This window comes from Martes martes, assembly GCF_963455335.1.
Source record: "Martes martes genome assembly, chromosome: 4".
Classification (NCBI taxonomy): domain Eukaryota; kingdom Metazoa; phylum Chordata; class Mammalia; order Carnivora; family Mustelidae; genus Martes; species Martes martes.
In genome coordinates this window covers 137,041,115-137,113,203 of record NC_137891.1, presented here as the reverse complement: position 1 = coordinate 137,113,203, position 72,089 = coordinate 137,041,115, and the positions used below count along the sequence as shown (strand labels likewise).

The window sequence follows — 72,089 nt, the reverse complement described above, 5'->3', positions numbered from 1 at the left end:
GAGTGTGGGTTATTATATGTAAGCTTCATACAAAATGCTTTGTATGCCTGTACCAGTTGTCATACACCAAAATCTCTTAGCCTCATTCAGTCTAGCTTTGGAAAATTAAACTGTCCCTGCTGCCACTAATAATTGGTTACTTAAGTACATCAAGTATTGAATGAACCCTTCGTCTCTCATTGAGGTGCTCTAAAATGCTGATGAATTGCTAAGGTGGAATTAAACTTTACCATTCTATCCTTGATTATTTCCTGCTGTTTACAGAATAAAAATAATGCTGAGTTGTGACTTCATTTGGTCAGTGTGTACCAGTAAAGTTCTTAGGGTTGGCCAAATAACTGCCTTTGAAAGATGTGCTTATATGCATATTTGATTGTGCTTTGCAAACTCCTAGGCTAGACTGTTTCCTGGTCATGTTCATTTACAGATGTCTCTTCTGGTCATTTCCCTGGAGGATCAAACACTAAAATAAAATCGAAAGCAAATTTATTTAAAAGAGAATAAATGGGTATGATTGCCCCAGAAATCATTGGACATTGGGCTCTGTGCCTCATCTCCCATTATTCAAAGCTCATGATGGCTAGAGTTGAATTTCATACATAGCATTCCAAATTTGATCTAATTGCTTAATGTTATAAATTTAGAGTTAATTTTTCTCATGATGATTTATTGATTACATTGAGGTATAATGGTGTAGAACTAGATGCAGCTATCTGGTCTTCAGAGTTTATCTTAAAATAGTCAGTTTTCAGGCTATTCTATAGGGAAAAGCAATAGTAACATCTTTCATTTTTTTCACCCATTTCAGAAATAATGTTCACACACGAACTACAGGCAATCTGACGTCACCAGCAATAAGAACATAAGAATTGCCATGCTGGGTCAGACCCATGGTTCATCCAGTTTTCTCTTTCAGAAAGCATCACCAAGGGAAGTGTTGTGGGCTGGCTTAGTTGGTCCTCTGTGCTGTCAAGCTCAACAGGTTAGGTAGGGATGTGCTGCCAAACATTTGAGTTTCTCTAATAATCTCTCCATAGCTTCCAGAAACTTTTTGAAGATCCTTGTATCTGTAACCTTGATTCCTCTTAAGGTTAAGTATTCAGTAGGTGGAGTAGCTGCAGTTAAAAGTAATCCCATATCATCTCTCTTCTCATGCTTTAAGATTTTACAGTGATCCCCTGGTATAATGGTATGAAGTGAACAAATATGGCTTTTTTCCCCCAGGCGAGAATACTGTGGTTTTGTAGTCTTAAGTGTTTTGTTTTGTTTTTTTTAATTGATGGAACTGTAATGTTTTACTCCAATTTATCCCTTTTAGCTGTGCTACATCTTCCATAAGAAGCTGTGACTGGAATATACGTTACTGCCCAAATAGGGAGAAATTATGGTTTTCTATAAACATGAAGATTCTTTTCAGTTTGCTTCCAGGACCTCCTTAAGAGTTGCACTTCTAGTGCACAAAACATTAAGTTATTATAAGACAGAAATATGAGTTTTTTCATCTTTTTTTAGTCAAAATCCATAGTTTAGAGCACATTATCCTGAATGTTATTTGTTCATTTTTCTGTCACATTTTTACCTTCCATTTGTTCACCAGAATGAAGCACATTAGCCATTTTTATGCCTTACAAACAACCTTTGCAAAGATCTTCCTGCAGATTTTCTCTTAGTCACCACCAGGAAGAACTGGTAGCCATATACAAATTAGAGACCTTACTGTAGAAGCCTTGCAAATAATTTTTTTTTTTTTAACTAAAAGTTAACCCATCATAATTCTGGTTATCTGAATGCTACTCCAACCTCCTGGATGGCCCACCTGACTCTTCTCCTTCCTTAAGCATTGTGGATGCCATTAATCTTTAAGAAATAATAATTCTTTCACAATATCATTGCCGTATCTAGTCAATTTTAGCTTCTTTGCTTGGCTTTTCACATCCTCCATTATCCATCCCTACCATACCAAATTTATTTCCAACAATTCCTCATCACGTATCATCTGTTCTTACTAGTCTTAGCTTCTGAAATCCCTTCGTGTTCATACTCATTTGTGTTTCTGTGTGGTTCAAATTTTTTACATAATTGTTCTAGAATTATGATGCATGGCATAAAGCTGAAGGGGAGGACTAAAATACCATCAAATTTAATTCCATCTATTTATAGGCATGAAAATATGGCCTAGAATGGTAAATTGATTAGCTCGTGGTTATATACATTTCTTTGATATGTGTTTTGACTCAGACTGTTGAAAGCTTCAAGTCCCTATATTCATTATATCCCTGTATCCCAGGGGACAGTGTGATCATGTAGTTTGATATTACAGCTACAGTTAATAGTCTGTTGTAGACTATTGCCACAGACTTTAGTAAAATCCTAAACCTTTCCATTGTTTACTTCTTAAAACCATTTTTACTTACCTGCTCAGAAATTCTAAGGATTTGTCTTAGTATTTGTATTAAAATTATTCTGAGGGAATTTTAAAATAATGGCTTTACGGGTTGTTGTGGGGTTTTTTGGTTTTGTTTTTTGTTTTTTTTTTAGTTTCTGCTCTGTGCCATGTACAACTTAGGCACAGGTGGTGCAGTGGTGAACAAAAAGACTAAAATTCCTGCCTGTGGGGGGGATGAGTCCAGCACTGGTATCAGCAGATTTTCCCTGTAAAGAGCTAGAGTAAATATTTTAGGCTTTGCGAGCCTTCAGCCTCTCTTGCAGCCACCCAGCTTTGCTGTTGTGCAAAAACAGTCATAGATACTATGTAAATGAGTGGATGTGGCTCTGTCCCATCAAAATACTATTCACAAAACCAGTGGCCAGCCCATAAGCCGTAGTTCGCTGACCTTTATTCTAATGACTTAGTAGCACTTCAAAGTTTACAAAAACACTTCCCTGCACACATCTTGTGCAGCAACTCTGTGTCATAGATACATACATAATGTTCTAGGTAAAGACACTAGGAAACCTCAGAGATAAGTATTTTAGCCCAGATCTTCTAAACCCAACCCAAACTCACTTAATACAGCTGTCCTCCCATACCATACAGTTCAGGAATAACTTAGTAACTTAAGGAAGTGGGTTCCCCTCTAATGGTAGGCTGGCAGACTAAACCAGCAGATAAGCTGAGGAACTTACTAGCCTCTTATAGCTCAGATCTAGCAGAAAGGTAATACAGAAGTTACCCAAGAAAGTTCAGGGAAGTGATTCATTTGTAGGCCCTAATTTGTCTTTCAGGTATTGCTATAGCCATCACATAATCTTTAGGAGCTTTACAATTTCAATCTGTGTTTGTGCAGAAATTCTTCTCTACTACTGATTGGCACCATCCCTCTCTTCACTTACAGATCCTCTGATTTTAATTGGGCCACTCTGAGCACTTACCTATAGTTTTAAAAGTTTTAAACCTTCATATATGTGTCTAAAATTTGCTAGTTTAAAGTCCTTATGCATTTTTCCATTTAAATGTTCAGATGCTGGTGAGGTAGATGAGGCACTGGAATAAATGTAAGTGAAAATTAGGACATATTTGTTAATAAAGCCTTCTAAATTTAACCTCAATTTTAATTTTCAGCTTTTTTTAATATAAGAAAGTAATTATTTTATTATTTCACTTAATTTTAAGGGATTACATGGATCGTCTTCTAGATGAAAGTGAAAGTGCTGCATCTAGTCGAGCACCGTCCCCTCCCCCAACTGCCTCAAATAGTAGTAACAGCCAGTCTGAGAAAGAAGATGGCACTATCAGCAATAGTAATCAGAATGGTAAGCAACCAGAAAAGTACTTTCGTTTGTTCACGATGAAGGGCACTTTTAGTAGCCCAGGTAATTTAGTTTTGGTTTGTATTAAACTTCCAATGCAGGTGTTATAAAAATAGTAATTATAAATACCCACAGAACGAGCATACAAATACCAACATACATATATACTAACACAGAATATAAATTGTAAAGAACTCCTGTTGATGTCACTAAAAACTAAGTTTAATAAAAATAAACCGTCAGCAGTGACCATTTCTTTTAAGGAATTTATTCTTTTTGTGTAGCATCAATTTTCTTAATAAGTTGGGATGCTTGGATAGAATATTCTTGTTAACTCTTAGACCAAAACACCAGCCATTTAGCCATTTCACATCAGGAGTACACAGGTATTTATGAAATACTTTGAAAGCTATAACACTTTATCCGGAAAATACTTTAAGCATTTGGTGCAAAGAAGATAACAAGGGCACGGTTTTGAATAGTTTTCTCTCTGATAGTGTAATAACCTTGAAGGATGAGAAAAGATAAAGCAGGTGTCAGGTTCTGCATTAATACTGTACAGAAACATTTCTACTTTTATCTCAGTGAGAAAAAAGCATATGAATTCTATTATGTTTGAGGTTCAGTTAATGTTGTTTAAAATATACAGTGGACCAAAGATCACTGTAGTGATAAGGAAGACCTGTCAGAGAATTATTTTGATTTCTGCTTTAATTAAAATGGTCTTCCTAAGTAAGACAGTTGCCAAGCAGAGACTAATAAAGGAGAAAACCAGTGAATTAGAGATAAGCTCTACACCTGCATTCAGATATAACTGTCTTATGGGAGGGCCAGTGGAGAGCTAAGCTCCCCGACAGAAACTAGAACAATGCTAAACGATTATCCCTTATTCTGACCTTTGGTCTCACACTGGTACTGCTGGAGTGAATATACTTTGTTCATTTGATGACCCCTCTCTATTCCCTCACTACTTCCCCCCTAAGAACAAGCCAAATAAACAAAAAAGAGGGCTCAGCAGCCATTTCTTGGTTCTCAACAGGTTCGAGGGCATGTGGCCTAATGCTATCCTGAGGTAGAATAAGAAGCTAAGGGTCTGCCCTTAAGACTAGGGCAAGAAGCTTAGGGACACATATAATTGATACTACTTTATCAAATTCTTTTTGTTTTCTTTTTTTTTTTTTTTAAGATTTTATTTATTTGACAGAGATCACACGTAGGCAGAGAGGCAGGCAGAGAGAGAGGAAGGGAAGCAGGTTCCCAGCTGAGCAGAGAGCCCGATGCAGGGCTCCATCCCAGGACCCTGGGATCATGACCTGAACCGAAGGCAGAGGCTTTAACCCACTGAGCCACCCAGGTGCCCCTTTGTTTTCCTTTTTAACCATTTGATGAGAGTATGCAGTTAACCTAAGGAGGTATTTATAAGTTAGTTATATTCAGTAGCCCAGAAGCCATTCACCTAGGTACCCATAATCAAGATTCCCATGTTTTTCAAGGAAAGGAAGGAATTCTCCAGTGCAGTTTTGTATTGTAGGGGGCTTAGTGTCTTGAGATCTTATTTTTTAACCTGCTCACAGTTGTCACATAGCTCTTTGGGCTTACTATAGCAGTATAATTTCTTCTGCATCCTGATGCATAATCCCCGTATGCATTTATGATTTGAGTGCACTTTTGAGTTGGGGACATAGAATATTTTCTTTGACCAAAATGTAACATTTGAGGCTCATCTTTTATACTGAATGTATTTTTCAGATAATTAAAATTTAACTATCTCAGTAGCACATTTTGTATTTACATTAAGTATCCAAAATGGCTAGTTCATTTTGCAGTCAACTCTAAGTGCCTTTTTTACTGTAACTTCTAGCAAATAATTATTCTCTTTTCTCAACCTGTTACTGAGGAATTTATGTTTGCTTTTATGACTTTCAAATGTATGTTTGCACAATGCAGGTGTTAATTTTTGAACCCTGTGACAGATTACTTAAATCCATTTAGGTAAATGCGTGATCTTTACCCTTAAAGCACAATACCTTTATTCTTACATTAAGAACAAAAGTCATGGGGGTGCCTGGGTGGCTCAGTGGATTAAAGCCTCTGCCTTCCGCTCAGGTCATGGTCTCAGGGTCCTGGGATCGAGCCCCGCATCGGGCTCTCTGCTCAGCGGGGAACCTGCTTCCTCCTTTCTCCCTGTCTGCCTCTCTGAGTACTTGTAATCTCTGTCTATCAAATAAATAAAATCTTTAAAAAAAAGAATAAAAGTCGTTATTATTTTATATGGCAGTAGAAAACTCAAGCTTCTGAAGAATGTCGATTTTTTTTTTTTTACATAGTTTTAGAAAGGTATTACCGTTTTGCTAATTTGTGCATATTTTTGCTTTAATTTAGCTTATTTAGACTACTGGACCCAGTGCTTGTTTGTTGTTACATAACACCAGCATGCTCCTAATATATGGCAGAATCTTTCTTAATTCTTTACATTTATTAACTTTTCATAACAAACCTGTAAGGTCAGTCTCTTATTACCCTCACTGTATATGTGGTGAAACTGAGATACAAAGAATGTAAGTAACTTTTGTCCAAGGTGACACACTCAGTAAATAGAGCCAGAGTTCAGACCATACGTACATAGATTTGACACCTCTCATCCTTGATGAAAAGCTGTTTTACAATAGCTGTTTTAGAATAGTGTAAAAGTTAGCTTTTTAATACTAGGAGTTTCACTTACGTTTCTTCCGATGTAGGGGTGTCATCTAATGGACCAGGTGAAATGTTGAACAAAGAAGAAATCAAAGTTGAAGGGTTACATGTTAATGGACCAACAGGTGGAAATAAGAGACCACTTCATGCAGATATGGATACTAATGGTTATGAAACAGATAACCGTACCACTGACCCAAAACTTGCCCATATGACTGCAAGAAATGAAAATGATTTTGATGAAAAAAGTGAGAGACCTGCCAAAAGGCGAAGGGTAAACAGCAATGGAAAAGAAAGTCCAGGTTCTTCTGAATTTTTCCAAGAAGCAATGTCACATGGAAAATTTGAAGAACTTGAAAACACAGATGACTAAATTTTAGACTTGTTTTACCTTCTTTGAAGTAAAATCTGGTGTGACTAAAATTTTCAGGGTTGATGGGTTACCTTAAAAAGTTGATTTCCTTGAAGCAGTTGGTTAAAATTTTGAAAATTTGAATTGAGTCCTAACTTTAGTAAATAAGATTTTGTAATTCTGCCCTTTGTAGACTTTTTACTTTAAAAGTGTAAAAACCCTCTTAAGGATATAACAAATAGTATAGTCAATTTGAATGAACTACGGAAATATCTGTACCTTCTCGTTTGATGTATTAATCTTAAAAGCTCACTACAGGTATTTTTTGCTTAGTTTGTTGGCAGAGAAGAAAAAGACCACATTCAAATTTGTTTAACACCAGTTTTTCTGTGTTTCTTGAAATGTCTTTATCTTTTATAAGAGACATTTTTCTCTCCATACAAATTGAGTGTCATTATTAAGGAAACCCTTATGAATCCTGAAAGTTATGCTAGCATGATTTTTTTATATATAGAAGTTTAAAAATAAACCAAGTCAGGTTTGTATATGTAAAATTGTTGACATCAATGATGTCTTTCCATATTCTTATCTGGGCTTAAGAAATACATTCTGTATTTTTCCAGATTCTTTGTAGCCTTTGAAAGATTTTTACAGTACATATGTCTTGACTGAGCTGTCCTTTCTTAATACAAAAGCTTGTATAATTTTCTTAACTTGTACAGTTGGTAAACTTTTATGAGAGGAATTGATATTCTGAGTCTGTCAGCTTTCATTTTATTTTGCTAAGGTTTTTCTAATGAATTTTTAAGTGTTTGTGTAGTAACTAAGTCATGTTTCTTATACAGGTGGTAAAATCGCATTCATAAAGGATTGTGAAAATTTGTTTTTTCAAATTTCTACTTAGGGACAAATAGTTTGAGAATTTTGAAATTAAGCATGATACCTAGATTACATAGTTTGTTTTGCGTTTGCTTTAATTTTCAGAATTATTTTTGAAGCAAGACAAAAGTTTAATGTTGGCTTAAGTGCTTCAATATATCATGCTGACCAGAATCCTGTTCGGTTATTTTTATATGCATTATAAAATTTCCCATTTTTGCATTAACTAAACAGGGGAAAAGGTCAAGCAATATTTAGATGTTGGCACACACAAGGAGTTGGCAGATAATATTGATTTTATGAGGAAAAAGTGATGAAGTGAGTGTATTTCCAAAATGAAAATAAGATGTACAACCATTGCTCTGTATGATTACAAATAGGATCATCCATTTGCATAGCCTTGCAAGAGTGCCGTTTTATTTTTAGTGCAAAATTCTTGTTAAAAATGTAGTTTTATACAGCTGATAGACCAACCTATATCCAGACTTTTATAAAAGATTATTAACTATTCTTGTTTTTTCACACAGGCATACCCCAAATGCTTCTACTGACTCATTTTCAGCCATCAGTTCAAGAGCCAATGCCTTTTTAAAATAAATCTTCTGTGGTCTTATTTTTAATGGCTCAGCTGTTTCATGCAATTGAGTAAAGGTTTGCACTGAGAAGTTATGGTTTAGGCCTTACCCCATGAAGTATTACTATTAACATATGTTCAGACTGCTTCCTTCCACCAATGTGAACAACTCTTTTCCCCAAACAGTGTTAAAATGCCACTTTACAACACTTGACTTCATTTAATGCACATTCACTGTTACATACGTATCTAGATAAATCAAAGTTTTGGGTGGAAGTGTTGAGAAGCGTGAACTTTTTGTTGCTTTTGTTTTGTTTTACCTAAAAAATTAATTTATCCAGAATGGCAGCTTTAGCAGATGGTCACAATCCATTTTCTAAATCAGTTTTTATTACACAAATCCAAAGTATCCTGGCTCCTAGCTCTTTGTCAAAGATGGTCTATAGAAGTGTTTCAAATGAAGAGTGATGCTGTATTTTTAAGTTGCAATACTAAAGACGCTATCTTCACCTTTTTTTAAAGATGCATTTTGTTTGGAGGTTTGTGAAGTTCTTGGAAACTAATACCACAGGAACATTTTTAGTACATTCTCAGGCATGTTTGCAAAATATGGCACATGTATACATCTTAGGAAGTTTTACTTTTCTTAATCTTATCTTTTTAAAGTATGCCTAATGAAAGACATTCCACTATTATAATACATAATGCTCAGCTTTTTGTGAAGAAATATTTAATTGTATTTTGTGTTTATACAGGTATTTCACACAGTACTTTGTTCTTCATAATGCAGCCACTATAACTTGATAAGTCATTGCACTACTTTAAAATTTTTAGTAATATCATGAATTTAATTTGCTTGAAGATTTAGTACATTTCATAACTCTTGAACTCTTAACAAACTGCATTGGGAAAAGAAGCCTTTGTTAATAGTTAGTTTCCCCCACACCATGCCCATCCTCAGCAAAGCACTATCATTTTCATCTGAAATGGTATTCTGTTTCATCATGTGTTTTCAAATAGAGTTCAGAATCTGCAACTCCGTTCAACACAAGTCTGTTGAGCTTTAAGATGTATTTGAATATTTAAATAGGCATTTAAAATTATGAATTAGATGTTTTTAAGTTTATGCATAGTAATTTTGCACTGTAAAATAATTCCCTTTTCCCATTCCCTGTCTGCCATTCTGAATATGCTTATTAAAATATTTTTTTAAACATACTTGTCTACATAATACCGTGTGAATGATTTTCATTAGATCAATTCACTAGGTTTAGTTACAGATTTTAAGTTTGTATAATACATACTGTTCACAATGCAAATATGCATAATCTCTGTTCCTTCTAGATATATCCCGTGAACTAGTGTTTGAGTGGCTTCTGGTCCCTTTCACTTCATCTTGGGTGACGTATTTTTGTTTCCTCCAGAGAGATCCTTTGGTCTGTGGACCTCTATTCACCCGATTTTCTTTCTCTAAACTATGTAATTACAAATTGTCCCTGTCTTCTGTAGTGCAGTTCATATATAATATTTTATAAAAACTATTGTCACAATACTTACTTTTCTCTAAATGGAAAACTAAGGGCATTTTCTAAGTGAGGGTTGGTGAATTTCCATAGAGGTGATGTACGCTGATGATCCTGGAGGTGTGTGATTGACTGACTCTTTCTGTATCACTGCCAAGTGCCAAAACACAAGCTTCCCATACCTAATTCATAGTCATGAAAATTGACATGGTGGAAAATCATATATGGGGAAGAACAAGAATTTCTAAATTTTAAGACTTTTGTTCTAAAAATAACCTTTTTCTTTCTGTATTAAATAATTCCACTGATTAATTTTTTAAGTCATAAAATCAGGCCTCCAATAATCAAGTTTATCCTTTGCAAAATCTTACAGGGTCATCCCCCCAAGTCATGGGCTGATGGAGTAGCCTCATTTTCTAATATCAGTTTTCCATAACCTCATTTATTAAGTGCCCTTAGTATACCGCTGACATCTTTTGACATCTGTAAGTACATGAGTTTTTCCTTTTCTGACCATGATTTTTTTATCTTCACTTGTTTTCACACTAGTTCCTATGACTTATTTAGGATGTATGATATGCTTAAAATGTCATTTTGCTTGCTGTTAAGAAATGTGAACACCATCTTAATGGCTACCTATTCTGTGAAGGACACTGAAGAACTGCCACATAAACTGGAGGCTGAACTCCATTCTCTGGGCAAATTGATGGCAAAGGCTTCTTCACACTGAAACGGCAGCAGGGACAAGTCTGCATATATCCTCTTACCAGCCAATATTTGGGCCTATGCTTGTACAGCTACTGTGCTTGGCCTGTGGCTTCAGAGACATGCAGCACATTCTCTTCATCAAAGAGAAGGCATTAGCAGGTGAGAGCTGTGGGTAGAAGTGTATGCTTAGCACGGAGGGTGCAAAAGGAAAGAAACAGTAGGTACGATATGAAGGAAACCATTTACTAGGCTTTGTGCCATAGAATCTAGCTAAATAAGATCTTCCTTGAGCTTAATATTTTGGTTAGAAATTAAGCAACATGAAATATATGTACAATTTCCCCAAGACCGTTTATTTTTACATTTACTGCAGGACTAATTATAACGGCTGTGGATCATTCAGGACTCATCCCGTTTCTCACTCCCGGCTAGGGAGTGCTACTGTAAGAGTAGGGAGTCTCCTGATTTCCTAAAGTTTGGGAAAAGGGACGGAGAACTAACGCAAATTTGGCCTGGTTCTAAAACATTCACTTTCTGCTGTTATCATTAGCACGAATGCTTGACTGTAGCATGGGCTAATTGTGTCTTTCTATACACCAGCTAGAACTTAGAGAGTTCAGGGGGTTCTAAAATACATAGTTGTGCTCTTTCCTCTCTGAAAGAAGATGAACTCTGGATTAATTTAAGGACTATACACTTAAACTTTTTTTTTTCAGGGGAGATGGGGAAGGCCAGAGGGAAAGAAGGAGAGAGAATCTACACCCGTGGGGCTTGCTCTCAGGATCCTGAGGTCATGACCTGATCCGAAATCCACTTAACTGACAGAACCACCCGGGCGCCCCTACACTCAAATTTTTTAAAGAGAACAGAGGCAATCTGGATCCTGAAGTGGTTTCTCCTAGAACTGGAAGTGATCCAGAGAGTGGCATCAGGCTAACTTGAGCCACCATAAATTCCTGACCAAAAAGAAAATCAAGATCTAGTGAAAGAGTTTGCTCCCAAAAGGGACTTTTTAATACTTGACTCCTCTGTCAGTAGTTGTGCTTTAGCTGAGTGAACATAAGGACGTGTTCCGGCTAGGAGCTTGTGCCAGGCATTCTGAGTATGGCTATTCTAATCATTAGTCCCTTCTGCACATACAGTTGTGGTTGGTGGAAATTCATTTGGATGACAGGTTATTCCAAACAGCCTGCATTATGAGCTTCATGAACCGCTTTGCCATGTGGCCTCTCTACTGTGTCTGTCACAGTTTGCATTTGTCTGCCGGTGTTTGGTAGACAGGAACTTGCACTTAAAAACACAGTATAAACACCTGATCTCTGCCCCTCTGTAAAGTAAGGATGAAACTTACTTGGCCAGTATCACAGGGCTGTGTTGGGATTTGAAAATCATGTGTAAGAAAGAAAGAAAAAAAACACACATAAAGAAATCTCGCTAGAGAGCCCTAGGTAAAGATCCAGTAGTAGTAGTAGTAGTAGTACATGTCTACTGTCCCTTATCTAAAATTCTTGTGGCCAGAATTTTTTAGATTTTAGAGAGGTACTATGTTTTAAAGAACATCCATAGCCAGGTCTAGAACCTACGGGAAAACAACACTTTTGTCCACCATAAAATGTATTCATATTCACACACATTCCAGGTCAGATATTGCTACTAAATGAGTTTGACAACAAACTCAAGAAAAAACCTTAGATTTCAGAATCACACACTTACAGTAGCCTTCAAATTTTGCTAGCACTCACTTGGCAGCTGAGTCCAATTTCCTCTACTTTGCTATGTAACTGGCAAGGAGACCTGTAAATAGAAAGCCAGACATAAACCAGCAGGTGTGTTTTGATATGTATGCAGCTCCAGCAGAACTCTGCAGACCCTGGGACTTCTAAAGCGCCAACAAGTACCCTGTAAATGAAGCAACTAGTGAGAGGAGCCTGCCAAAGTCCAGATGTGACCCTTCTGGAGCCTCCCACACAGTCCCATCATTTCACAGAAGGGGAAAACCTAAGACCCAGAATAGAAAAAGGGTTTGTCTAACAACCTCAGACTCGGCTACTTAGGCAAGGTCCAATTCCTCTGTCCTTTTCCTCCATGGTACTTACTAGTTTATAATTCTGTATTCATGGCTAGAGCCTGGGGCTTGACCCTTGAGCTCAACCCTTGAGCTTGAGCATTGGCCCATCAGTCCCTATGTCCATGGAAGTGAATTACTACCCACCCTTTAGCCAACCCATCATTGTGGCCTGGGAAGTGGTTGTCATAAGGTGGCAGCTCTTTTTGGATTCATTTGGCTTCAGCAGTTGGGGAAGAGGCATTTCTTCAAAAGGAGCATGTGTTAGTCACAGAGAAAGGTTCGTTTAGGAGCGAAAACAAGCCTACTGCAAGTACTATCATATGCCATTACTGAATAGTTACTGTTACATGCACTGTGCTAAACACTCATTATAAACCAATTCTCACGACATTACAGATTTTTACAAATGGGGAAACTCAGCTGTCTTGGGAAGTTGAAAGACACACTTTCCAAAGGTCTGCATTTGTTCACCCAGTTTCCTAAGTTTGATCTTTGTGTTCAGGGAAGCTGTGTATTGCGAGGCAGAAAGCAGATGCTATTTGCAGACAACCTGTTCTGCCCTTTTTTCCCTTCAAGTCTGAATTCTGGAAAGGAGAAAGTCCCCCAAATTGGGGAAAAGCTGGTCAGTAGGTTCTGAAGAATAGTTAGAATGTGAGTTCTTTCTCTAGCAAGACCTCAGAGGAATGGTTGCAGGGGGTGCAGGACATGCTGGACTCCAGGCATTGAGACCTTCCAGTAGTAGCAAGCAAGCAAGTTTGGAATCTGCAGTGCCACTTGCCTTCAAAGGATACCGTGGAGATAGTCAATTAAGTAAGTACTTAAGCAGTGACCATCAAGGACTAAAGATCCCTCTTCTATTTTCCAGGCACTGTGCAATTCCCTTGAATCTGGGTTAATCTTAGGGAAGGATCAGGATTAAATTACCAGCCAGGGGGTAAGATGGGGACTTAATCTAATTTAAAAGAATTGAGTAATCTGATGTTTCTTCCATACTCAAATATTACACTGCACTGCTTGTTCTAGAAGGTTCTACGGACTCAGAGCAAAAGGTAGGCCAGACAGGAAGGCAAACTTATATTCTGTTAAGAAAATACTTTTTCACAATCACCTCTTGTTCAATAATGGAAACTTTCTGTGCCTGTTTCCTTACCTCTAAAATAAGGATAATAAAACTTAACTTTAAAGGACTGTTTAAGGGATTAAAAATGTATCAATATATGTAAGGTACTAAGAAAAAATTGCCTAGCTAGCAGGTAGCAAATGCTTAGTAAATTTTTTTTACTATGGCATAGCAAGTATTGTTTGCTATACTTCAAATACTACCTTTTTGGAAAACATTGGAAACCCAAGTTAAATACCTTTAAAATGTTCATCTTTCATCTCCTGGAGTTCAGATAGTCAGTCTCCCTGAGTATCACAGACTTAGGCAAAAGGCAAATTCACCACAGCCTTAATTATAAACAAAAATTAGAAACTGATTTCATTATCACTGGTTAATTCTACCTCCTAAAATAACTCAATGTTTATTCTCTGCTTTCACAGCTAGACTTTTGGACCCATCATTTCTCACCAGGACTGTACAGCAATTTTCTGTAGCTGATGTATTGATCTGAACAGTCCTCTGCCTTTCTTTGCTCCCTCCCCAACCTGACAGTAATCTGCACAGCATCTTCAGTGATCCTTTAGTGTGCAAATCTGACGTACAGCAGTTCCTTTGTTCAGGCACACCAACAGCCAGTAGGCCAAAGCTGCCTAGCGACTTTTTTCTTTTGTTCTAATTTGAACGCCTTTAAGCGGTAGGTACCACAGGTCCTACCACTAACTACTGTGTGTGTTGATTGCATTCATTCAGATTCACACTTTTTACCTGCCCGTAAGATATGAATTTGTCAACTCCTGACCTACAATCCCAGTACTGCAGCTGGCATGATCTTTCTAAAATGAAGATGAGGCCATATTTCTGCTGTGCTGTGTTTACAAAATATAGCCGTTCATCGGTTACTCTTTGTCTAAATGTGTTCATTCAGTAAATATTTATGGTGTACCTGCAGTGTGCCCAGCACTGTTGTTTCTAGGTGCCAGGGATACTGCCGTGAACAGAACAGACCAACATCTGTGCCTTCACAAAGCTTAAATTTCATCAAAAGGGACAGGTGCCACAGAGATAAAACACAAGAGAGGAATAGGGACAACGGCGGGGTGCAATTTCAGATAGGCTGGTCGGGGAAGGCCCATGGACGTGAGGGCATCTGCTATAAAGACAAAGGGGGATGCATCCCAGACAGAAGCAGATACCGTGGCTAGAATGCTAGAGGGCTGTCCCTTCCAGTATCTCCTCAGTTGAATACTAGTTGTCCTTCAGGAATCAGCTCAAATGTCATTTCTCCAAGGAACTTCTTTCTACCATTCTCGGGATAAGAGTCCTCTTATACATTTTTATATCTCAGATAGTTTCATCATTCTGTCGTCATTTGTAGAGATTGTTCTCAAAAGAATACACTGGAAAAAATTACCTGAAGGATAAGCACACATAATGAGGCATCCTTGATGAAATTCTCCTTTGGCATTCTAATATAGGGATGTTATCTGGAATTCTTTGGGAAGAAAAGATTTTAGAATTAAAGTCCATATTTAAACTTATCAGCTGAAGGAGGCTGCACAAATTCCTTAGCTTTGCCTAAACCACTATTTGTGCAATAGTAAACTGCTGTAATTTGAAAAGATACGGTGAAGGTCTAACTCCATGAAAGAACACAGCAGATCCTCAGTAAATTGCTTTTCATGCAAACTGCTATCATCTATTCCCCCAATGGCCACTGCTGCCACAAGAGGGCCCCATCAGTAAGGCTGGAAAGGCCTGTCTGCTTTACCTTTGCAGTTAACCAGCTACCAGCTCATGTCCAAAGCTTTAAATCCATGGTGTATGAACTGTGAAGGAAGAATGGCATTCGACAGGCATACAAGGATGATGAGTTTGGTACCACCAAGGCTATTACAAACAGACTCGGAAAGACAAGAACCTAGTGTGCTGGTAAAGACCAAAGGCGTTTCGAGGCCAGCTGACGGATTTGAATGTGGGTTTCACCACCACACTGGACAATTTACCTTACTCAGCTCCATCTGTTAAATACGGTTTTGCTGGGTCTCTGCTAGGGGCTGGCTGCCAGCCCCAGGAACTCAGTCTAGCTTGATGAATGGGTGAACAATTGCTGTGATGAGAGCTGTAGGGAAGTCCTGGGTGTACCCAGTAACTGCTCGCCTGCTATGGACACATGAAGGTACCAGCTCTGTGCTCTGCTCCTCTCAGCAGTGCCTCTTGTTTGGTGCTCCCCAGTAATGTCAGCTTTGTGCTGACATTACTGGGGTGAGGTGAGATGAGAAACCAGCCAAAGGGCTGAATGAAGAGCATTTATCTCACAAATTGTAAAGTCAAATTCTACAAGGATTTTTAGAACTTGATTAAAACGTGCCTTAAGGGCAGTCTCTTCAGCAAACGATGTCAGTAAAGCTACACGCGAAAGAATGGGGTTGGACCCTTATACCATATACAAAAACTAAAAATGGATATAGGACTTAAACATAGACGTAAAATTACAAAACTCTTAGAAGAAAATATAGGGGGAAAACTTCTTGACAATGGATTAGACCATTACCTCTTGGATATAACACCAAAAGCATAGTCAACAAACACAAAAACAAACTGCACTACATCAAAATTTAAAACTGCATCAAAGGACACAAGAATGAAAATGCAACCTACAGAGTAGAAAAAAATACTCGCAATGTATAAGGATTTGAAACTCAACATATAAAGAGTGACACATCAACAAAAAAATCCAACAATAAAATGGACTTGAATAGACATTTCTCCAGAGAAAGTATATAAATGGCCAACTTGCATATGAAAAGATGCTCAGCACCACTAATCATTAGGAAAATACAAGTCAAAACCACCATATGATCACCTCACACACACTAGGCTGGCTACTTTCAGTAAAACAAAGTAAATCTTAACATGGATGTGACGAAATTGGGACCGTTGTACACACTGGTTAAAATGTAAAATGCTGGGGGCACCTGGGTGGCTCAGTGGGTTAAAGCCTCTGCCTTCGGCTCAGATCATGATCCCAGAGTCCTGGGATCGAGTCCCGCATCAGGCTCTCTGCTCAGCAGGGAGCCTGCTTCCTCCTCTCTCTCTCTCTCTCTCTCTGCCTGCCTACTTGTGATGTCTGTCAAATAAGTAAATAAAATCTTTTAAAAAGATTTTTAAAAAATGTAAAATGCTGCAAACACAATATAAAACAGTATGGCAGTTCCTCAAAAAAATAAAAAAATAGAATGATCAGATGAACCAGCAATTTCAAAAGAATTGAGAGCACCTTTGCACACACCACTACAGATTTTGTGTTCTCCCCACCTAAAATTTGTGTGTTAAAACCCTGTTCCCCAGTGTGATGGTATTTGGAGATGGGCCTTTGGGAGGTAATTAGGTCATTAGGGTAGAGCCCTCATAGGATTAGTGTCTTTATAAGAACAGGCAAGACAAAACTTCCTCTCTGCTCTCCCATCAGGTGAGGATAAGAGAAGATGGATATCCCACAAACCGGGAAGCAGGCTCTTACCAGATGCCAGATCTGCCAGCACCTTGATCTTGAACTTGCCAGCCTCTAGAATTGTGAGAACAGACGATTGTTGTCTAAGCCACCCATTCTATAGTAATTTGTTACAGCAAACTGATTAAGACACGCAGTGTTTGCAGTATTATTTACAATGCCAAGGGTGGAAGCAGTCCAGTGTGTCCATCAAGAGATGGAACGGATAAATGTGCTATATACATAGAATGGAATATTATTCAGCCTTAAAAGGAAAAAAATTGTAACAGCATGCTACAACATGGATGAACCTCAAGGACATTGTTATGGGAAAGAAGCCAGGAGCAAAAAGACAACTACTGTATGATTTCACTTATATGAGGTTATCTAGAGCAGTCAAATTCATAGACCATAGAATCGTGGTTGCCAGGGCCTGGAAAGAAGGGGGACAAGGGGAGCTGTTAATGAGTATGAATTTCAGTTTTCCAAGATGAAAAAGTTCTAGAGACTGGTTGTACAACAATGTGAATATACTTAATACTACTGAGCTGTACACTTAAAAATGATTAAGATATAAATTTTATGCTTATAGATATTTTGCCAGTTTGTTTTTAAGCCTTAACATACTCCTAATTCTGTTGAGTTTGCCTGTACCAAAATGCCTCTCTTGAGTGTTATTTTATTTTAGGGTTATTTCCTGGTCAAGCTACTTAGAGCCTTCAACACCTGATTAAGCAGATGAAATATTTTAGAAGTAGAAAGACTATCATTTCTTTCCTTTGAATTTAGCACAAGTATGCCAGACACACTGGGTATTTAATCTTATGTGGTATTCATACAAAATACTTGTACGGTTATAAAGGAAAAATTCCTCCTGTGTCTTCTCTCAGTACTCTACTGTGTACCAAGCAAATCAATAACACCGGCTGCGTCAGCTACAACCCAGTCCTGACACTGTCTGTGTGGAGTTAGCATCAGGTCCTGTAGATCCCACAAGACTCACAGGCTCAATCTCACATGACTATTACCGCCCCCTACCACCTTCCAAGTAAATCCCAAGTCCAGGTGGTTAACCTGAGCATCTGGCCAACCAGCTATTAACCAGAGGTTCCCAGGGCCTGCTTAGGTTTGAATACTGTGTTCGAGTAGCTCACAGGACTCGGGAGAATAGTTTATTTATTAAATTACCAGTTTCTTACAAAAGGATGTATCTCAGGAAGAGCCCGATGGAAGAGATGCACTGGGCAAGATATGTGGGAAGGGGCGCGGTGCTTTCCGGCCCTGTCTGGGAGCACCCTTCCCAACACCTCCACACGTTCAGCAGCCTGGAAGCTGTCCAAATCTTGTAGTTCAGGGATTTTTATGGAACCTTCCTTATGTTGACATGATTGATTAAATCACTGGCCATCAGTGACTGATTTAACCTCCAGTTCCTCTTCCCTTCACCTAGGAGGGTAGGGGGAGCAGCCTGAAAGTTGCCAACACAAATCACTGTGGTTGGTTCCCCCCCAACCAGCTCCTGCCCATCCTTTCAGGTTCTCCAAAGGTCACCTCATTAAAAACTCAGGTGCGGTTGGTTGAAAGAGGCTCATTATGAATAACAAAAGACTTCCATTTCATCTTTATGGCTACAGAACTGTTTCAACTTCCAACAACTCAGAACAAAAATTTAAGCACTATAGGAACATCTTTTGTTATAAAGCACAAGGGTTTTAGGAACTGTGTGCCAGGAACAGGGACGAAGGCCAGATACAAATTTCTCTCAGAAATCACAATATCACAATGACAAACTGTATAACAAGGTTTCAGTCACCTGGATGCCATCCTCTTAAATGTGGGCAGACTTCTGGCTCCTTGCATGCACTTAGAAAGGAATGTTAATACGTGTGTTCAGGAAAAAGTATTTATTTGACACCTTTACAAAAATATTTAGGCACATAATTTTCATGTTTATGTCACCTGATTTACATATCTCACTCCTTAGTACCTTTTAAAACACTAAAATGGTCATTTCGTAAATAGGATCTGTAGTGAAAAATACTGTGATAAGCCAACATTTGTAGACAAAAATCAGTTGATCAGCATGAGAAAGAAATATTTATGAACAAAATAATCTCTAAAAACATTTTTGTGAGTTAATAAATCTAACCAGTAGATTTCTTTTTAAAAAGTAATTCAAAAAGAAAGTTTTAAAAAACCCACCATTGAGTGTCTCTTCTTACCGTCACGAAGTGGCGCCCTCACGCAAGACCTAGCAGACCGGTTCAGAACACAGTCGTGGCGCCAGAGGCTCCCAAACCCCAACCACCAACCACCGAGAGCTGTGCCGACTCAGACGCAGCGCGGAGCCAGTGCGTTTCACTTGGAAAAGGGAAGAAGGAATGTCTGGCCTGTGGAGCCTGTAGAGGAGCTACACCTTAAGGAGACAAACTGGGAAAGCGCAACCAGCATCACCATTCTGAGGTGAAGACAGAAAATCATTTTTTCTTTTGAAATTCACTACCAAAAGAAAAGCAACTTTGTTCTTTTTTAAAAAACATGTGGAATGACCTGCATCACATAATGGCCACAATTATATCCAGTAGGTACTTTAAAAAAAACAAAAAACTGTTATTTAAACATTCCAGAGGCAACAAAGTGCAGGATCACGTTTTTCAAGAAATATACCCAATATCCAGGCCTCCAGCGTTTAAGGAGCAGAGATGAAGTACCTAGTTTGCCTACAGTCTCCCCCTGATGTCATGACATGACACTCGCTGGGCGCCACATATGTATGAAGCATCGTGCTGAAGAGTTTCACATCCGTTATCATTTATTGTGACTATTACTGCTTTCCCATCAATTACAGCCTTATTCAGAGAAGGAGCCGATACAGAAGTGTCCCTCTTTATTCACAGGGGATATGTTCCAAGATCCCTAGTGGATGCCTGAAGCCACAGAGAGTACTGGACCCTATACATGCTTTTTCCTATACGTACATGATATAGTTTTGTTTATAAATTAGGCACAGTAAGGGATTAACGATAATAAAATATAAAAATTATACTGTCATAAAAGTTACATGAATGTGGAGTCTCTCAAAGTGTCTTACTGGACTGTACTCACCCCATGATGACGTGAGGTGATAAAATGTCCACGTGATGAGATGGAGCGAGGTGAATGACGCAGACATTGTGACACAGCATTAAGCTACTACTGACCTTCTGACCATATGTCAGGAGGATCATCTGCTTCCAGACCTCGGCTGACCACGGATAACTGAAACTGAGGAAAGGGAAACGGAGAAGGGGTGACACCTGGACTACATAGTTATGGGGAAGAAAGAATATGTGAAATAGAGGGAGAGGAAGCCAGACTAGTCACAGATTCTAACAGCCGGACACTTCTCTCAGAACTAGAAGAGTAGCAGGAGTTGAAAAAGTCCTTTTAGATGAAGAAAACGCTTTGGCTCTATGGGTGGGTGGGGCACCCGTAATCGGTGGTAACTGCCGACCGCTCTTACTTACAAACCACTGCCTCCTTTCACCCTCTTCCTCTTAATATGCATCTGGCTAAACAATTACACGTTCCTTGAGAGCAAGAACTGTCCTATTTATGGTAGTTTCCCCAGAGCCTGGCATAAGGCTCTGGCATAAAAAAGATGCTCAATAAATCTCTGTTCACCGATAAGACCACAATAACAAAAACAGGTCCAAAATACTAAAGCACTATTCCAAACCAGTCAAATATGAAACTCTGCTAGTCTTTCCGTGAAAAACACGTTTCAGTGTTACTGACCCGAACTTTCCATGGATTCTTAATATGACAGGACTACAGAAAACTTGCAGATGCATGTTTTTTTAAACCAACTTGTGAGCTGGAGCCTAGCAATGACTGACTTATAAAATCAACACCCACATGAAGCAATTACAAATCACCTGACACGCTGGCAATGCGCAGTCTGGTCAGCCAGGGTTCTCTGAATCAATCTGGCACAGACTAAAAAGCAGGATGGCCAAAGAGGACTTTGTTTTCATTAACTCAAGAAGAGGAGCCACTAGTCAGAATTTGGTTTTCAAAATTCTCACCACAGCTTATCTGTCTCAAAGGGCAAACGAAGGGTTTAACTATAAAGCTGCCTCTCTTTCCCCCAGGAGGTAGGTAGTATGTCACAGAATTTTTGCCTTGTAAAATATCAACCTTGGGGCAAAATCGAGACATTCTGGGTGATGTCAGAGCACCAGGTAAACCTCTAGTTCACTAAAACCAAGCCTGCACATAATTGAAAAACTCCAAAAATGGTTGGCCAGTCTCTTCAGTCCTAACTTCCCCAGACTGCTTTCTCTTATCTTGACATGTTGGTGGAAGTCGAAGGGGGGCATTTGGAAGCAGAACCTGGACAAGGCAGAAGATGAAACTCTCTCTGCTGTTTCTGGACAGGCAGCAAGTTCAGCACGGGCTGGGGGGGGGGAGGGGGGAACATCAAGGTCATGTGCATTCAGTGAGGCTGTAATGACACTATTTTCTCAAACCTAGAGAGATGACAGATCTTCAAGGAACCTGACCCCCATGAAGCAGTTCAACCCCTCTTGGGGTTCTAGCCTAACAGCTCTAGACACATCCAAAGGCCTTTCATGACAACAAATTCTACAACACAAATAATTTCTAAAGTCAAAGTTCCCTCCATGTGCCTCAATAGAAGGAACAGAACCACTAAAATGAACTGTCACGATGCCTTTGCACCTTATCCAGGCAAAACCAGGCAGGGGCAGGCAACATTCACAGCCAGAGTTTATAGCAACTGAGGCCAGCCTGGAAATGAGATAGAAGCTCTGGCATCACTGTCCTCCTTCTGCAAAGCCTATCCTCTCTGAGTCCAAATTCAACCAAGCACTTGCCTCCTTTGAAGAGCTCAAGCTAATCCAGCATCTTCATTTCCTCACTCTCAGAGGAAAAGGGCAGTTTATCAATGGCAGCATGGTACAACAGAAGAAACATGAATTTTTACTTCTTAACAAGTCACCTACTTCCTCGGAGTCTTGTTTTCTTTTTGGTAAAACAGAGACCAGAAAAACCATCTTACAATAAGAAAATATCCTATGCTCCCCCCACCCCCCGCAAATTTTCTCAGATTAGGTGACCCTGAAAAAGGGGAGCCTTGAGAGCTTTTAGCTTGGAAGTTGGCCATGGGGCTAATTCTAGGGACCCAATACCACTGGCCCTGCTTTAGTAAAGACAAATCCAAATATAGGAAACATATGGATATGAAAATGACCTCCCTTTTTTAAAAATAAAAAGAAGTCAAAACCTTCCAGGCTTCCTGTTAAGTAAGCCACCAAAATACTAATTGTTTGGATCAGTAGAGCCCTGTGGATTCCAAACCCAGTGAAAGAGAAGTTAGTGCGGACCAGTGCAAAAGTATCCAGCCTCTTCCACACTGACTGCACGACCGGTCTGTGCAAACACTCATACCCAAAGTCAGTGGATGTCTCTGAGCCGGCTCACAGGGCTGTGTGTGAGGGAAGCCTCTTCCCATCCAGAGAGACAGCGCAGGCACCACCTATTCACAGCTGCTCTCCCAGGATGCAGCAGAAGTCTTGCGAGAAGCTGCCATGCCCAAGGGACAGGGGCTGTAGGTGACAATACCTGAGGAGACCGGTATGCTCCTGCCGTGTAAACCCTAAGTGGGGACTGCCACACAGAGACCACGCCTGGACAACATGGAGACATCTCAACAGGCTTTCCCCTCAAACCAGCACACTCAGGAATGGAAGACCCAGCTGCAGCAATTCAAAGAGGAGTAAAAAGAATAGCAACCAAACCCAGAAGAGGGAAGCCCAGCAAAGAGACGGGGGCCACTTTACGGGCCTGCCATTCTCCCTCAGAGAAGAAGGGCTGGGCTGCATGGTTTCCAAAATGCAGCTCTTCACATGACTCTTGATCTTGGGGTCAGGATTTCAAGCTCCACGTTGGGTACAGAGTTTAAAAAAAATTAAAACGAAACAACTGTTTAAATAAATAAACAAAATGCAGTTCTTCACATGCATGTCAACTCCTGGCGTAGCTTCTGGTTTCACCATTGTGGGGCAGACAGGGGTGGGTGCTTCTAAGCCCATTCACAGACTTGCTGTAGCTAAGAGCTGAAAAAAGTTTCTGTGGCTTGTTCAGGGTCACAGCATCTCCTGAATGGATCATAAAGTTAAGTTTCCTCTCTTAACCCTCAGTCACAATAGCAGGAATAAGATCATTCAGCTACCTCCAGAAACATCCCTGTACCGCCAGCACTTAGCATAATGCCAGGTACATATTATATACCCGGTACCTTTGAGTTGAATGAATGAGTCCTACAGATGAATAAATGAGTAAAGGGCCTAGTTTCTCCATCCCTTCATTATTGCCATCCTACACAACAAAGAGGGAATATAGCATAATTTCAAGGAATGCACTGTGCCCGTCCCAGGAGTCCTCAGGGAAGCCAACATGGAAACCCATACAACTTCAAAGCCCACATGGTTTTTTAGTGCCAAAGCTGTCATCTTAAGCAAATTCAGTGATACTATCCTTATGAAGGAAATGCAATTGTTAAGAAACAAAATTCAAGAAGGAGAAATTGTAGATACTTGGCTGCATTTTCAGCAGAAGGCAGGCTAACCTGCCTCTCTGTGCAGCAGCCATCCAACTGAGGAGGCTCCAGCTGGGGCACTATGTAAATGCAGCTCTAAGGGACACCTGGATTTCAAATTATGGAACAATATTTTCAAAACACCGATGTCTCACTGTCGGCATAAAAGAAATAAATTAAAAAGCCCGGTACATTTTCCAGTTTGATATAAATTAATTCCAATGGCATATTTAAAATAGAGTCAATTATAAGTTTCTCTCATAAAATTTTAAAAGGCAGCAATCAATCCTCAGATTGTACAAGTGCAAAGGAATGGTTATTTTCTCCATAATCAAGACACCTCAATGTCTGTGTACGAATTGCCAGTGTTTTCAGTTGATCAAAAACTTGGGCCTACGTCATCGAAGCAATCCTCTGGTCATACTGCTCCTTTTCCCTTAATGTCCAGCTTGTTACTGGCCTCTGACTGTTTGCTCAGCTGCTCTTCAGAGAAAGTGATGTAGGAATACACCAGGCTCCCTGCAATGCTGCAAAACAGAAAACCACCATCAGGGAGGAAAGAAGGAAGGAATGGCGAAGGTATGGGGAACTAGTGTTGAGGGCTGGAGTTACCTTCATAAGCCAACAGCACGTAAAATTAAAACATACGGTGTTTTCAGCTACCGAACAAGAGATGCTCCCTCACCATCGTATCACGCCCTGTTGCTGATGCTCTGAGGAAATAAATGTTTGCATGTACCCGCTGGCAGGAGTGCCAATTTTATACCACCCTTCTGGAATACCATTTGTTGAAGTAAAAAAAAAAAACCTTAGGATTCTGCTTCTCCTTTGACCGAGCAATCTACTTCATGGAAGAATTGTATACATCTTCATAGACTTACCAAGAAAGAGTTTGCCACAAAATTTATAATAGCAGAAAATTAGGTAAAGGATAAATGTCCCAAGAGAGAATTACATAAATGCATACAGTAGAATATGATGTATCTCAGAAAATAATATAAAACAAAAACGGCAATGACATCTTAAATGAAAAAATAATCTCACAAAACATGAAGTATTGTCTAATCCCATTATTTAAGTAAAAATAAACACTAATATGCATCAGAATGAAGTCTAGAGACAACACAAGAACATTTATGGTTTTTACATCTAGATGGTGAGATCATAGGTGATTTTTTTATTTCTATTTTCTTTATTTTCAAAAATAATCATTCAAGGCAAAGAAATGTAATTTTTAAGGATAAAAAACATCCCAATTAGTAAGTAAACATGCAGACCCTGGGAAATTCATAGAGCTAGTTTCTCTCTGACTAGAATCAAGTTCACAGTGCAGAACCTCTCATCTGAGCCCTCAGCCTCTGAGTTGCTTTCTGGTACTCCTCACTTATCCACCACAATGACCACCTGGAGGGAAGTCGTGCGTGAGGGACAGTGATTACACTTGCCGATTCTCTGTAGTGACCTCAAATCCACATGGGATACACAGCCCCCTGCCCCAGTCACCAACTGAAAGTAAACTGGGGGAGCTCACAGAGACACTAGAGACTCTTCTGCTAAGCCTGACACCTTTGACTCTCTTAGATCTCCAGTTGGCATCTTGGTCCCACTTCTGCTTTCAGATGTTCCTGTCCCGGATTTGGCTCCCCACTTTTTGCATGACCACTTGACTCATGAACTTACACCTTGTTTGAAATTGGTTCTATTCTCGGGGCACCTGCGTGGCTCAGTCGGCTGAGTGTCTGCCGGGTCGTGATCCCAGGTTCTGGAGATGGAGTCCCACCTAGGGCTCCCTACTCATGGGAAATGACAGAAGCTCAACATTCTTTGAGATTCACTTGTACATCTACAGGACAAAGTCCCCTTTGCCTCCAACCCTGCCCTCCCCTCACCACAAAGTAGGATTGTTCCTTTCTTCCTTTCATTCTATCCTCTAGGGTCCTCCTTCCACAACAACCTCAAACATAACAACGGTTTCTTTATTTTTCCTGTCAAGACATTCTCTGATCTTTATATTAAGCTGATTTCACTTGGGAGAGAAATAATAGAGCAGTGGAGGATTGAAGAAGACAAAGAATACCCTGGAATTACTTCTAGGCCTCATCCTTAAAATGACCCTGTACCCTACATCCCTAGCATAGTTGGTGTAATGAAAAAACACGGACTTTGTGGAGTTAGGTCTTGGTTCAAATCTTGAATATACTACTAGCTCTGTGTCGCTTGTTAATTTCTCTGAGATTCTATTTCTGTATTAATAAAATAAGAACAATACTCTCTATAAATGAGATCATATGCATAAAGAACCCAGGCCCTGATCCTGGCACATGGTAAAACAACCAGGAAATATATATTCCTTCCCCGCCCTTCCCTGTCAGCCCCGCCATTCACAGACTAGAGGGGATGCACCGTTAACAAAGGTAGGGTGGTATCATAGGGAGACTTGACCTGATGCAAGAGGGCACACTGTTGCTACAAAGCTGTTTGAACAACCAGAGCAAAACCAAAACACAGAGACTCCTAAACTCTGGAGAAAGGGCACAGACTTTTCAAATCCTTACACGTTCCAACACGAGGCAATAATAAAAGATTTTTCATCTCATCTTTATTCCTGACTTTATCATTATCAAATATGCACATTTTCAGAAAGGGCCATTTCCAAATGGTCTGACGAGAACTGAGTATCCATCCACAAGGATCCTGTGTGCCGAGCAGTGGTGAATGGATGCTTTGGAAAGGAATCTAAATTGCTTCCTAGCAGCTTTGGGCATGTGAGCAAACTTCAAGGAGGGGGAAGTGGGGGGTGGAGAAAAGAAAGGGAAAAGCCCAAATTCGGGGCGGGGGGTTTATATGAATCTTTATACATCAATACCAAATGGCTGGGAATTAGGATCTTCCACAGATTCAAACAAAAACCTTCTCCATCTATTGGTTCTGTAAATGTTCACATTAAAGATGATGACTTCTGATACTCTGGACTTGTTATTTATATATTTGACCATCCTAAATACTCATTTTTTTAAATCTCAAGCAATTTTCCCCCTGCCCAATACTCAGATCATGGTACTACCATCTCTGAATTCACTCAACCTGTGACAGACACAGCCAGGAGCTGAACAGGAGAGAGAGACCAGGCTTCAGTCAGAATACTGCAAGACTGGGCCACTCCACCTGCTCTGACCACATCTCATCTTCCCAGGCCAGGCAGACACAACCTACCTCTCCTAGATCCACAGCCACGTACCTATTTACCAGCCTCACTTAGATATCCGTTCTACAAACAGATGCTGAAATGCCTTCCATATGGCAACTCCATGGTCAGGGAGCAAAAGTCTAAGATCCAGGCTGTCTCCATCTCCTCTCATAGCTGACATGTCTGCTCACGTCTAGCCGGGCAGCTCTGCCTCTCAGACTGGACTCTGCCTTCTGTATTTCACATGTAAAACATGTCAATCTACACCAAAACCTGTGACCCAGGGCAGTGTGATTTTACTGCTATTTCCTAACATAGAGTAATTCCTGCCAAGTAACAGCAACTATACCTCTGGCTACATTCTTCCTATACCCCATGTTGACACCCCACACAGCAGCTGCTGGGGAGCCTTCTTTCCTCTTTCTCACCAGCCAGATAAAGCAGAGCTGTGTTACCTCTGTATATATAACCTTCCAAAGCTTTCCAATCTGAACAGAGAGAAGCACAGAGGTGAACAGGATTGACTGCTGACCTTGACACTCTCAAAGCTCTATGATGGGGGACAAGTTACTTACCCTCTCAGAGCCTCGGCTCTGTGAAATGAGCCCATCTGGGAAATGGCGATTAGAATACCACTCTTAGAGGACTGAAGGGCAAATTAAATTATATAATTTATTTATATAACAAGAGGCTAAATAAAATTATGTGTTAATTTTATAATTCAAATTCTATACTTAAATTATATAATGGACAATAGATCATTTCGAAAAGCTAATTAGCATACAGTAAACATCAGTCAAAGTCAAAGTCAAAATGCCAAGGCACACCAGGAGCTAATATTGCCAAAAAGCAAACAGAAGTAACAGGTTTTGCCAACTGCGGCTTTTCTTCATCTCTTCTTCATCTTTATCTTCATTTTCTGTTCACCCAGAAAATCCAGGAGTCCTAGGTGTAATAAGCCCTCTTGTCTTTGGTCATCCCAAAGTAAGAGGCCTTACTTGTACTGAATGAAGAAGCTCTGACATCACCTCTATGACCTGCAGTTTAGCAGTAACTTGCACGGTGTCTTCTGAGCCAGGTATTCCTCATCCCCAGGTTAAGAGACACTCGAGGCACCTCACACTCAGCACCACCCTTGTGAGGTCCCTTTCTCCAGCCATCCCGGAGTACCTGCTGCCCAGCCCCAGTCTCCCATCCAACATCTGCACGGCTGGCTCCATGCTTTTGCTCATGCAGTACTCAATGACTGGAATAAGTCCCTTCTGTTGTCTGCCTCCTCAAATCCTACCTACTGCTCAAGGCCGCACCTAAGATGCCTTTCCTCTATGCAGCTTCCCAAGCAGACAACCACAGCCTTATGATAGGTACCAGTCTGGATAGCTACTTTGTGACACCTGCGTGATGACAGCTATGGAAAGCTCTCAAGAGAATGTAGAGAAGTACCTCATCATTGCTGTTATTAAGGCCATATACATTCCTAATGTTATAATAAAGGCTTTATGATTCCTCCATGCATCAAAGCCATTACTGTTAACAATCTTCACTCTTTCCCTCCTCCTTGCACCTTATCTCAACAGTGGGCAAAGGAGTCCTGTTAAAACTAAATCAGATCATGTCACTCTTTTATACAAAATCCTCCATCTTACCCTCTCTTTTTTTTTTTTTTAAAGATTTTATTTTTATTCATTTGACAGACAGAGATCACAAGTAGGCAGAGAGGCAGGCGGAAACAGGCTTCCTGTGGAACAGAGAGCCCGACATGGGGCTTGATCTCAGGACCCTGAGATCATGACCTGAGCTGAAGGCAGAGGCTTAACCTACTGAGCCACCCAGGCGCCCCCGTCTTACCCTCTCTTAAAAGCAGTCCCCAGTCTGTCACCCCATCCCATTAAATGTATGGCCCCATTTCATCTCATCCATGCTACTCCCACCACACTGGCCTCACTTGTTCCCTGAACACACCAGGCTACACTCCCACTTCAGGCTCTTTTCACTTGCTCTTCCCTCCAGAAATCCATGTGGTTCATTCCCTCCATTTTATAGGTATTTACAAGTATAAGTATCCCCGCCCCCTGCAATACTCTTTAATCCCCTTCCTTGCTTTATTTTTCTGCATTTATCATCACAGCTAACACTGATTACCAGCAAATATTTCACTCATTTATCTCCATTCATTTTTTTGTCTCCTCTACTAGAAGGAAAACTCCATGAAGGGCAAGGGTTTTGATAGCAGCTCTATCCCCAGTGCCTAAAACAATGCTTAGCAGGTATCAACCATATATCTGTCATTGAATAAATGAATCTTTCCAGCGAAATTACAAATTCCTTGAACAGAATTAGTCTATGGCTTTGTATACACTAAGTCATCACTTTCTTTAACATATGCACAGAATGGGTTCAATAATTCTGATTCTTGCTCTGCCTACCAAAGGAGACAGAAGAATAGAGACCAGTCAGTGGTAAGGCAGGAGGTAAGTGAAGAGGCTCTGGGAACTGTTGAAAACAAAGGGCAGGCCATTTTATCTCTTAACCCACGTGGCCTCAAATGGCTAAATCACAGGGCAGATTTTTCTAGTCACATCAGGGTTAGAATCTCAGTTCTGCTTCTCACTGGGGCAGCTGTGTGCCCTTGGACAACTGACTTTACTGGAGTCTCCATTTCACTGTGCTGTGAACCAGAGACAACTAGATGAGACGGCGTGGAAAGACAGTGTCACCGACTGGGTACTCGGCAAACACTGACTCCCTATCCGCTGCCTTCCCACAAAGGTATTTGCGTCCTTTCGACGCCAGGGTAAGTGCTGGTCCGTGCACATACTTTAAAAATAGAAGTACCTTAGTCACAGATGTCTGGTCAGGACGTGAACCATTCCATCTGCCTAAGAGTTTTAGGAATTTGCCCAGGAATAAATTTAGAAACAAATAAAAGACTCCCAAATCCTGTTGTGATGTTTGGAACTCACGGACCGTGAGAAGGGTATCATTTGCTTTATTAACTGATATGAATGAATCAGGCAAACGCTATAAGATCAGAATTTGGGGAGGCCCCAGACAGTTAGGTTTGTTGTTGTTGTTGTTTTAAAGACAGCACTAGAGAAAAGTTACAGGAAAACAAAAAAGAATAGAAGCCTAGAACTTGTTTTCTACCTACTCTTATTGTTTAGTATTGGTTTTTTGGAAGGGGAGATTCTCTTACATATTTACAAAGAGCTTTTTGCTTTGTTTTGTTTTGTTTTCTTGACATCTCTGATACTGTTCCTCAACTTGGGGCTGAATCCAAACTACTTCAGCCCATCTACCATTTCTTACCCTACATCTTATACTTCTTTTTCTTTTCTGCCTCTTAAAAAAACTTAGGATGTGGGTGGAGGACTCCCATCAAAACTAAAAGGACAGCATATTTTATGTATCTTCCACACCAGGACGAAGTTCCTTCCAATGTTGAAAGTCTCCTGCAAATAAACTCCAGACCCCCCTGAGCATGGGGCACAGTTTCTACAGAACTCCCACAAGGTGAAACAGAGAAGTTTAGTGGCAGAATTAGGATAGACAACTCGAGCTCAAAAACTGAGGGCAAAAAATCCTGAGGTTGCGAAAGGTGAATTATAAATAGCTCACGGCAGTCCTGCAACAGAACACAGATTTTTTTCCATTTCCATTTCGGTGATCTTCTGTCAGGAATTATGATATAATCAACAGCTAGCCAAGCTCCCTAAATCCTATTCGAAAGTCTAAGTTACTGGAGTGAGATAGATGCCAGTTATATAACTCTATAAATAGTCTAGTGGACATTACATCAGCAGCAACTAACTGGTAGCACAAAAAATATCCTTCTCTCTCTCCAAATGAGAGAACCACTAAGCTAAGGAAAAGCTTATGACCTTCAGGAGAAGTCTGGAACCAGAACAAAATCTACTAGGATGGAATTTTGCAGGAGGAGAAGCAGTCTGAAACCGGAAGCAACTCATCTAAGAGGCTAAGGAGTCCCAAGTGAGGGAATGGTGCTGAGCAGAGTTGGCTAGACCAAAGTCCTCAGAAATCAGCTCTGGAACTACTCTAAGCTGCGCCATGTCCCATTCCAGAGACTGTGTAGTCCGTCATGAGGCCTCAGAAGCTACAGTAAAATGAGTTTTGTAGCCCTAAAGGAGACTGCCTTAAAGGTATGTAACCAGTATGATGGCGTATCATGAAGGGATATGAAAATAAAATTAATCCATTCATCTATCCACTATTTACTAGACTGTGGTTAAGAATGAAGACTTGGAAGGCAAATCATGGATGGAATACTTACCAGCTGGGTACTATGGTATAAGCTTTTCAGCCTGTGAAATGGAATATTCACAGCATCTATCTCATAGGGCTGTTACAGAGATTAAATATGGAGTACTCAACACAATGCCCAGTACAAGTTCACATAAAAACTATTGGTTAAGGGACGCCTGGGCGGCTCAGTTGGTTAAGCATCTCCCTTCAGCTCAGATCATAATCCCAGGGTCCTGGGATCGAGTCCTGCATTGGGCTCTGAGCAGGGAGCCTGCTTCTCCCTCTGCCTGCAGCTCCCCTTGCTTGTGCTCTCTCTCTGACAAATAAAATCTTTAAAAATAAAAACCTGGTTAGTATTTTGTTACTATTACTAGTTGAATGCTTACTATGGGTCAGGTGCTGATAAATACTGGCACAACTATAAATAAGACAAGTGATTTCTGCCTTCACATAGCCAAGAATCTAAAATCGTGATGGATACATAAACAGTTTACTAGGCTACAATGTAATTATTCAGTCATTTGCTGAATGAGTGTACATTAAGGAATGAGAACTTGGACTCTGGAGTCCAACCCATTTGGGTTAAAATCCTTGTGACATGACTTACTAATTGTGTGACATCAGCAGATCTAGGAGGGAATGAATGCACCATGTCCCTCTAGAACATAATGCCTGGCATACAAACACACACTCAATGCATAACTTCAGAATGCACTCAACTTACTTAGCCTTTCTTTAGGCTCAACCTCCTCATAAACTTCCACTATAAAATAGTGATGATAAAAAAACTTCCAAAGAGTGTTACAAAGACTTAGGCAATTCAACAGAGAAAGAACAGCATTCTCAATAAAAGGTTCTAGAACAACTGGATATCTATATTAAACACACACACACACAATATAAAAAGAACTTTTCATCCCGATTTTATGCAATATAAAAATTAATCCAAAAATGGGCTATATACTTAATTGTAAAATAAAACTATAAAATGTCTAAAGGAACACATCAGAGATAATCTTTATAACCCTGGTTTATACTAAAGCACAACTCATAAAGGAAAAACTGATAAAGTAGTCTTAAAAGTTGTGCTCTTCAAAAGAGAGTATTAAGAAAATGACAAGACAAGCTACAGAGTGGGAAATAATACTTGTAGATCACATAGCTAATAAAGGACTTGCATCCACAATAAATAAGGAACTCTCAAAACTTAAGAAAACAAAACAAAATTTAAAAAAAACAACGGGCGCTTGGCTAGCTCAGTAGAGCATGTGATTCTTGATCTCAGAGTAGAAAGTTCAAGCCCCAGGCTGGGTGTAGAGATTCCTTAAAAATAAAATCTTACAGGGGTGCTGGGCGGCTCAGTCATTAAGCGTCTACCTTCAGCTCAAGACATGATCCCAGGGTCCTGGGATCAAGCCCCGCAGTGGGCTCCCTTTTGGGCAGGAAACCTGCTTCTCCCTCTCTCACTCCCCCTGCTGTGCTCCCTCTCTGGTTATGTGTCTAATAAATAAAATCTTAAAAAAAAAAATAAATAAACTCTTCCAAAAAAACAAAACAAAACACATAACCCAATTTTTTTAAAATATGGGCAACATATTTGAACAGCCTTTGTACCAAAGAATATATACGGATGGCAAGTAAGCATGTGAAAAGATATTCAACATCATGAATCATTACGGAAATTAAAACCACAGTAAGGGGTGCATGGGTGGCGCAGTCAGTTAAGTGCCCCATGGCTCAGAAAGTGATCTCACGGTCGTGAGTTCAAGCCCCGTGTAGAGCTCCACATTCAGCACAGAATCTGCCTAAGTCTTTCTTTCCCTCTCCCTCTGTCCCCCCACTCACTCTTTCTCTCAAATAAATCTTTAAAAAAAAAAACAAAAACCTACAATGAGATACCACTATAGATCTATTAGAATGTCTAGAATTTAAAAAACAAAACCCAACAATACCAATTGCTAGGATGTGGAGCAACCACCACAGGTCATCATATGCGGCTGAGGGATATGCAAAATGGTACAGACATTTCTTGAAAATAGTTTGGCAATTTCTTATGAAGTTAAACATACATTTACCAGACAACCCAGGAGTTCTACTTCTAGGTATTGACCCAAGTGAAACGAAAACTTACGTTCACAAACTTTTTTTTTTTTCTTTTTTAAGATTTTATTTATTTATTTATTTGACAGACAGAGATCACAAGTAGTCAGAGAGGCAGGCAGAGAGAGAGGAAGGGAAGCAGGCTCCCTGCCGAGCAGAGAGCCCGATGTGGGGCTCGATCCCAGAACCCTGAGATCATGACCTGAGCCGAAAGCAGAGGCTTTAACCCACTGAGCCACCCAGGCGCCCCTGTTCACAAACTTTTAAGCAAGTTTTTTAACAGCTAATAAAAAACAGCTAAAAACTGGAAACTACCCAAACATCTTTTTTTTTCTTAAGATTTTATTTATTCATTTGACAGACAGATATCACAAGTAGGCAAAGACAGCAGGCAGAGAGAGAGGAGGAAGCAGGCTCCCCGCTGAGCAGAGAGCCCAAAGCGGGGCTCGATCCCAGGACCCTGGGATCATGACCTGAGCCGAAGGCAGAGGCTTTAACCCACTGAGCCACCCAGGCACTCCCCAAACATCTTTCAATTGGTGAATGGATAAATGAACTGTGATACACTCATAACAGAATCTCTGAATGCAACACAAATCTCAAGTGCAGTACGTTAAATGAAAGAAGTCAGACCAAAAGCTACCATTCCATGCCATTCTGGACACTATACGGATAGAAAACAGGGGCTGAACAGAAGGGGAGAGATTCAGTGCAAAGAGACATTAGAAGATTTTAGAGGCAACACAATTGTTTTATTTTTTTATTTTTTAAAGATTTTATTATTTATTTATTTGACAGACAGAGATCACAAGTAAGCAGAGAGGCAGGCAGAGAGAGGGGGGGAAGCAGGCTCCCTGCAGAGCAGAGAGCCCGATGGGGGCTTGATCCCAGGACCCTGGGGTCACAACCTGAGCCAAAGGCAGAGGCTTAACACACTGAGCCACCCAGGCGCCCCAACACAATTGTTTTATATCATGAACGTGGTGGTGGTAGTTACATGACTGTAGGCATCTGTCAAAACTCACAGAACTTTACATGAAAAGAGGTGAATCTGTACTTAAATTATATATATATACACACACATGTACATATATGTGTGTGTATATATATATATATATACGTACATATATACATATATATATATATATACTTTTTTTAATGGAAGGAAAAAAAGAATCACAGATGAAGATGAGTCCCAGAGATTCTAGGAATTCTAGCCTGGGCAGTTATGAGGATGATGATATCATTATCTGGAAAAGTTACATTACTTAGGCCAAAGGCAAGGCCAAGTCCACCAACTGATGGAAGTACAGAAGCAGGCTCTTGTCACCACCATTTGCTAATCATTTCCTACTCTTGGTTGTTGCCTTTTTGGGCTGGGGTGAGCACTCACTAAGTGGCTACTGGAAAAGGCATTTAGAAGACTTGAAGACAGCCAGGCTCTCAACAGAGCCCTACTGGGGGAAAAAAAAAAAAAGCCTCCTAAATCACAGAATCAATGTGGATGTAGTCTGAGTAGCTCAGTACAAACCTCCTGCTTCTTGCACTTGAATCACAACAGAGAGAGGGCTACTTTTTTTTTTTTTTAAAGATTTTATTTATTTATTTGACACAGAGAGATCACAAGTAGGCAGAGAGGCAGGCTGAGAGAGAGAGGGAAGCAGGCTCCCCACCGAACAAAGAACCCAATGCGGGGCCCGATCCCAGGACCCTGAGATCATGACCTGAGCCAAAGTCAGAGGCTCAACCCACTGAGCCACCCAGGCGCCCGGAGAGAGGGCTACTTAAACTTTTCTTAAAACAACAAAGAGGGCGCCTGGGTGGCTCAGCTGGTTGGGCAGCTGCCTTCGGTTCAGGTCATGGTCCTGGAGTCCTGGGGTCAAGTCCCCTGGCTCCTTCCCTGCTCGGTGGGGAGTCTGCTTCTCCTGCTCACCTCTCTCCTCTCATGTGTGCTCTCTCATTCTTTCTCTCTCTCAAATAAATAAATAAAATCTTTAAAAAACAAAACAAAACAAAACAAAGAAACTAGGCAGGGTGGAGGGAAGCTAGATGTATCTGGGTCTAATCACAGAATCTTTATTATTTTTTTTTTTTAAAGTAGGCTCCACATCCAGGGTGGAGCCCAACATGGGGCCCACACTCATGACCCTGAGATCAAGACCTGAGCTGAGATTGAAAGTCAGATGCTTGGGGCACCTGGGTGTCTCAGTGGGTTAAAGCCTCTGCCTTTGGCTGAGGTCATGATCTTGGGGTCCTGGAATCGAGCCCCGCATCGGGCTCTCTGCTCCTAAGGGAGCCTGCTTCCTCCTCTCTCTCTGCCTGCCTCTCTGACTACTTGTGATCTCTGTCTGTCAAATAAATAGATAAAATCTTTAAAAAAAAAAAAAAAGTCAGATGCTTAACTGAGCAACCTAGGCGCCCCTAATCATAGATTCTTTTAAGAATACAGTTTAATTAGTGATCTCCTTCAACGTGCAGTCAGCCAAAAATGCACTGACACCATTTCCAAAGTGAAATATGACAGCCACTTTACATTTGGTTTTTACATTAAAAAAAAAGGAATGTCCACAACCTGTGAGTCTGCTTACCAATGAGTAAAAGAAGTCAAAAAATATAAATAATAAAACCATAATTTTCATTTTAAAGAGAGAAAGTTAAAAAAAATAGATAATATATACTTTCCTCTACAAACGTTGAAAAGCATGCTGTAATGCAAATAGTATTCAAAAAGAAATTCACCTGAATTTTAATCCCAACTCTGCAACTAATTTGGCTGATTAAGTACATCAATTATTCTCCTCAGCCTTGTAATAAGAGAGATGAAAATGACAAGATATGTAAAATTTATTACAATAAAATGTGAAAGCAATTAGAAATTGTTAAAAATACTACCTAGGGACAGAGTACCAATGACAGTCATAATCATAATTATCACGATCAAGTAACCCTGCTAGCAAAACAGGACTGTTCAACCAGAACTAAAATGCACTACCTGATGCAAAAAGAAATTCTACTGGAAGAATTTTCAAGATGTTGGATTTCATTATGTTAAACTGACATACTTCATAACATTGCAACATATCATACACTTTAAAAGTTTTTTTAGGGGCACCTGGGTGGTTCAGTGGGTTAAGCCTCTGCCTTCAGCTCAGGTCATGATCTCAGGGTCCTGGGATTGAGCCCCACATCGGGCTCTCTGCTCCTCAGGGAGCCTGCTTCCTCCTCTCTCTCTGCCTGCCTCTCTGCCTACTTGTGGTCTCTCTCTCTCTCTGTCAAATAAATAAATAAAATCTTAAAAAAAAAAAGTTTTTTAAATAGCCTGCAATGTGAAAAAAGATACCTAAGGCTTCTGTAAGAACTTTGTTACCTTATGAGAGATTTGAACTGCTGAGATCTGAAAATGCAAACAGAAGCTTTTACTTCATTTTGGCTTTACAAGCCAAATAACCCTACAGGTTGTTTTTTTGAAGGGAACAAAAAGAAAACCAAAGCACCTCTGAGTCAGGTCTATATGGTGCCATAATGATTCTTTAATCCAAATTTTTAGAAGTGAATGAAATGGAGTCAAAGTCAATGAATCCAAAGTCAAAACTGTTCCACCAGGTCGTTCCTTATATCCTGGCCCTTTCTCACAAATACTAATGAAAGAAACTGATATTTACTCAGCACAGATGTCAAACAGTGAATTAGGTACTTTATATTAGATTATTTCATGCTAACAAGTCTAAAGAGATATGGATATCTTCAATCCCAACACGTAAGAAAACTGAAGCTCAGGAAAGATAAACAACTGGAGTTCAAACCAGGGTTCTGGCCCAAAAACAAACCTGAGAATTTTTAAGCATACCTACAGCATTGAAAGCCATGAAATTAATTCTGGAACTAATAAGGATCTTTCATGCAAGTTACCCTCATCACTGATGAAGTCTGGACTAAAGTAATCCAGTGATATGTCCAAGGTCAGACACATATACAGCAATTCTAACAGAGTTGTTCTTCTTTAGCCCTGAATTTACTTGAGAACAGTGTACTGCCATCTAGCATAATAAGTAAAAGACTGGCTTTGAAGGCTAGTAAGTAAAAAGGGTTTAACTTCCAGAAAAGATTCCCTAAATACCGTGTATAAATATGGAACCATCTTATCCCCATTTCTTAGAAAGCATTATGTGAAGACGTTAAATATACAGTATACTGTAGATGTTCAATAATTGTTTAATAAATAAATTTTCAATTAAATAGCCCCCTACTATGACACTATTTAAGTATCCAAATCCCACTCTTCAAAGTGGTTACATTTAAATATTTTTACTTACCTGATATTTAAGCCAATGAAGTTTGTCCATGTGAAAATATAATCTCCACCAAAGACCATTCCAATATAAGTTATTAATATATTCTACAAAGAAAAATGGTAATATGCTGTAACACAGGTTTAACTGAGCTTTTTCAATATTCATATTAACTCATCGATAGGTATGGCCTATAGGCCACAGAATGGCCCGAATACCTATCCTTAAAATACAAAATCAAATAAACCGACAATAACAAAAACCCACCAATCCTATAATGAGTGTAGTAGGAAATCAGAAATAAGAAAGGACATTAACCTCTTCTCAATCTATCCCTACCAAAGCTAAATGCTTTCATTGAGAATTATCACCAGATTATCAACTTCCCATGTCCCACAGCTTGGGCTGACATTGTAAATCTAAATAGAGAAACACTGCTGTCTGTAGGGGCGGAAAGCACTAATGCATGTTTAGCAGTCTTAGACAAGAAGGCTTCTTCCTCCCACAGAAGTAACCGTTGACTTGTGAGGCGAAAGTAAAGAAGAAAAACCTCATATAACAACAACTTTTCCCCTTTTTTAGAAAGGAAAAAAGGGATGACAGGGAGTTTACCAACATGAACATTGTTTTTAGAGACATTCTTCTTTGGATTCTTGAAAAAAATACATGAAAAGTCATCTCAAAGTCCCATACTTAAAATTATTTCTCCTCACTCCCTTAAACTCCCAGGTGTATGTAAACATCTGCTTATCTGGGTCCCTGTTATTCATCTTCAGGCCACAGAGGTGAAATAAACTTTCCCAAAGTTCAAGTTACTAGTCAATTCTTCCCTAACCTCCTCACTTTCACAAAGTCACGCCTCCCTCTCCGCTATGACAGCTGACAGAAATGGTAAATGTCACAAACATTTTTAGAACCTGGGCTCGCCTAGATCAGGTCTACGAAGCAGAAGTAAAGTGCCACAGTGTTTCTGAAAAGCCAAAAAGAAACTTCAGAATTATTTTTATAATGGGCGTGCCCTCTGAGAGAGCATTCAGAATTATGTCAGCCTCTTCTAGGTCTAAGGATGGAGACAGCAAGTTACCACAGAACAGATTTTCTTATTATTTTGAGGGGAAAATGAAAAATTAAATACCATGCAACAGTAAACAAGGCTAGTAGGTAACTTGGGAAAACGTGTGGATCAGCTCAGAGCACAGAGATGCAGACAGATGGCAGGTTCATTTGCATGAAGCGCCCAGGAACTACAAAAAGGGAAAAGACTGAGAGCCCAAACCCTGCTGTTCAAAGTCAGTCAGGAAAAGACAGTGATGCCCCCGAGCAGAACCTACCAGCAAGCACAGAAGAGACCATGCTAGTACCTCAAAATTCAGGCTGTGATTCTCAATATACCTTGTTAAAAATGATGATTTCCAGGCTCTACTTGAGATTCTGATTTAGTGTATAAGAGGTGGGCCTAGGAATTGCCATTTGTAATTAAGTATCCTCAGTAATTTTCCCACCATGCTTCAGAGAAACAAGAACCGGTGACAGCCCCATAGGGAACGATGACTGAGCTAAAAGGGTTGTATCTGGGAGGCTAATGAAAGAAGCTCCACTGTGGACCACGAGACTCGGAACCGGCAAGGGCATCGGCATACTCCCATTTGTCTGAAGACGTCAGACGGCCTTCAACGGCAACACCACGAGACAGTGAGAAGCAAGAGCAGCTGTAAACCAATCGGACACACCAGTTTTTCCCCCTCTCTCTAGAGTTTGGAAGTAACACTGATCCCTTTGGACAGCGTAAATCCAGAGGGCTGCATGGGGAGGAGGATATATCAAAAAGTACTGGACTTTCCGTTAAAAAGACCATGATTATATTTGTACTCCATGCTCCTAAACATAAAGAAAGTACCCGATGAAATCCTAAGCAAATAGGTTATTAAAATTAAATACTGGCTTTTGGGCAGTATCCTTTTTGGCAAAAACATGGTAACAACTGGCCCATCTCTCATGTTCTTGCTCTTCTTATTCTGAAGAGGCAAGCCATTCATTCACTTTGCTATTGAAGCCTTTACTTCACAAAACCAAAACAGAGCAGAGAGCTAATTTGAGGGGCTAAACCTGTCTTAGCAAGCCCAGGCCTGAATGTAGATTAACCACCTCTAGCTTTCATGGGAATTCACATAATTAATTCTATTTACACCAAGCACTCCAATTCCATGATTTAAAGTCACAGACCTGAAATTTTAACCCAAATCTAGTTTTTGTTTTTTTTTTAAGATTTTATTTATTTGACAGAGAACACAAGTAGGCAGAGAGGCAGGCAGAGAGAGAGAGAGAGAGAAGCAGGCTCCCCGCTGAGCAGAGAGCCCGATGTGGGGCTCGATCCCAGGACCCTGGGATCATGACCTGAGCCAAAGGCAGAGGCCTTAACCCACTGAGCCACCCAGGCGCCCCCCAAATCTAGTTTTTAAAGTGAGGGCAGGTGGACACCACTTCATGGGGGTGCAAAGGGAAACAGAGCAGGGCAGTAAAAACTTTTTCAATCCCTTCCCTCACTATTGACAAATGGGAAATCAGAAAGGAAGTCCCAAGGGCAAGCATTCTATTTCCCAAATGATCACAGACCTATCTCTCTCTGTCTTACCTTTTTTTAGAAGGCAAGCCTATTCTGCTAATTCATTTGGAAATCAGGCATGCCGTGGTCTCTTGGATCTTAAAGCACTAGAAGCACAAAGTCAGATAAAGAGACCTCAGGCTTCAAGCCACTAACTGCAGCTCAATATTCAAGTCAACTTGGCTCCCCTGGCTGAAGACAAATGAGCCTCCCTCAAATAAAATGGATCAGGAGGAAATGACATCACTGGAAATGTCAGACACAGCTTTTAAAAGTGGGCCATTTAAGGTTTGGCTCATGCACTGGAAAACTCCCTTGATTAACTTCTGGCAGGCATCCTTTCCCTACAATAGCCAGAACTCAGTAAGGCAGCGAACAGAACAGTTTTCTTTGGGGGTTAAAGGGACAGGCCTATCACTCCCAAGCTAGCCACCTACCCTGTCTGAAACAAAGCTAATTCCTCTTCCTCTACTCTAAGGTAACCCATTCTCCTTTTTCCATATTCCCCAGAGCCAAGTTGCCTGGAAGTAGAGATTATGCCCTCCCTGAGTTCTTGAAGATCGTTTTAGAAACCAGCACCACAATCTGTCAAACCAGGACAATCTTTGAGCAAAGGATGATGGGGTTTTAAACCACAGCAAGATTTAGAGTCACAATTTTTAAATAAAGCAGGTACCCAAAAGACAAGAGTATTTTTTCAACTCACTTTAATACAGCCAACTATTGTAGTTGTAAGGGCAGAATTATACTGTGTGCAGAGTACTGTGGCGTACATCAAGATAAACCTGGAACAGAGAAGGAAGAGGTTTAAGAGCTGGTTGCTTACTTTAGAGCAATCTTCAGACAAGAGAAACAGCATTGGCCATGCTAGCGCATTGCAGTCACTGACTCGGAGCTTTCCCCACCTCACCCCTGCTGTACTGTAGCTTTAGATTTTTTTGAAATTTCATTAAAGAGAGTCACATGTCCATTTACTGACCAGGTGTTTTCCCCAACTACCCTCACCAAAACCTTGCAACCGCCATTCCTAATCATGAGTACTCTTTTTAGATCATATTCCCACTAGTTCACCTAACCCAGAGAGAAAGCTGAGTTCATAGACCACGGCTCAGCAGTGCACCTCCCATGAGGTCAATGTGACCTCTGGACAGGAGGCAAAGGAGATTCTGAAAGATGGAAGAAACCCAAATTAGCACTACTTTGAGATGGAATATAGGTTCACTTAACAACTAACTGGCAGCAGTTGGAACGGAGAGATTTACAATGAGGGCTTGGAGCTTGACTCAGTACCAAAGCACCGTGTTAATTTTACTTTGAAGCACTCGCTCACTGGGCACCTAGCCTGTGCCCGATCTAGTCATAAATACTAACCAAACTGACTGGCTGAGGAAAACAATTCCTCGGGGAAATACGAAGGCGAAGAGAAGAGGCACGTTAGCAGATACCCTCTTCTTACCTTCCACATATACTCTCCTAGGAGGAAGACAACCTTGTAGAGAGAGTCAGACAGCCTCAAAGTCAAAGGCTGCTAGAGCTAACTGTGCAAACTTAGACAACTTACTTGAGTTCTGGGACTGCTTCCACATAGGTAAGAGGACAAAAATATGTGTCAAATGGTCAATGTAGAAATAAAATAATGCATTTTGAAATATAATGGTGCTTATCACATACTAGGTTCCTATGTAAATAGTTTCTTGTCCCCATCCTTGGAAACATGACTTTGGAATTAGTTTAGTAGCCCTAAGGGTACATTCCTAAGGGCTGTGAAACCACCTGAATCTGGAAGTTTAATCATCCTATGCAGACACACTCAAGAGACAGAACAGGATACTGAGAAAGAAGCAAAAGGACCCGAGAACAAACGTCTCTAGGAAAACGATCTGCTAACAAGGCAATAAAGGCTTACCCCATCACACAAGAGAGGGTGAACTGCAGAAGAAAGAGGGTGTCGGCCCAGCCTTCAAAATCCATTGCCTGTAAGACACAAGAAAGTATCTGATTTTAGAGCAAGCCCTCAAAATCAGCTGTTCTGTTCTTTCATCAAAATCCTGGGTACTCACTCCCACCACACATACACATGTATACATTTTCCTGCATCACTCCCAGGATAGACAGTGATGTTTAAGAATCTCATATATATGGAACGGGACCCAAAAAACAGTTCCAGAAGGCTTTCTCTTTCTAAATTGTAATGTGAGGAAATTTTTGTACCTCTTTCCTTGGTACGAAGAAACTGATACTTGCTTGAAGGCAGAAGCCATGTCTGGCTAATCTCAGCAGTTCTCCCAGATGGCTAGATTAAAACATTAATCTAATCTCTAATCTCAAACATTAAAACCTACTTCTTCCCTGTAACACATGAAAGCTCAAGTGCACCCTTAGTTACACAAATTCAGCTGAGGTCTACCCAGGGAGAATTACTCTTTAAAACAGTTGATGGTGAAAGCAAGGTTTTGTTGCCATTTTGTCTTTAAGCCAAACGCAAAGGAAGGAAGAGAAATGAAAGGGTGCATTGATCACCTAATTTCCCACCCAGGATGGAGGATTTCTCTCTCAAGAACATAATTTCTCTTGCAATATCAGTTTGTTAAGCAAATATGAGAAACAGTCCACCTTTTTATCTTTCTGCCAACCTATCCAGCTTCAAGGGCAGGGGGTGGAAAATTTTTGACATGGTTCTTCTATTTCTTATTAATTTCTTATTAATTCTTACTAATACAGGGAATTACACTGATTTTCAAATGTTAAACTAACCTAATTCCTGAGATAAACACAGCTTGGTCACATAATGCCCTTTTCATATATTGCAGGATTTTTTTTTTTTTAACTATAATTTCCACCCCCTGCCCTTGAAATTTTTTTTTTCAAGATTTTATTTATTTATTTGACAGACAGAGATCACAAGCAGGCAGAGAGGCAGGCAGAGAGAGGGGAAGGGAAGCAGGCTCCCCGCTGAGCAGAGAGCCCGATGCGGGGCTTGAGACCAGGACCCTGAGATCATGACCTGAGCCGAAGGCAGAGGCTTAACCCACTGAGCCACCCAGGCGCCCCTGCCCTTGAAATTTTTTGTCAACTATTGGTACAGGGTATGCCGGCCTCATAATAGTTGACTGGGAAGTATTCTCTTCTCTTCTATATTCTGAAAGAATTTATGTAGAATTGGCATTATTTCTTCCTTAAACATTTTGTAGAATCATCCACTAAAGTGATCAAGGCCTGGAGTTTTCCTTTTCAGGAGATTTTTTTTTTTTTTATTTTTGTAATCTATTTTTGTATTTGGTTTTTAAAGATTTTTATTTATTTATTTACTTGACAGAGAGAGAGAGGGATTACAAGTAGGCAGAGAGGCAGGCAGAGAGAGAGGGGGAAGCAGGCTCCCCGCCAAGCAGAGAGCCTGACATGGGGCTTGATCCCAGGACTCTGAGATCATGACCCAAGTCGAAGGCAGAGGCTTAACCATTGAGCCACCCAGGCGCCCCTCCTTTTGAGAAGATTTTAACTAAAATTCAGTTTCTTTAACAGAGCTAAACAGTCCCATTAATTTGGGCTAATTCTTTAATTAAGTAGTGTTACTTAATATTTAGTAGAATATGGCTATTCGTGCTATTTCTTCTTGAATGAGTTTTTAGGTTTTTTTTCAAGAATTTGTCCATTTCACAGACACAGTTTTCCAGTTTATGGCATAATGTTCATAATATGCCATTATCCTTTTAGTATATGCAATGCAAGCTCTGTAATACCACTTTCATTCCTTCTATGATAATTTGTGCCTTCTTACTTTTTGTCCTTATCAATTAGCAATGGTTGAACAATTTTATTGATCTTTTATTGACCTCCAGGTTTTAAGTTCTCTGATTTTTCTCTATTGCTTTTCTGTTTTCTATTTCATTGAATTCTGCTCTTACTTTCCTCATGTTTCCTTTGGGTTTAACCTGCTCTTATTTTTTTCTACTTTCTTAAGGGAAAGGCTTATTAGGTCACTGATTTTTGATCTTTTTTTTCTAATGTATGCATTTAATTAAGCTACAGACTTCCCTCTAAGCATTCCTTTAGCAGCAACCCATAAATTTTGCTATGTGGTGTTCTGATTCTCATTCATTCTAAATGATTTCTAATCTTCTGCATGATTTTTAATTTGAACCAGGTGCTATTGAGAGGTGTGTTTATTTCCAAGTATTTGAAGATTTTTCCATATATCTCTATGTTATTAATTTCTAGTTTAATTCTGTTCTGGCCAGGGAACATACTTTCTATTATTTCAATTATTTTAAACTATTAAAACTTGTTTTATGGCCCAGAATATAGTTTATCTTGGTAAATGTCCCATGTGCACTTGAAAAGAATATTTATTTACTGTTGTTGAGTGTTCCATAAATGTCAATTAGGTCGTATTAGTTGATGATGGTGTTCAAGTGTTCTACATTCGGCTTCATGAGTTTTTGCTTCATATATTTTGATGCTTTCTCATTAAGTACATATACATTCAGGATTGTTATGCTACTTGATATAACTCTTTCAGCATTAAAAAATGTCCCTCTTTATGGTACAGTTTGTTTAATATAACTTACAGTTTGTTGAGCCTTGTATGTGTGGATTTAGTTTTCATCAAATTTGGAAAGAAAATCTTCCATTAACTCCTCAAAAAATTTCCCTACCCCCACCCCTTGCTCAGGACCATAGTTACACATATTACACCTCATAGTTACACCTCAGGACAATAGATCAAACACATATGTTAGATCTTTTGATACTACCCCACATGTTACTAGTAATCTGTTCATTTGTTTTCAAGGCTTTTTTCTCCATGTGCTTCATCTTGGAAGCACTAGTTTCTACAGTAGCTATTGCTATTTCTATTAGTTTCTATTGTTATTTCTTTAATTCACTGATCTTTTTTCTGCAGTGTCTAATCTGCTTGCTATTTAATACCTTCTGCTTTATTTTCAATTCAGATTATTATATTTTTCATCCCTAGAAGTTTAATTTGGTCATTTTTAATATCCTTCTTTTCTCCTCTCATCCTTTCTCTCTCACAATCCTTTACTACCTATTGTCCAATGTCTGAAACCATTTTTCATATATATATTAGGTATTCTAGTAGGTTAAGGCAAGAAGGTAAATCCTATCCCTGTTATTCCATCATGGCTAGAAGCAAAAGTTCAAATTCAATCACTGACATGAATTATAAACCTATCTCAAATGATGCTTCCACTGGGAAGCTCTGCACAAAAACCCACATTCATATCAGGCACTTTCCCGCCAAACTGTCCAAAACACTAAGTGCTACTTTTATCACGGACACTGCATATATGTGACTAAGTACATGTATGTACATGACTCCCTGTATCTGTATGGACATGATCACCTAACCAGACACTGTGAATGCCTTCAGGGTTTATCTCTGTAACCACCGTGCTTAACGAAGTGACAGCAAATAGAAAGTGTTCCACAGCTTGTTGTTAGAGAACAAAGAATAAAGGAAAGAAGTCATACAGAGCATTATGCTATGCTCGTCCATACCTGTAAACATGGTATGATGAGAAACCATTAAAGCACAATAAAGCACAGGCCTAGAACTCAGGAGACCTGCATCTATCAGCAAGACTATAAATTCCTTGAGAGCAGGAACAACATCAAATGTCACATCTGCCTCGCTCCAAGTGTTTGTATGTTGTTAGGCACAAATAACTGAAGTGAATTAAACATCCATGCTCCCTGGCTTAGCATCATTTTCTACAGGCTGAGGAGGTGAATTTACTTTTTAATATACCCACATACCTACCTGTAATGCTACTAAACAGATTTCAAGTTTCCTATTAAATCTACGTCATTTTCAATTTCCTTAAAATGGCAAAAGTCATTTTACTGGCATTAGACTCATTAGTTTTTGCACTGAATTTACTGTTTCTTTCTTTGAGGAGAAAAGGCATAACCCAGTAAACCAGCAGGTGGGCACTGGAAGAAGTCTCTCTGAGAGGCTTACCAGCACCCGGCAGGAAAAGCCATGGGCCCTGCGAAAGTAGCATACCAGGCATCAGAAGCCCAGGACATTGCATGAGCCCACCACTGCTTCATTATACCAGCCTTAGCTTCTGTGAGGGAGGTTAAAGGGGCTGCCTGTTAAAGTTTCTTCCAACTCTAACATGAGTGTTAGATCAGCTTTAAAAGGAGAGACTTTATTTTACTGAAGCTGAAACACATAAAAGAAATCTCAGGTCTAAGAACCTTCCTCAACTCTAAATTATCTTCCTTTCCTAGATAAGCTACTCTTTTACCCCAAAGTCACTAAGAGAATAAAGCCAGTGTGATAGACCATAAGGATTTGCTGAACCTTAGTTTCTGCATAAATAATAAGAGGAATATTAAGGTCTATCTTGTTGAGTTGTTATCAGAATTAAAGACAACATGGATATAATGCCTGACATGAAGGAGGTCCGTCCAGTTCAATAAGTGATGTTAATTATGTGTAAACATTACTTCTAAGTGGAAAGAAATCAGTTATTTGGCAAAGGCCTCAAATAAACCTCTCTTTACACCTGAGCTCCTTTCCTGCCTTAGCTCTAAATATCTCCTCCTAAATGTACATTCTGACATCTAAGTCCCCAGTCATGTACCAGGCCACACAGCTGGCCTGGGGGCACTATGCTAAAGACAGTTTAGTCAGGTAACCGCTAATAAACAAAGGAACAAACTATAACTACCTTTATATTTATGGAATGCTTTATAGTTTGCAAAATGCTTCTGTATACATCAATGTCATTTGATCCCCATGACACCCCTGTGAAGTAGACAGGACCAAGCCTTATCTCCAGAAGTCAGTGAGTGACTTACTTTAGATAACACAGTTAATACATGGTAGCCTTGAGTCTACATACTCCAAGCCTAAGGCTCTCTACTCTGAGCATTAAATGTTATATAGAAAAACACCCCAAATACATACTGCACAGTCCCCTCTGGGAACATAATAACTGTATCTGTAGAATATTAAAATAAATCCCATGAACATGATTCCATTTACATAAAATTCAAAAACAGGAAAACAATTCTCATGGGATTATTTCCTTCCCTAAATACTAGGCCTGTTTCTGGAGAAAGCCCGTCTGGCACAAGCAGCCTGTTGCATTCCTCTGCTTTGCCACAGGAACGGACCTCTGGCTGCAACAGAACAAGCAGCAGACATTTGAAAGTATAGCTGAAGGAGAAATCTGACCCACCGGTACCATGGCCAGGGGAGTCTACTCTCCCTATCATAAAGATGGCACAAAAAAAAACAACCAAAGCTACTGCCTATTAAGATCCTATTATGTCCTACACACAGACATGTTAAGTAACTCTCCCAAAATTATCCAGCTACTAGCTGTCTGCTCACCTCCATAACCCATCATCATTCTATTTAGTTAAGTACTAGGGAAAACCAAAGACAAGTTAATATGTTCTGAATTTTTTCTCCTAGATAGCTTCACATGGCTGCTATTGGACCACTGAGTCAAAAAGTGGGTGTTTGAATTCTAAATCTGCTATTAACTTTCTGTGAGTCCATCATAAAGTCACTTAGCCTCTCTAAGCCTCTACCTACATTATAAATATAGACAACAGTTTGCTCCAAACACCTCTTGTGAGAAATCAACGGAGGAAGCGAAATGCAAGCACTTTATACAAAATTCACATACAGAAGAGATTATTATTCACTTAAACTTCCAACACTGTTATCTCTCAGTGACAGATTTGCATGCAAATTTTTCTTTTCCCTAAGACAGGGAATACAGAAAGCACAGGGAGCATATATTTTGTTAATCAGGAGAGGAAAAAAAAACAAACCAACATTTAAAGCAAAACTTCTGCCTCTAGAGAAAGCTAATAGAAGAGCCACTGTGAAGAGAAGGCCCTGCCTGATCATTCTGTGCAACACAGCACGAGATAGGCTCCCTGCCACAAGGCCTGCAATCCTCCATCTGGGCTGAGCAGTAGCTGTGACTACAGACAGCACTTACAAAGATGTTCAGGCTTTCCTCCTGTTTTGAACAAAGTCTCCGGTTCTGTAGGTGCTGGTGGTGTAATGTAATACCATCGGCCAATACACACCACGGGCATGAAAAGATGTGGCATAATCAATGGGCAAATAGGTTACATGGACCTACTACTTCCTAAAAATAAGCATTTGGTTTGAATGAGACTTTTCAGTTAACAAAAATATTTGAAAAAGAAAGCTGAATTTTAAAAAAAAATGTGTTCTCTAGTTGCTTAGGTTAAGGAAATTAAGAAAGCGAGTGTCTGTGTAAGATTAGGCACTAACAGCACATAATCAACAACATAATCAATAAAATCTAGTCTAGGGATAGAGATTTTATCTTCTATCAGCTCTACTCAACTAACTCTGGCCATCTGAACTACTATGTTGGTGGACAGTCTGAGGCTCTGTCTAGGTTTAGCAAGGAAGCGTGGGGACTACGCGGCAATGTCTACACCAAGCGCAGGAGAACATAAGCACGAATTCATCACCCCTGATTTAGTAGGCATGGAATAATTTCAGGGTACACTTGAGTCTTAGATGTAACATTCTCACTCCCAGGAAAATTTGCTAAAGTGAAGAGTCACCAGCTTAATTGAGATTTGAAATAAAACCCAAATGATTATTTTTTATACATTTTGATACCCTAGAAGTTTTGAAACTTGCTTACTATAAAGTCTAAAAATAAGTCACTTAGTCTTTAAACTTCATGGTAAAGAAGAAAAAGTGGATGAATGACAGCATTCTATCTAGAAAATTCTTTTCCCAAAAAACTACTGAGAAAAAACCTGAAACCTTATCCTGGAAAGTAAACTGCTAGGAAAGTTACTAAGGCAGAAGATAAGGTCAGTGGAGCAAATGGTCTCCATGGTTCGCTGCCTACATTGCAACAGTCAGAAAGGAGCCAGTGGTCCTGGGTTACCCACCCTATCCTCTGCGCTACTGTAACTACTGGCCATCGCTTCTGCTCTGCCCTCTCCTGCTCCTAGCTCTGACACGGAACTGGAACTCAGATACCTTCACTCTCTCTTCTCACTGGGCTCTGCCACCTACCTAAAATCTATGTAGCATGGCAAAACCCCCACACTCCAGCTTATTAATAGGGTCATTTACTTTTCTTTGTGAAGAAGGCCTAGCCTCAAAGGTAAGGGTGGCTAACCACATTACTTTGTCAATCAAACAACATATAGGGCAAAGAGAAAGTCATTCCTCACTGAAGAATAACTGATGCAACCCACTTGTTTTACGTATGAGGACACCAATGCCCAGAAAGCAGAAGGGACCTGTCTGTAGTGGAAAGAATAACTCAGGGTTTGAGAATCGGTCTGTACCATCTCCAGAATGACCCAGAAAAGATTAATAATGCTGGACAGGCTGAACCAACAGCCTAAAATTCTTCATTGTCTAGTCAGCAATGCTTAGTAAGAGACATCTCCACGTAACCCATCCATGCAGCAACTTTTCCTGTAAAACTCATCTGAGCCATGTAATTTAGCCAGTGATATAATGAAGACATTATACAATGTACCCATGACTACAGTACTGGCCTTGTGAGAGCTACAGCAAGGGGTCTGTTCCTCTATCTCTACGTGAGAACACCTAGCAGGGTATGCTGTCAAAAAGCCAGGCTCCAGTTCCTGTGACTGTGAATCAATGGCTTTGTGCTGTACACATTCCCTTTTGGAGGCAACAACTAACAAGTTTAAACACAGTCTGTCTTAACTGACACTCTGGAAAGCCATTAGTCAACTGATGTTTGATCTACCTTTATCTATGTTAACCAGCTATTTTTTATTAACACTGAGCTGGCTTTTAAATACAATACACTGTTGTGTGGGTTTTTTTAAATTTTTTATTTATTTAATTTATTTGATAGAGATTATAAGTAGGCAGAAAGGCAGGCAGAGAGAGGGGGAAGCAGGCTCCCTGCTGAGCAGAGAGCCCGATGCAGGACTGGATCCCAGGATGCTGGGATCATGACCTGGGCTGAAGGCAGAGGCTTTAACCCACTGAGCTACCCAGGCGCCCAAATACATTGTTTTTTAAGAAAGAAAATGTTTTAAAATTAGAAGACATGTTTTAAAAGAACTAAATGTTGTCTATATTGGTTCGTTGACTTCTGGTAAAGCCAGGACTTTGAGAACCTTGAATAAACTTCTTAAAAAACTACACACACACACACACACACACCCCTGGATATACATGTTTGGCTTCTCAGAAAGCTTTGTCAAGGATTTGCATTATGTGTTCACTGGGGTAAGCCGTTCGATTGGCTCCTGCCTTTCAATTTTTATGGTAATTTAGGTTTCCTTCTTCCTTGGCCTTCAATTCTTGCTTAAAGACGTGTAAGCCCCATCCACTACTCTGTAGAACTCCTGCCTCCCTGAGGAGCTGAACTTTCAGAGCCCTCTTACTGGATTCCTGCCCTAACACAAGAGACTTTTCTCTCCTCTGCCTTCTAAGGTTAACAGTGAGATTTTGAGAAAAACAATTTGGATTTCGCTTTAATCTGCATCCTGGGTCAAGAGTCTCCAACTCTGAATGAGAATTAATTAATTTGTCCCACCACCCCCAGTAATTTTAAACTGGGATTCATCGTAGGATAGTCATTATTTATAGAAAAACTTTATCTTTTTCTTGCTGTTCCTTTTATAAAAGGTAATTTAAAATACATTTACATGACTCCACAATCAAAAAAATATAAAAAGATAAAACAGTGAGAAGTTTCCCTCCCATTCCTGTTCTATACTTATCCTGTTCTCACACATAGGCTCACACACAAATTGGTGGTTACTTTGTTTCTTGCATGTTCATCCAGAGTTTCTTTACTAAATCAGCAAATAAAATGTATACATACATATATAGTCTTATTTTTCCCTTTCTATTTTATTCAAAACGTAGCATAACATACTCAACTTTACACAGCGCTTTAACAATCTATCTTGTTGATCTTTTCATATGATACATACAGAGCTTCCATGGAAAATGGCTCTGGGTCAAGAAAGCCAGGAGTCCAAAAGATGAGAGCAAGTTCATAAGCACTGGTATTCGGGACTCAGGGAGGAGCTGGGCTCATGCCAACCATCAGAACAGCAGCAGCTAGTCTCCACACGGGCATGCCTTCTGCTCCTCAGACATTCTCTCTCAGCCCAGGAAAGGGCCCTACCTAGAAAACTAACCAACTCAGTTGATACAACCTACTCAGTTTACACATGACACAGCAGGGTGGAGGAGCAGAAGGGATTTGTCTGAAATCTGACAGTGGTCAAGGCCACAACTGGATGTTACTAGTTGCTTCATCCAACTGGATGCTGCTTCTGCATTCTGCCCTCAATTTTCCACTCTATCTCTTATGCATGAACTTTTAGGGTCTCATCATCTCTGCAGAGTAAATTCAAATTCCTGTATCTAGCACTTGTCCCAACTTAGAAGGAAGCGGGGTATGATATGGGGGGGGGGGGGGAACGAGAGTACTAGCTATAGTCAGGAAATCAGGGTTCTAGTCCTGAGCCCAATCTGGGCCCTGACTTCCCCAATGGTGAAAAAAGAGGCTTAAACCAGATGCTCTCTAAGGTCTCTTCGAAGGTCTCCAACGTCTTTAACTGCCACCCTCTAAGAATACTGATGAGGCTGTCCCCACGGCTACGTCTGTGCTCATGATATCCATTCCCCCTGGAATGTACCTTTGGTTTTTCTTCCTCTACATCCTTCAAGGCCCACCTTGATCCTCCTGGTATTCACCTACTCAAAAAATGCTCCTTGTGAAGAAGGTAAGCACTCCTACCTCAGCACTCAGAACCCACTCTTCCCTCCAACTAGAGGACCCCTTACAAAGAGCCACACAAACTGGTCTCAGTCCACTCAGTTCAATGCCTGCTCAAGTGAAACTGATGAAGATGCTTTCTCTAGCCACCTTGTCCCCAGCAGCTCTTCCCCAATCACTCTCCTCCTTGTTCCGTTTTTCCTCCTGGTTTTTATGATACAAATCTAGGTTTAGTTGATCTCACCCATTGGGTTGCAAGCTCCTTTAAGCGGGACATGTCTTTTTTCTTTTCTTTTCTTTTTAATTTAGAACAGCACCTGAGTAAAGCACTCAGTACACTCAGTAAATATTTGTTGAACAAAAGAAATATGATTATTTGTAAAAGATTAAGTAATAACCAGGCCAAGCTGCAGAAACTGCACTTCCACTACTACTCTGATGACGTTCCTCACATTCAGTAGCTTGTTCTTAAGAGAGCCCTGCATGGAATTCCCAAACAGGGGTAAAAATCTAAGTCAGAGAGGCAGTGCATGGCTCTGAGAGTAGTAGTCAGGCCAACAGTAAGAGCTCGATCTGAAGTCAGACAGACTGATTCTAGCTCTGCTCTGCCTGGTGGAGGCTTAATCATGTCCTTAACCTCTATAAGTCAAATAACATACCGACCTCTCAGATATGTAACGAGGATCAGGGAAAATGATTTATGCAGAAGCATCCTGTTGGGTACATATCTTATAAGTAAAGTCTTCCTAAAGGCCAGAAGTAGCCTCAAATTGCTAATATGGGAACAGCTTTAATGATAAACTGCCCCATAAAAAGCGTCCACTCTTAAAAAAAAAATACAGACACATGCACGTCTACTTATACACATATGCATTTAAAGGAAAAGCACAAGTTTAAAAGATACCTCCTGAAAACGAATCAAAGTACTAGAAAACTCTTACGCAATATCCCCTCTGTCATACAAACCCTTTCTGCCAGGACTTCAGACAGACAGACTACTGACTACTATGAAAATGAATCTTCCAGCAGCAGGAGAACAACCGCAGCCTGTCACAGACCACCGTGAGCTTCCTGGATGCATCAGGTCGCCTGTGGCTTCCACACACTGTTTCTGTGCTGGGTAATAAGAGCAAACCATTCAGCTACCTGAGTTATATCTCTAACAACTCCCAGCACAGGTTAGCATTTCTTGTTGTACTTGGTGGACAAGAAAACCAAGCCCTATCTCTTCTAAAAAGCCAATCTTGATATTCAACCCACACCCATTTCTTCCTAAATATTTATTGTACTGACTGACGGGCATGCACTTTGGTGCCAGATCTTACACCATTCCTGTAACATGCCAGTGTCTCCCTCGTGTGGCAAGGACTACGTCATATTTCTCATATATGCCACAGAGAACTTAACATATATCTTTCTTAGCACAATGAAGATGCTGAGAAATACTCATCTCAATTGAACTTAAAATGAAATTGCAGCATCTTGTCTCCTAAGGAATTTAGGAACAGAGTCAAACAGAATTCTCACTTCCTAAGTTTCAAATGTAATTTATAACCTACCAAGACAACACTGATTATTCATATCACTTATATTTCAATTTTGTTTGGAGGCAAAACTCAATGAGGCATTTCATCCCCAACCAGAAGACAGAAATGATTCCTTTTTACATCCCATGATGCCCCCAAAACACTTTTCCCACAGAACCTGTAACAGTTTTGCTCTGATAGGTCTTCTCCCCAAGAAAACTGTATGGTCCTCAAAGGCAAGAAAACCATCTAATTCATCTTTTTTTCTTATTACCTGTGCCTAACATAGTGAGAGATAAAGTAACACTTAACTATTTGAGAAGGTCAGAAGGAGAGCATGTGAAGGACAGAACGTTAAGAAAAAAAGTATGATATTATGAGACTGCCAGCCAGTGTGCCCATCTACACCCCAGTAAATGTTTTATAAGAACAATATTACTAATAATAAGAGTGAGGATAAACAAACATTTATGTGAAACCAAAATGCTGACAGGGTTTGATTACAGAGAAATAAATTCATCTTCTACTAGTTTATCATCCCAGCTTGAAAGTATTTAGGTGAATTGTCATTTTTTTAAAAAAAATTTCTTCCAAAATAAACCTTTCTTGACCTTTGCCTGGCACTTTTGTTGGAAACAACAAAAAGATTACTCAAATTCTACTCCTCCGCATAAAAAAGAAAAAAAGAATAAGAGGAAAAATCTAAACCTCAACCTATATGTAGGTGACACAGCAACTTTTTTCACTCTGATGAAACACTCTCAATCAGCATTTCAAGCTGAATGTTACTGAACTTTCAAATATGCATGAATAATGCTATAACCTGGCAGATAACTTCTAGTTAAATGATCATCCCTCTGGAATGAAGAACTATCTCCTTTGGTCCATTTTTTCAAGTATCTATAAGCTACTAGTCAAAGTTTCCAATTAATGAAAATTGCATCTTTGCCAAGTCTATAAAATACCTAACCACATTAATTCTTCTAACTTGTCATGTACAGATTGGCCTCAAGATTTGGAACCATCCACGCTGCCATGAGGGGCCCAGCTACTTCACGTTACATCCTTGCCCCAAAGCTAAAGAGTAAGAGGTGCTTCCGCCAGAGTCTCCTAGAGGGAGGAAGAACACTAGAAAGACCGTGGCTTCTAGAGTTAGGCCCGAGTTTAAACCCTGACTCTACCCACCAACAGTATGGCATTGGGCAAGGGACTAAGTCTCCCTGAACCCTTATTTCCGCATTGGTAAAAAAGAGATAGTTCAAACTTTCTAGAACTGTTCTGGGGACTACATTATATTACAACATGAAGTGACTAGCACATAACAGGGACTCAATAAATGTTAGTTTCTCTTCCCACTTTTTTCACAATCATAAAATATTTATTCAACACTCTATATTGGTCAGAGCAACAGCTCCATTTCCTACTGTTCTGGGGACGACATTATATTACAACATGAAGTGACTAGCACATAATAGGGACTCAATAAATGTTAGTTTCTCTTCCCACTTTTTTCACAATCATAAAATATTTATTCAACACTCTTTATTGGTCAGAGCAACAGCTCCATTTCCTACTTTGGAGTCACTTTTAGATCTGCTGACAGCCAGGTCACAGTTCATTTAAAACATTAAAATTATACCTGTTCAAGATGATCTATGCCAATTTTTTATTTTTTTATTTTTTATTTTTTTTTTAAGATTTTATTTGTCAGAAAGAGACCACAACAAGGGGAGAGGCAGAGGGAGAGGGAGAAGCAGAGGGAGAAGGAGAAGTAGACTTCTTGCTCAGCAGGGAGCCTGATGCGGGACTTGATCTGGATGTCCTGGATGTGGGGTCATGACCTGAGCTAAAGGCAGACAAATAACGGACTGAGCCACTCAGTAGTCCCTCTGTGCCAATTTTTTTTTTTTTAAAGAAAGCATTCTTGATGAATAAAACAAAGCACCTTTATAAGCATTTAAGGTCTTCTATCTTTGAAGAACAATTTTTTAATAATCTAACTACTTTCAAAACTTTTATTTTAGCTCCCACTAACATGTAGAAATTGTCTCTGTCATTAGAGTAAATAACCAACACATTTATTCTGAAGAGACTACTAGCCAGAGGACTCATTAGAAGAAATCTTGTTACAGAAACTTGGTAAATTCTAGGTTTCCATCCAATTTGCCAAATTTTGTGAATCCTAACAAAATGGATTATCAATTTTTCTCCTATGAATATGGGTTTCCTTTAAAGAAAAAATGTATTGATTTATTTGCTACTCTATTCTGGGTTTATTTAGCTAATCATTTCAGAAAATGAGTAAACTATTATATTAGTTGCTATTTACACAGTTAAGTTACCACATGGTGCTAAATATCTCCTGAGGAAAAAACCCAGCTTGGGATTTAAGCCAGCATAACAACTGTACGATAAAACAGAACTTCTAGAAAGCCAAGCATTTTGTTTAGGTTTGAAGAAACCTTACTAATTCAGGATTTTTGTTTCTTGAGGATAGCCTGCCACTATTCTTATTTTGTAGTTCAGTAGAAATGTAAAAATTTCCTTCCTCTAGCTTTCTGACACATAAGAGAAGGACACTAGTTGGCACGCACTATTTTTACGGTAAGAGCCAAAGCTATTTTGAGCCATTTTAGTACTATCCAATACTTACGCCAAGAAAAAAAGGTTAGCATGACATTAACAAGCTAAAAAATAAGCTCTCAGTTTTTGGTCAGTCAGTGAGCACATTACTTTTTACCAACCCCACAGTCTATCTGTGGACACAAGCAATAATACAGCTCAAAAAATAAGCCATTAAATCATAATTAGGAAGTCTTACCTTTTGCGCATCTCCTGTAAAATATGCAATGGCCAAGGTGGGCAGAATCATGAACAGTGCATTGTAATAGAGCAGGCCATATTTCCCCAGCTCCTAGAATAGTAAATAATTAGGTGTTTCATTTGGTTCTAGCAGACAGACATACACAACTCTATACAGGATACACACACACCCCTACACACACACACACACACACAGCTCCCCAACCATACAGACAGCAAATCAGCCGTTTTGCAAACATTAAGAAATAATGTAAGCTTTCAAAAGGCTGGGGGGGGGGGGAAGGCAAACATACAAGATTTTAAATTTGTCTGAGATTCACTGAGTGCTAAAAATCAGAGAAATAAAAATAGTATCAACTGGCTACCCCCAAGCAGCAAGCAGGGAAGCCGTTACTTTGAATATACACACACCCTTCTATACAAACACCACCCCTGAGGCCTTGAACTTCTCAGAACCACAACGAAGTGCCATTTGAGAGAGAGAGATGGATAGATACCAACACACACGCTCCTACCTAGACCAACACAGACAGAGGTAACTTGCCAGTGAAGTATTTCTGAAAATGTATAGGTGAGGTTCAGTGAAGATTATCTACAGTTCCCAAAAGTGTGATTCATTGTGCCCTCAGCTACTGGGGAACAACAAAAGAACCACATACGTCTTCAAACACAGGGAGCGTATGAGAAATCTGAGTTCACTTTAGATTTGCACACTTCTAAAACATTCAGCCAGAAGCAGTCACCTGAAAAAGTAGGCTAGAGTTTGACTGGGGCAGGGAGGGGATGAAGGAGCAGGGAGGATGGGGCATTATATCTGCCTAACTTCTCTGATGTAAGGTGACTGAACGATGTGAAAAGTCAATCTACCTTCTCAAAAGCAGCTCTGAAAAACTGGGAACAAATACCCACCAACAGTAAACTAGGTGGTTAGATGAGGATACAATCATAGAAAGAAATATTATGCACCCACTAAAAAGGTTAAATAATGACTGCCAAGGAAAGAAGTTCATGAAACTGCACTACATGAAAAATATAGGTTAGAAAACATTATATGTTGCTTTTTCACTTAAAATTGTATACAGTTAACTGTGCACACACAAATGCGAGTGCATACACTTACCCTCCAAAACTATGCTGCTCACTTGATGATAGAATTGAGGGAGATTGAGATTTTCTTCTTCTTGCTTGTCTACATCTTTTACTACTTCCATCATAAATATGTATTATCTGTATGATTTTTTTTAAGTTAAAAATGTTTTAAACTCAATAGCTGCATTCAGGTCGGAAATGCAGCACAAAGTCTTTATACCACATGACTTAAGCGCAAAGGAACATGATTTTAGCAGTCCTGAAACTATCGGTGATACTAAAACTTCTGACTTATTAATAGCATCTAAGTGTGGCCATACTGCCTCTCAAATAAACCAAATAACTGACTGCTCGTGGTGGCCTTGGCATCAATGAAAAGATGTGCCTCATTTCTAAAGCAGCAAGGAAAAAGCCATAGAAGAAGAAAACAACCTTTAACAACAGATACTCTGTCAGCCAGAGATACAAGTGTGATCTAGGAAGTAGAGGATGCCTACACACAGACACACACCATCCAGACAACTGACAAATACCAAAAACTTAAATGTCAAACTGTTCTTATTTTCTCATCTTAACTATTTTGAAATCTTTTCCCCTGCCTCTTAAACAGAGTAGTACATCAACTAAAACTGAATTTAAGGTGTCATCATAAATACGCATTAATGTATTGTGTTCTTAGAGGATATCGCCCTTAAGGTGATTTAACTGCCCCATTTTTTAGTACTTTCATCTGACTTTTATAGTTTTCCTGTTTGTATCTTCTGATGTTAGCTGACCTTTTATACCACCTCTCTGCCTCTAAATAGAATTCCATCTCCTAGTATGTTGTTCCTAATCCATGAAGTACGAAAAGCAGATCAATATGATTAGATTAAAAGTTCTAATACAAGTGAGTCATAAGTCATTTTTAAGCGAGGAACTGAAGGACTTTCCTGGGAATAAAATACTCAGAAGCACGCACTGCTTTTTGTAGGTTCTGGGATGTACTCTAGACTGTGCTGTCCTATACAGTAACCACTAGCCACGTGCAGTTATTTCAATCTAATTATGATTAAACTACTAATTCAGTTCCTCGGTTGTGCCAGTCACTTAACGAGTGCTCAACAGCACCACATGTGACTAGTGGCTCCTGTTAATGGACAGTAGAAATATATAAGACTTCTATCAACACAGAAAATTCTATTGGACAGTACTGTTTCAGACAGTGGAGGCTGCTGGACAAATAGAATGTTATCACTGGTACTTATTTTCCAAAGCAGCAAACGGGCTGAGGAAAAAAAAAAAAACACACATTCAAGCTAAACCTCTAACTGCTCCCTTTTCTCTAGCTGTTTCAAAAAGATAAGAATTTTTAACAGTAGTAGCTTCCATTAAAATACAATCATACAGTCCCCACAGCAAATAAATGGAGAACAAGACATAAAAGTATATTTAAGGAAAATTTGTTGGAAACAATCTACACTGACCCTATTCCCACTTCTTCAAAAATCTTCAAAATAAACCTCTGAGAATAATGAAAGCTACTGGGTTGGCCACTCGTTCTATGTGGAGAAGGCAAAGGCCCCTACCTGGACAACACAAACTTGACACTAATACCACCACTGAGTAGTTGGGCATTTGTATTTCTGATCTCAACTCAAAAAAATGACCCGAAGTAGTTTCAGAAATATTTTACGTATAATAGAGCAGACTAAAAACTCACGTGATAAGGTCATATGGTTTAGAAAACATGGGTAGGGAAATAAGATAAAGTCATGGTCAGTTATAAGATTTAATTATGAAATAAAAAATATACCACTGTTCAGAAAAAACTATAGTGGCATCTGTGAAATCTCATGTGGGTCCTTACACAGGACACATCATGATAGAAAGGACAGCTCCTTCAATAACAACCTTATGATATATACAGCTGAGTCCTACACAGTTGCTTATTTTTTTTAAGATTTATTTATTTAAGAGAGATCGAATTTCTGCATCTGTAAGGGGGGTGGGGTGGGATGGAGGGAGAAGGAGAGAACACCAAACAGCTTCTCTAGTGAGTATGGAGCCTACATGGGGCTCAATCTGATGACCCCAAGATCACGACCCAAACTGAAACCAAGAGTCAGATGCTCAACTGACTAAGCCACCCAGGTACCCCTACGCAGCTGCTTACAATAATGTGAACTTATGCCATAATATAGTGAAAGCAATGTGACTCAAATACTCCACTTGTTGATGGTCTGGCTTGATCTAAAAATAAAACTTAGTGGGTATATATTTAAAGTATATAGTGGACCGACAAACAAAAAATACCTGTAAAGACTTTGTATGCATGCTGCAAGTTAAGAGAAAAAGGATAGGTTTGGCTAGTTCGTGTGTATGAAATCTAGGCCAAGGAACTCAGTGTTGCTCCTAAGAGGAAGAGCAATTCTTATGCTCCGTAAAAGTTTCCCATTATTTGGTGGGACAAATATACAAAATCCATTCTTGATATGCAGTCCCTTTCAACCCTCATTTCTCAAGTCTGCTCAAGGGCTTCTAGATATTTCTTTCTTGCCCAGGTCCCTCACCAACCCTTCTAGAACATGGACATGAACATTTATGACACTTTCCTGTAATGAACAACCCTAATTATATCCCTCTCCCAAAGTCAATAATCACCCAATCCCTTCCGGAAAAGCTAAATATAAAATCTAATTGCTAATTAATAACTGAAAGAATTTCTTATGTGAGTAGCAAAGCATGGACATTTTGCCCTCAGAGATCCGTAGGTCTTTCCCAGCTCTCCTAAGTAGTTTTCTTTATTCCCTGCTTTTTTTTCCTGACAAATAAACATTACCCCTCCCAAAACCAATGAACATCTCTTAAAGATTTAGATTGCTACCTACTTTTGAATCTAATTTCTGTTTTACATATGCGCCATTTGCTGCTGTCAGGACATCATTTATCAGAATGAAAACATATCCTTCCAGATCAAATGCCAAGTCAGAGCTGTAAAACACAAGCAACACTTTAATAACTTAAAGAACATGCATGTAATTTTAAAAAGATCTGAATATACAATAAATGGAAGAACATATTCTTATCTAGCTAAGTGAACATTAGACATTTTATCAGTGATTAGTATTTCTTGATTCCTGGTTATAACATGCAATTTCATACTCAATAGGAAAGTCTTCAGAAATGAGAAGTACTAACACTTAAACACAATCATTAGCAATAATTAGTCATGTCAGTTAATAGCACACCACTCTGAATTCAAAGTCAGACAACAAGAACAAGTAACCAAATTTGCCATTATAATACATCTGAAGCAGGAAGAAGGCATCGGAGCTCAATTTCCGAGAGAAAGAAACCAAAAAGATGAAGTTGTTAACATGTCATTTTCCAAGGACTCATTCACACAAAAGGCAGCTTGTACAGGTGGTTGGGTCAGTCACTGGGTGGAATTTCTGAAGTACAGATTACAGTTAGTTCTGAGATCAAGCAACAGCAGTGTTTACGCACACACTAAGAACTCAAATACTTAAATGACTACTTAAAAAGCCTATAACTAGCAGGATTAGGGAAACTGGTGTTTTCTAGTATTTAGCTGAGCACCAGGCACAAGAACAGAACTTAGTAAACTGAACAGAATAACAAAAAACCTAAGAAAAGTATGACTTCAGTGTACTTCAGCACTCTAGCTAAAATAGTGGCCCAACATCCTGTGATTGTGCAAAGATACTATGTATTCATAGCTAAACCAGTGCATGGAATGGGACTTCTGAGGAACACGATGCCCCTGCAATTCTAGGCAGAACTAGCCTAATGCATAACCCCTCTTCCAAGTAGCCTGACAACCTTCTAACTTCAGACTCCCTTCCTCCCAATCTTTTTCCCTAGTAAAGTGTTCTGATTAGATTAAGTCTCATCCAGAGAAAATCCTCCTTAGAAACTTTTTGTAGGTCAGGGTTGGTTGGCCCTGAGCACTCCTGTTTGGTTCAATTCTGAATTCCACCAGCTTTACAGAACTGCTTCAAAAAGGTCAGAGGCTCACATAAAATTTTTCTTCAAGAAGGCTATATTACCTAAAGGAAAAAACAGTCAACCATATAATCAAATTCTAGTAACCAAGTTTTCTATCTTTTTTCATCTTTTTTTTTTTTTTTTAAGAATGCAATTTCACTTGGGAGATTTGGGGTGGAATGTGACTTACAGTATTTCCCCCTGCCTATACTACAGGAATGATGAAGGTAAATGAGCCAATCCAAGAAGCACACTGAACCCCAGACAGAAAATAAATGTCAGGCAGAATTTGTGGCATTAGCAAACCCATACATGCATGCCCTGGTCAAATAAAATATAGAAGGCTTCTAGCCATCGCTTTAATTTTCTCAGTCTTTGGGCATATATTTTCTCCCTGCATTTTAAAACTGAAACTTAAGAACAATGGGGAAAGCTTCAATAATTTAATAGAATATATAAGTCATGGTACTTGTGCTTTATCTTAAGTGAGGCCAGATAAGGATATTCTATTATTTATTATTCCACCACAAGGAAAGAATTCATTATCATTTGCCTTTTCTCAGCACTATTTTCTTTAGCACTATGTAAATAAAGTAAAAGAATACCACATGATTTATAGAAGCACACAGGCTCTGGAGTCAGGCACAAATTCAAATTCCAGTGCTGCCATCTACTAGCTGTGTAACCTCGATCAAGTTTCTGAACTTAGGTTTCCGTTTCCTCAACTGAAAATAGGAAAATTATACCCACATCTTTCAGAGGTGTTATAAAGAATGCATAAATATGTGTAAAATTCCAAACATATTGTGTTGCATATAGAATGTGCTCAATAAGTAGAAGAATCAGATTTTGCCAGCCTTGACCTTAATATGGCCAGAAAGATTTAACTTCCCAAAGAGTCTTTTGGATGCCTCCCAAAGACATGATTCTTATTCAGCCTACACAAAATTCTTTTTATTAGTAATTGAGTATCAATAACTATTGATAATTTCCTAATGTGGTCTTAATACATTCTTACCTGGCAGCTACAAAGGCTCCAATAATCATTGCAAATACAGTCATCTTAATACCCCAGGAAAAAGTCTTCCTACAAAATAAAATAATTTAAAAGTGCACACATGTACCTGTAGTTATTCACAAAGATTCATTCTGCAATATAGACAAAAAAAAAAAAAAGTTTTCCTTAAAAAAGCTATAAGCAATTGTAATTTTAAATGTTTCCAAGGATTTGGGTATTTCAAAGAATCCTTTTGAGAAAGCAAAAACTTATACAAAAAAAGTATATTCATTTTTTTCTTATTCTTATATTTGCTATTATTATTGAGTTTGAATTTTTGCAAATCAGAATTTCTTTCAGTAGAAAAAGGTCACACACATTTGTAGTAAAGTAGCCAAGACAGGAACATTATGTAAAACCTATACTGATGTTTCAGACCCAGCATCACTTGTGGTAACAGTAGGTACAGTAATTCTGGAAAGTGTATCTCATGATCAGACAGATTCCAATTACAATTTATAATCTTCCCAACTACTGATCCCATAAACTATCAACTACTATAGCAAAGAAAGAAAGCCCTTAAACTTCTTGAAAGATAAAGTAGACATAAGTAATTTTACTATTTCACATATGCTGGCCCCTTTTCAAGATGACTAAAGTCTGTTAAAGACTAGATATACACATATATATTAGAAATTTAGCTCACTTGAGTAAAACTCCTTCAGCAAACATTGTAAACAGGATGGAGAACCTTCTCAGAACTGTAAACATTGGCAAGCTGCAGAAAATTTTAAAAAGAGAAAAAATATAATTAGGTAAAATAAAGTTTAGCGATTAACTTTTTGAACTAAGATTCTCCAAATAAGTACCTTAGAATAAAGCTAGTCTCTTCCTTCCATTACGCTGATTAATTTCATTCCATGTTGGTTAATCTGTGATTAAATTAAACCTTTATTCCTCTCTAGAAGTAATTCTTATTTGAAAGCCTGAAAGAGTTGCTTTTATAAAACTACAAGAAGTGAAAAACTTCAGGCTACCTATAAAAAATGGTAGCAATCACATATCTATTACCAAAGACTAGTAACAGCCACTTTTTAATTTTACACTACTTATTATACAAACACCCTGAACAGTAACCATGTTAGTTTTAAAAGAAAAAGACCTCTTTCGTCCTTCTTTACTAGACTGATCTTATTTCCCACCCACCCCCACAAAACGACATCTCCAACCCTCCAAACAGCATCTATGATAATCTCACCCCATGAAATACTCCTTGATTGTCCTTTTGTGGAAGTATTTTTGTCTTCCTCTAAACTATCAGAGCACTCTGCTTGCACTAGTCAAACACAGTCACTTGCAATATAGTTATTTCTGAATATACCCCATCTCACTCCCAAGTGCCTTATACTTAGCTGGCAACCAGAGATAGGGTGTGAATGAATGGATGGATAGATGGATGACAATGGATGAAAAAGAGCAAATTCTATACAAGCAGCACTTTGCAGCAGGTCTACATTTCTTCCTGAGTGGGTAATGAGATGGAAAAGGATGCCCCACCCATGCATGATAAATTCGACTTCCACGAACCCTGCCCCAGAGATACCATCATAGTCACTCTGTCACATTTCTTGGGTCTGAAGAAAGAGGAAATGAAAAACACTTTGTCTCTGATCCTCAGAGATCTCCCCATTCTGTTTTACAATCATCTAATATGCCAGGGGTTAGCTTAAGTGGAAGTAATGAAACCACGGATTTCTGTTAAATGGCTTCTCCATATGTATAATTTTAATACCATATACACCTAATACATACTACACTCCTCAAGTGGAGAAGTCAAGAATTAGGAGGTTAGAGGATAATAAAACAGCATTGTCGCAGAGCAGATAACTACTGCTTCTTTCTAAAAGTGAACATGCTGCCTCTACAGTGGTATGCTCATGGGTATAATATTAATCGTATTTGTATCAGAGTTCCATCTGATGTTACTTTAACTACCTCATGTTAAAAGAAAAACTACCAAAGTTCTCCTACCCACCCTCTGATCTTATTTACTTAAAATATAGTATTTATATATTGTGTTAAAGAATTGAAATCCCAGGAACCTAGCATATATTCTTCACTACTATAGCTCTGGAAAAATAATGAAAATCTCCTATAACAGCATTTTATAACATTTTAAGACTTCTAGTATCAAAGTTGGGGGGGGCCCAAAACAAACAAAAACTCCTTGTTTTCAAACTTAAAGAATTTAAACTAAAACCTCTGGTGTAATCTTATTTAGTAACAAAAGCTTTCTGGTTCTTTCATTTTTTTCCAATAACAATGTGTTAAATATTTGACATTCAAGTACAGTTTTAAGAATACATCATATTAACCTCACTAGTAAAATAAAGTTATCCATACTTCAGTTTCTTTGTGCTGAACAGTCCCGTGATTTGGTTCCCAAAATATAGTAGAGGTAGTGGAAACGTCTAGAAAATTTAAAAAGGGATAACAAAGCTCAATAATAAAGATAGCTAAAACAAGGTCCTTTCAAACAGAAACAGTTGTTTATATGATCAAATTCTTTCCACTTAAAACATAAGATTAGAACTCATATACAATTTTTGGCCCCCATGAAGCACCCAAAAAACATTATTCCTGGATAACAGCAGTACTATGGCAAAGAGAGGGAAGAATGGAGAAGAAAAAAAGAATCAGAAATATGAGTATGATCAAACCATATAAGACAGAAACACCATTTGCTTTAAAATATGATAATGTAATAGCCCATGGCTCTAACGTCAGCAGAAAAGGGAAAGGCGTTTCATCTGCACGTGGAGTCAAGCAGAGGCAAGCAGAAGAAAATAAACCCAAGGAATAATGAATGTAGGATACGTCCGCTAGATTAGATGGATGTAGAAAATGTAAAACAGCTGTACTCCCAACAAGTGTTCATTAATTAAAACAACACAAGATATATGGGGGCCTTTTTCCCCTTAATTTTAAGGAGTTGGTAGGACTTTTTAAAACATGTAATACTACATTTATTCTTTACCTTCATTATACCCATTCTGGGCGACTTCAAAACTGCAATTTTTTTAAATATCCAGAGGACTGATAAAAATATAGAGCGACTTGTTTTCAGAAAATAAAGATTTTATTTTTTCTATTTTATTTTATTTTACCTTTCGAGGTACATTTCTGTCAAGGTCAGGAAACTTGACTACTCTGAGTGCCTTTCCCACCCAGAGAACTGCCACTGTGGCCACCATCTGCAAACAGAGAACACAGATTCACTGTTCTACATATAAAGACACACACAGAAGTTCCAACGACATAAACCACGTAATGCTGAAGATTCCAACTAACCTGGCCAAGTCCAACACATAGTGAGGAGGGAAATCTACAAAAAAGGTAAAGAGAGAGAGAAACAGAGGGTCAGAAAAACTCAAAAGCAGTTCTGTGAATTCAATTTGCACATCTGCAACCTTAAATTGTATTTTGAAACAAACACCAACGTCTCCCCAAATGAAAACGTGAGAAAAATCCCTGCTGGTTGTCAGGCAACGCCGCTGATTGCCGCTGATTTTGTAGCCTCCGGCGGCTACTTGTCTCATCTTGTCCGAGTCCACAGTTTCAGCCAGCAGCCTGCAACGGATTTTTCAACGGGTGAAGACATAGGTCTCCCCAACGGTTTCACATCTTTACAACAAACATGCTTCTGCTTCTGCCTCTGCTTCAGGGTCCCAGTGACAGCGGCAGAACGGTCTTAAATGAGCTTGATGCGCACGTCCCCAGAGGCTGTCAGCGAACTCAGGGACCCTGAAGCCCGGGACCCCGGGCCAGGCTGCGGGGAAGGGAGGGCATCCCTCGCTCTGCTCCCAGCCTGGCATGCTCAAGAGCCAAAAGTCACGAAGCAACTCCGCTCCATCACTCTGAAGGGCAAGGTTTTCCAGAGCGCTGCTCGATGGGCGCTTTCCCACCGGGGTCAAAATGTGCACGGGGCGGTCCGGAGCTCCGCGCCCGGAGCTGAGCCCGCACCCCGGCCCGCGCGCCGAGCCCACCCCGCAGCCCCGGCCGCTCATTCACCGCCCGCCCTCCCCAGCTCCCGCCCAACTTTGTTCGGCTTTAACTTTAGCGGCGTAAGTCCAGGGAGCCGGCGCCCTGCCGCCGCCGCCGCGCGCTCCTCCCCCGGCCTCGGCCGCCGCCGCCGCCGCCGCCTCGGCCCTACCTGTAGTTGGTGAGCACGCTCTTGTTGACCACCACGATCAGGAAGGAGCTCACGCCGTAAAAGCCGGCGGCCAGCAGCTTCAGGAACACCGTCAGCGTTTCGGCCGACGCCATCCCCAGCTCCTCCTCATGTCTGTGTGTGGAGGATTTCGCGGGGGCTTCTCCTTTAACCCGGGCATGCTGACGTCTATGAACTTCCGCCATGGCTGCGGCGGCGGCGGCCTGCGAAGGGAGCGGCGGGCGGGCCTGGCGGTGGGGCCGAGCGGCGCGGGGGGCCTACTCCCGGGGGACTCGCCGGGCCCTGGCCGGTGGACGGTGCCGGCTGCGCCCTCGCCGCCTCGCCTCCCCGCACGGTCGCCGCCCGTCCCCGCCCAGGGGCAGGAACGCTGGGTTTCACACCCTTGGGGACTTCGCTCGGGCATTATGCAACGCAGGGTCAGAGGGTAGGGGGCGCGTCGGGATTGGCCTGGGCATGGGCTGGAGAGGGCCTGGAGAAGGGGCAGGGGCGACCCTGAGCTCGGGCGCAGAGGGAGAACAGGCCAAGGGGGGAAACCACTCGGGGACACCGGGGTGTCAGGCAGCAAAGCCCGGACTCTGAACGCCGCTGCCGCCTCGCGCCTGCGCGCGAGTCTGCGCTGGGTCTCTCTGCGGCCGCGAATCTTAAGCCGGGGAAGCAGGCGGCGGGGGGCCCAGAAGCCGTATTCTCCAGATAACAGCCGCAAAGAAAGTACGGACCATCCTCCCCTCGGTAACAGGTGGCTAGCGAAGTAGTTCTCTGGTGCGAGCGTCTAGACTCACTTTGAACGGTTTTTTGGTCTCTCTTTCAGAAGGTCAAAGCCCTTCAAAAGTATCATACTTGGATAAAAGGAAACACTCAACAAACGTTTTATTCTGCATTGCCTTGGGCTTCTTACATTTTTCTGAACCCAGAAAACAAACAGTACTTTTTTTTGCAGATCAAGGGAAAACTTGCTTAAGCAAAATGAAGGCGTATCTAAAAAAGTAGTAAGATAATCAAGCAACTTGGGGACTGGTGACAGAGCAAGGGTTTTGGAGCCGAGGTCCGATTCTGAGATTCCTAGAAATGTCCCCTCACTAACCACGTACTCTTGGGTCAATTAGTTGACCTTTCTGGACCAGCATCTCCTTACCTCTATGGATGTAAAACTAGCGCAGAGCTAGTTTTCAGTAAGTGGCAGCCGTTATTATGTAACAGAAACAAATCATCATTATCAACTTGAGCAAAGAAATGACACCTAATTTTAATGTCAAAAAGAAAAAAGAATTGAATTTGAATTATGTATCTATTTTGTCTATCTTTTTTATTTCTCTTATCCCATATTTTGTAATTGTGGTAAAATACACATAACATAGAATTTACCATTTCAACCTTTTTTTATTATGGTAAAATATGCTTAGTATAACATTTATCATTTTACAACCAAGTGTACAATTCAGTGACATTAAATACATTCACATTGTTGTGCAACTTACCACTACCCATCTCCAGAACTGTTGCATCATCTCTAACTGAAATTATTAACCACTAAACAGTCATTCCCATTCCTCCTCACCCCAACATCTAGTAACCCTATTCTTTCTGTCTCAATGAATTTGACTATTCTGGGTACCTCATGTAAGTGGTATATCATACGGTATTTGTCCTTCTGTGTCTGACATTTTAGAATAATGCTTTCAAGGTTCATCCGCTTTTTGGATATGTCAGAATTTCCTTCCTTCTTAAGGCTAGATAATACTCCATTCTGTGTATATCTTTTGATCCATATCCTTTGATCCGTATCTTTTGAGTTTTTCCATGAACACCTTTGTTCTTTGCATTTTCCTTAGGAAACACTGGTACATGGATGAAGTTCTTAACATGACCCACAAGGACTTACAGGATGTTCCCTCTGCCCGCATTTCCAGTGGCATTCCTCACATTTCCCTCCCTAAGCTGTAACCAAATTAAACTATGCCCAGTCCTGTGAAGAACAATGTGGTTTCCTGCCTTTGTGTCTTTACTCCCATTTTCCTGAAAGCAAAAAGGATGCTTTTTCTCTTCTTCCTCTCCCCTGTTTCCTCAAGAACTCCTGCTTTTCCTTTAGTATTTAGGCAAAGCATTACCTCCTCTTTGCCTACCTTCTTTCACACTGTCCCTCCATGACCTCCACAGAATTGTTATCTCTCCTTTGTGCCCCTCCCACCCCGTCCTTGTACATCCCCATTATAGAAGCTCTGGAATTACATGTTTATATGACAGGCTGTTCCAGTAGGCAGTGAGCTCCCTAAGGACAAGGGCAGGCAGGGACACCTACCACACTTTAAATGTTTTTGCTAAATGAATAACTTTTTAACAATGAGGAAAAATGGGCAGATGTCTTCCTTAATTGCTAGCAGCAGAAGAAAAATAACGAGGCAGTTATATTTTGGGAACCACCTATGAAAAAATTACTATAAAAATAATATCTCTCATAACAAAAGCAAACAAGCAAAATAAACTTGTGTCACATAAAAAGTATCTTCTCCTCTTCCTCTTATACCAACTCTTTAAAGAAAGCAACTGCTAACAGTTCAGAGATTGTATTTAGTGCCATGTTCCATGCAGATATGAATACATACATGCATACATACATATGTACATATCCATATGCATATATGTGTATATTTGCACACATGGATTTTTAAAAAAGATTTTATTTATTTATTTGACAGAAAGAGATATCACAAGTAGGCAGAGAGGCAGGCAGGGAGAGAGGGGGAAGCAGGCTCCCTGCTGAGCAGAGAGCCCAATGCAGGGCGCAATCCCAGGACCCTGAGATCATGACCTGAGCTGAAGGCAGAGGCTTAACCCACTGAGCCACGCAGGCACCCCTGTACACATGGATTTTTATACATTTTTTAACACATATAGAATAAAACCAGGTAAGAACACTGAGCCTCAAGCTAGACACTGCCTCTGACACTAATTTTGTGACTGGTCAAGTTACTTGACAATACTGTGCCTCAGTTTCCTTATCCATAAAATGATCTCAGTAGCACCCACTTCATAGGGTTGTGGTAAGACTTGAATAAGTTAATAAAGGTAAAATACTTAGAATATAGTCCATACTTCACAATATTTATAATAGTAATAATTACTACTATTATCATTATTATGCAAACTTTCTGTTTTTCACTTAATACTCTTTAAAGATCTTTCTGTTGCAGTAAAGAAATTCTACCTCATTATTTTTAACAGCTGCCGAAAATTCCATCAGCTAGATGCATCATAATTCATGTAACCTTTCCCATGGACATTTAGGTTGTTGCCAGTTTTTTGGTTTATAAACAATGAAGCTTTGATTATCCTTGTCCATTCAACTTTGTGGAGATATAAGTTTCTGGAAGTGGAAGTGTTTAACTAAAGGCTATGTTTTTTTAATTAATAGCATTAACAAATTTATCTCCAAAAGATTGTACAAATTTTGTATTCCCACTAACACTGTATAAAAACTAAATTACTGTTGTTTTTCTCAGCATGATTATGTTATTTATTTAAAAATATTTGTTAAGTACTACCACAGACAGGCCAAGAACTATATTGGATTTTTCTCAACACCAGGAATACTTTATGGACCCTTAGGAAAGTGTTGTGGATTCTAATGAAGTCAAGCATTTGTATCAGGTGCTTGTAGAGATAGGTGCTCACCCTCTAGTTGGGTTTTTTTTTTATGATAGGCATTTAGACTTTTTGGTACTTTTAGGTATTTCAGGTGCTCAGACCTGTTTCCTAACCTCAGGAATATTAATCACAGAATTATATCTGTGAGACTTAGATATTATGTATTAAACTGAATAAAGGTGGAAACAGCTGAAATTGTGCAAGATTGGAAAAATGATTAAAATGTTCTCATTGGTATACAAGTCTACTCTAGTTGGGAATGTCAACATTGCGGCTTGACATATTTTATATTTTGCTAGGTGGAATTACCGGCAGAAAAATCTTCTTTGTAATTAAATCATGTCTTTTTATCAAAACCTTGATTTAGCCATTGTGTTTCTCCACAAAGGAAAATTAATTCTATATACTATTTATTAAAGTAATTCATGTTATTTCTTTTCCCTGCACTTCTCCCTTTCCCTTAGCTCACTTGCTCTTCTTATAGTGGAAGTTATGTAGGTTTTTTTTGTGTCTACCTCCATTTACTAATTTCTTATTTCACTGCCTGCCTAGATCATCCTAGTGACCTGCCCTGTTGCACCACTGATTATTTTACAGCCAGGGAGCAAAGATCATGTGTGTTTACTATTTGAATAATGCCCTTAAAATTCTGAGACCTAAAAAGCATGGAAAGGGCATGGAACTTCTCAGCAATGCCTCATACTTCTCTATGCTGGGCTTACTGATGATAAGCCTGGCCATGTGCTATTGTAATTTATTATTTTCTTTTATCATTATCACTCTAGGAAGTAGGTATGGTAAAACAACTTATAAACAGGAAAACAAAGGCCAAGAAGGAGTATTAGGCATGCCCTGAGTCCTACAACTCTAAGTGACTGTACACAGATTTAGCCCCAATATATTGAGCATTTAGTCCTGCTCATTTGGGGTAGGTGAACAAACTTGCTTTTATAAGAAGTCTGGCAATACCATTTCCTCCTCCAATTACCAAGTTCGGTGTTTATCAACTGTATAAAGAAGAATAACTAGGATAAAGAAATGACAATTTATTGAAGTCATAGTCAATCATGACCCATTCACAAATACCATACCAGTAATCAAATTAGTCATTGAAAATACAAAGACATTTCAAACTCAATGTGTTTACAACTGAACTCCCTACAAATCCATCATAAATCGGCTGCTTTGATCTTCCTATCTCAGTAAAATTGGCCTTACTATCCACTGATTGACCATGGCTCTACCCTCTCTATAACCACCCCCCATCACTCTTCAACCCACTCCAAACTAGTTTTACTACCTCCACCATGTAAGTGTTCATCAGCTTCTGTAACAATATAACATGTAGAACATTAACTACAACTGAAGTCACCTCCTGATTAAGCTTATGACCATCTTCAGATATCTGTCAAGATCTGCTTTCTGCGTTGGAAAAACAAGCCACTTAAGTGGGAATGTGACAGGTATCACCACTTATGGATTATTCCAAGTCTCGGTGATGGACACTAATCTTTGCAATTTCCCTGAAGATATGCCATTCATTTTGGTTACTCTCCTGGTAGGATAGGAAGGTTCCAGATGATTCCTTCTTTCTACTGTTATGGTTCTTATTCCATGAGTCAAAGCCAATGTAAGGATTTTGCCAGTTGCCACATATATCTTTTATGTCTAAACATGTATCTTTTCTAATTATGCATTCAAAAACTGGATAAATAACCACACAGTGGGTCTGTAGACCTACTGGGTCCACTGTGTTTCAAATTAGGGGTAAGACTTCAATTAGTATCTGACTTACATAAGCCCCCAGTTTCACTGGTAGATTACAGAGATATAGATAC

General features: G+C 39.7%; 2 protein-coding genes across 8 annotated transcripts in view; one reads left to right on the top strand and one right to left on the bottom strand.

Annotated features, from left to right (window-relative positions):
• MIER1 (MIER1 transcriptional regulator) overlaps positions 1-9,463 on the top strand; it is a 63,865-nt gene extending 54,402 nt beyond the window's left edge. For all 7 annotated transcript variants that reach the window (XM_080800292.1, XM_080800298.1, XM_080800293.1 and 4 more), the window contains 2 exons: positions 3,614-3,753; positions 6,489-9,463. In XM_080800292.1, coding sequence (XP_080656418.1) covers positions 3,614-3,753; positions 6,489-6,817 — 469 coding nt within the window. In that variant the 3' untranslated portion in view covers positions 6,818-9,463. The remainder of the gene's footprint in view (positions 1-3,613; positions 3,754-6,488) is intronic.
• Positions 9,464-19,029: 9,566 nt separating this feature from the next.
• Positions 19,030-66,949, bottom strand: SLC35D1 (solute carrier family 35 member D1). Its single transcript, XM_080801510.1, has 12 exons — positions 66,592-66,949; positions 65,730-65,763; positions 65,546-65,632; positions 64,782-64,849; positions 63,085-63,156; positions 62,400-62,468; positions 60,262-60,364; positions 56,301-56,393; positions 42,089-42,156; positions 40,889-40,967; positions 37,605-37,687; positions 19,030-24,268 (listed from the first exon to the last, which is right to left on the bottom strand). The coding sequence occupies exons 1-12, from the start codon at positions 66,792-66,794 to the stop codon at positions 24,160-24,162; spliced, it is 1,068 nt and encodes a 355-aa protein (XP_080657636.1). The 5' UTR covers positions 66,795-66,949; the 3' UTR covers positions 19,030-24,159.
• Positions 66,950-72,089: the final 5,140 nt, after the last annotated feature.

Bases quoted from the DNA above. Each gene is read 5' to 3' on its own strand.
- SLC35D1 (XM_080801510.1), bottom strand. From the start codon at position 66,794: ATGGCGGAAGTTCATAGACGTCAGCATGCCCGGGTTAAAGGAGAAGCC. The intron at 65,633-65,729 runs GTTAGTTGGAAT...CTCTGTTTGCAG, and splicing joins TATGTGTTGGACTTGGCCAG to ATGGTGGCCACAGTGGCAGT. The intron at 63,157-64,781 runs GTATGGATAACT...AATTTTCTGCAG, and splicing joins TTCAGCACAAAGAAACTGAA to CTTGCCAATGTTTACAGTTC.